General features: G+C 57.0%; 3 protein-coding genes across 4 annotated transcripts; 2 read left to right on the top strand and 1 right to left on the bottom strand.

The window, feature by feature from the left end:
- Window positions 1-17949: 17949 nt before the first annotated feature.
- On the bottom strand, window positions 17950-26172 carry RNASEH1 (ribonuclease H1). 2 transcript variants are annotated; one of them, XM_047782711.1, is made up of 8 exons: window positions 25939-26155; window positions 24832-24947; window positions 22622-22786; window positions 22038-22137; window positions 20898-20952; window positions 20461-20545; window positions 19853-19977; window positions 17950-18578 (listed from the first exon to the last, which is right to left on the bottom strand). In XM_047782711.1, exons 1-8 carry the CDS (start codon window positions 26067-26069, stop codon window positions 18492-18494), a joined length of 864 nt encoding a protein of 287 aa, XP_047638667.1. In that variant the 5' UTR covers window positions 26070-26155; the 3' UTR covers window positions 17950-18491. The 2 variants fall into 2 exon arrangements, with proteins under 2 accessions (XP_047638667.1, XP_047638668.1); XM_047782712.1 differs by having other exon boundaries at window positions 18296-18578; window positions 26077-26172.
- Window positions 26173-31656: 5484 nt separating this feature from the next.
- RPS7 (ribosomal protein S7) lies at window positions 31657-36016 on the top strand. Its single transcript, XM_047782710.1, has 7 exons — window positions 31657-31787; window positions 31964-32047; window positions 32136-32207; window positions 32316-32459; window positions 33007-33071; window positions 35261-35411; window positions 35907-36016. The coding sequence occupies exons 2-7, from the start codon at window positions 31973-31975 to the stop codon at window positions 35982-35984; spliced, it is 585 nt and encodes a 194-aa protein (XP_047638666.1). The 5' UTR covers window positions 31657-31787; window positions 31964-31972; the 3' UTR covers window positions 35985-36016.
- A 3775-nt stretch (window positions 36017-39791) lies between these two features.
- Window positions 39792-67104, top strand: COLEC11 (collectin subfamily member 11). Its single transcript, XM_047782709.1, has 7 exons — window positions 39792-40294; window positions 42356-42498; window positions 47809-47880; window positions 61139-61210; window positions 63801-63854; window positions 65951-66046; window positions 66208-67104. Exons 2-7 carry the CDS (start codon window positions 42381-42383, stop codon window positions 66597-66599), a joined length of 804 nt encoding a protein of 267 aa, XP_047638665.1. The 5' UTR covers window positions 39792-40294; window positions 42356-42380; the 3' UTR covers window positions 66600-67104.
- The last annotated feature ends 888 nt before the right edge of the window (window positions 67105-67992 follow it).

Below are 67992 nucleotides of genomic sequence, written 5' to 3'. Positions count from 1 at the left end.
CGGGGCACCCTGTCCCCTGCCACAGCCCGTCAGCTCGTGATTTAGGAGGCAGAGGGGGATTTGGAGTCTGCGAGGCCTGGCCCTCCGTGAGCCTAAGGCCTCCAGCGGATGGGCTGCTTGGCCGGCCCTGTGTCCCAGGGAGTGCCACCACCTCCAGCGCCACACAGGGGCCTCGTGGTGGTGGGTGCTGCAGTCTCCTTGAACACCCAGTCTTGTGACACTGTGTTTTACGGCAAAGAAAACAAATGCCAAAAAAAAAAAAAAAAAGCTTTGTTAAGCCCATGCCTCGGATGCGGGGGCACCGCCATAGCTTGAAGCCAGGTCAGGTCACCACGTAGAACCCCGGGAGTTACTCGGGGGGTATACTGTGCTCCAGTCCACCCCCCTGGTTCGTTTTGTTTTTGTTTTTTTTTGGAACCGTCCACGGCGTGCAGAAGTTCCCCAGCCAAAGACTGAACCCACACCACAGCAGTGACGGGAGCCACAGCAGTAACAAGGAGGGATCCTTAACCCACTGAAGCACCAGGGAACTCCTCCCGATTTTTGCTGTACCAAGAGTCTGCAATATTACCTATAACTTTAAATTTGCTTCTTTTCCCCTCTTTTCATCCCATCTCCTTTCCCTAAATAATGGTATGTCCTAGGATAAAAACAAGCTTCTTTCCAATCTTTGCATTTCTAATCAATTTAGCTAATTAAAAAAAAAGTCCAGCCGCTCAATAAAGCTAGGTTTAGCTCGTCCAAGCAATCAATTTAAAAAGCATCAGGTTGGGAGTTCCTGTTGCGGTAAAGCGAAATGAATCCAACTGGTATCCATGAGGACGCGGGTGTGATGCCTGGCCTTGTTCAGTGGGTGAAGGATCTGGTGTTGCTGTGGCATGGGCCAGCAGCTACAGCTCTGTTTCAACCCCTAGCCTAGGAACTTCCACGTGCTGCAGGAGCGGCTCTAATAAATTAATAAGTAGGATCAGGTTATTTCAGCCATTCACCCCAGTCTCTTTAACAAGGAACCGAGGAGTTCCCTTTGTGGCTCAGCGGGTTAGGAACCCAACATAGTGTCCATGAGGATTTGAGTTTGATCCCTGGCCTTGCTCGGTGGGTTAAGGATGTGGCGTTGCCACAAGCTGCAGTGTAGGTCAAAGATGCGGCTCAGCTCCGCCATGGCTGTGGCTGTGGTGTAGGCCAGCAGCTGCCGCTCCAATTCAGCCTCTAGCCTGGGAACTTCCATATGCTGCACATGTGGCCCAAAAAAGACAAAACAAAGAAGCAAGTAACTAGGAAACTCGTGGGGTTTTAACTGGAGCACTCCGAGACAGCACAGCCCCAAAGCTTACGGTTGGCTCTAGAACTTGCGAAAATGATGGATGGAAAGCACGTGTTTACTTCGGTTGTGTTCTGCTCCAGCGACGGCACGTCCTCTTAGAGAGCCTGCCCACCAGCTGCTTCCTTGACATCCACGGCTTGTCCTTCAAGATGCCCCTGGAGACGTCGCCAGCCGTTTTCCTCCCTCCCTCCCAAACCCACTCGCTTCCGTCCACGCAGCCCTTCTGTATCGCCACTGAAATTGGCGTCCTGCTTCCACCTTGGCCCTGGCAGCCCCTTCTTTGCAGAGCCTACACTTCAAAACACAAACCAGGAAGGAGTTCCTGGTGACCTAGTGGTGAAGGATCCAGCATTGTCACTGCTGTGGCTCAGGTTCAATCCCTGGCCCAGGAACTTCTGTATGATGCGGGCGAGGCCGAAAAATAAAGACAAATGTTTGCTGAACAGAAATGGAAAGGGCGTGATGAGAAGCCTTCTGAATGGCCTTCTGGGAGGTACAGTGCCTGCCCTCTGGATCTGCTCTAGTGCCCCCTTTGTCACTCCCTGGAAAACGGTGACAGCACCATGTGCTGCGTGACGCTGCCCCGTCCCGGCTGGGGAGACACGGCTTATCAGCCCCATTTCAAAGATGAGACCACTGGGGTGCAGACAGCTCAGCTAACTTGCTCAAGGCCAGGAAGTTGCAAGGCAGGGGTTTGAGCTCGGGGAAAGCACCTAGCCCCAAGGTTCTGTCAGTGTAGACAGGGCCGCTAAAACACGGCTTGGGCAGTAACGATGCTGGTCTCGTTTGGCTGGGGAACTACTGCACCTCAGAAGAGGGAGAGAACTGTTTTCTGCGCTAAGAAAGCAAACTGAGGGAAAGCAGGATGATTGGGGCGCCCTGGAGGCTGTCCCGGAACCCGGCGCCTGCGCCAGAACCAGTTCAAGCCGCAGGATCAGATGGGAAGAGCCCACCCTCCTCACGTGACCGCTGGGGGCTCAGGGGACGGCTCTTTGAAGGGGAGTCCTTTGAACTCCTCGAGAATAGCCAGCAGCGGCTCCAGAATGTACTCTGTGACCGGAATTTATCACCTGAATGTCGACCTAAGGAAAAACACACGGCGTGAGGCTGTGACTCTCTCTACTCAGGGTCTCACCGAGGACTCGGGCCAGGAGAGGCCCCGCGGGCTGAGGGAGCGGCCCGGGCAGGTGCCCGCGGGCGGCACCCGCTGGGTCAGAGGTCACTGCTGGTCACAGCGCAGGCAACTCAAGCTCACGACTCAGTGCTTTTCTGTGTGGGGGAGGCGCACGCATCCGGGGCCTTTCAAGTCCTTCCGGAGGCTGACCTCTAAGGGCCCGAGGGGGCGGCTGTCCCGTGTTCCTCCCGAATTCCTCCCCTGTCCTGCCAGCAGCGACTGCGGTGGCCGAGGACCTTGTCCCTGCAGAGCTGGGCGCTGAGCGGCCCTCTCTGTTCCCGGACGAGGGTGATCAGAGGTTTCGAAAGACCCATTGGTCCCCCTCGCGGCAGCCCTGCCTGCGACCCTTCCATCCAGGCTTGAGAGGCGCTCCCAGGGGGCCACGTGCAAAGCACACCGGGGCTGTGACGGGGTAGCCGGGAAAGAGCGGAGTGTTGAGCCCCGGAGGACGTGGACAGGCGCCGACACGGGGGGCAGCCGGCTCTCTGGGAAGGGCTGGGGGAAACCTCTGGGCTTTGTGGGCCGGGAGGCAAAATGCAGACTGCCGGGCAGGCCTTCAACCACAACCACGTCTTACTCTTTTGATTGTTTGTTTGTCGGCCGCAGCTTCGGCGTGCGGAAGGTGCCGGGCCCAGGGATCAAACCCGACCGCAGCAGTGACTGTGTCCCTCAGCCACCAGAGAGCTCTCAACAGTAACCACTTCAGCACATAAACACCGTATTCTCGGCCCGTGAAACATCCAAGATCAGGCACCGGGCGGTGCACTGACCCGGCCGCACCCCACTCGGGACGCTGCAGCTTCAGCTGATCATCCAGTTCTTTCCTCTCCTGGCCGCCAGGAAGTGCTGCCGCGGGTCACGCCTGTGCCCGCCCCGGGCTCCCGAGAGCAGCAGCCAGGGTGCTGCGTTCTGCGCAGGCCTCCACACGCCGGGGCACGAGAAGGGGGGCAGGGGCCCTGGGGGCTGAGTGTGCCCTTACAGGAGGGAGCCCACGTCGCTGTTATTCTGGGCAGGAAGCACGCCTGCTCTTTGCTCCAGGCCGTACACGCCTCCCTGAAAGGACGTTCTGGAAGAAAGCCAGGGCCTCAGCCTGGATGTGCGGAAACATTGGAGCCCCACGCGATCATCTCCCAGTTTCTCTGCAGAAGGTTCCTCATGGCTGCACTCATGGACACGGCTGGGGAGCTGTCCCAGCCGCCCACGTCCTGCAGGCCAGACACATGAGCCCGGTGAGGCTGGTCCCCTGCTGGGCGTCTCACGAGGCTGCAGTCAAGGGGTCACCAGGGCTGTGGGTCCTCTTCCAGGCTCATGTGGTTGTTGGCAGAACCCTCGCTGTGAGTCTGAGACACCGCTTTTTGATGCGGGCCGTCCACCGGGAACTGCTCTCGGTATTGGAACGCTGGCCTCTGTGCCCCTGGTGCTGGAAGTGACCCACAGCACAGAGGCTTCCTTCCCCAAACCCGCAGCTTCTCAGCCCTCGAATCCCATCACCTGGGAAGACTGCACCTGATGCGTCCAGACTCACCAAAGCCAACCTGCTGACTGACTCAGAGGTGGGAGGCTGGGCCCTTAGTTAACCCGCAAAGCCCTCTCACTTTTTTCTTTTCTTTTTTTTTTTTTTTGGCCATGCCCACAGCCCGTGGAAGTTCCTGGGCCAGGGATGGAACCTGGTCCACAGCAGTGACCTGAGCCGCTGCAGGGACAACACTGGATCCTTAACCTGATGTGCCACAAGGAAACTCCAAAACCCTTTCACTTCTGTTGTGCAATTTAACCACCGGTCACATTCATAATCCACCCACACTCAAGGGTCCGGCACAGGGCTTTTTCCCCAGGGGGCGCGCGTGGAAGGCTGCCGACCCCCCTAAGAAGTCCACTCTCCTTACCGCTGCAGTGCCGGACTAGAGCAGGACACGGTTTAAAAGCAGCGGCCCCTCTCTATCTTTTAGGCGTAACCACAATGAATAAATATAACCCTTCACTGGAATTACAATTCCTAATATGACCGACTAGGGAAACCTCTGAAAACCAACTCCGTGAAGACAAATAGAATAACCCGACGTTTGCTCACAGCGTAGCATTTCCTGAAGTGTCTGGATAAACCGCACAAAGCGATCGCAGTTTTCTTTCCTCGAGGGGCGGCTTCTGCTCCACAGCAGATGTCACAGCGTCGTCAGTAAGGGCTGCTTAAACCAGCGGGAACCCCCGCCTCGGGGGGAAATGTAACTGAAGGCAAAGTACAGCTTTTTCCAAGGAGAAACAGGGTGACGGGGTCAGTATACGGAGTCGCTCGGCAGCAGCGTGACGCCGACGTGGAGGAGGGCGAGTTTGGGGCTGGGAGGAGGGCACAGGCTCGGGAAGCGGGAGGAGTCCCGAGGAGCCTGGGCACCGACACAAACACAGGCTCTCCAGGCACTTCTCAGATGCTCCTCCCTGCGCCTGGCTCCCGGGGCAGACCCTGACTCGCGCTGGTACACCCACCCCCGCCCCCGGGCGCCAGGGGAGCGACGACGAAACAGAGATGGGCAGCCCTGCCAAGAGAGGGGTTTAGCCTTACTGGCCTTTCTCTCCGGAAGACGGACTCCGGCAAACACCAAGGGGAGCGCCGGAGGAACACCCATGATGGTCCAGGCCCAGAAACCTTTGTTCCCCGGACCTAACTCCTTAAACGTCAACTGATAAAACAATCTGGACAAGAAACAGGCCTCCTCGGCCAAAAAAAAAAGTGGTTCCGTACTTAGCCTCCCCATGTACTCAACCCCCGAAGACCCTCGACGCCGTAGCCCGGCCTTGTTCTAAGACCGACGGCGGCCCCTCCCCGCCTAACGAAGGTGCCCTGGCTCTGCCCTGGCTCTGCCGCGAGCGGCTCCCCTCGTCCGCCCGCCCCCAGGGACCCTTCATCCTGGGCTTCCAGACCCGCGGGCCCAGTGCTGAAGCCGCTCTGCTTGGGCCTGTCTCCGGCCAACAGCGGGACCCCAGGGCCGTTTCCTGCAGTGACTTCCGGCCAGTGGCACTCCTGGGTCAGCCTCTGAAAACGCAGTTACGTGTTAACTCCCCTGAACAGAGCGATGCCAACATCACGTGTTAACAAGTGACGTCTTTATGAAAAGTAGTCGTATTTTACAAGCAGGAAAATAAGGAGGCACGGCGCCTTTTACATTTTTACACAGCTCTTTATTCTCTGCTTAGGAAGAAGGGATGCTCGCATCTGCCTCTATGTCCCATCTCTTGATGTGTTATTCTGGTTGAACTGTATGAAGACTATCTAGCCCCACAGAGATACGTGGTTGGAAAAAGGAGTGTTTTGTTTTAATGGCTGCACCTGAGGCATGTGGAAGGTCCCCGTCCGAGGATCCACCCTGTGCCTCTGCAGTGACCCGAGCCACTACAGTCCGGTTCTTAACCCACTGCACTGCAGCGGGAACTCCCGGGAGGAGTATTTGAATAGCCTTCTGGATGGCTGTAATATTCATCTTTGGTACTCCACCAAAATTCGACAGTGGTGGTTTCCTAAAGGTTAGCTGCACTGTGGCACCTGACAATCCAGTGACGGCTACAGACTCTTGTACTCTGAACAGCTGGTGTGAACGTGATTTGGGAACCGCATGCGTTAATCATTTTGAGACTGTTGATTCACTAAGTTCCGTCTCTCTTCCAAAGGTCAGCCCATTCCGGTCTATGATACCCACCGGCCGCATCAGCTAAGTCTGGGTGGAGGAAAGCCCCCAGGATCACGGGGCAGATACAAGTTTTACAAAGTTTGAATTTTGTTTCGAAAGCTTGAATTGTGCCCTTGACGATAAACGCTGTCTGTTGCTTTCTTAAAAGACAGGCTCACCTGGGAGGTTCCTAGTGGCCTAGCAATTAAGGACTTGAGGAGTTCCCGTTGTGGCGCAGTGGTTAATGAATCCGACTAGGAACCATGAGGTTGCAGGTTCGATCCCTGGCCTTGCTCAGCGGGTTAAGGATCCGGTGTTGCTGTGAGCTGTGGTGTAGGTTGCAGACGTGGCTCGGATCCTGCATTGCTGTGGCTGTGGTGTAGGCCAGTAGCCTGGGAACCTCCATATGCCGCGGGAGCGGCCCTAGAAAATGCAAAAAGACCAAAAAAAAAATTAAGGACTTGGCATTGTCACTGCTGTGACGACTGCTGGCTCAGGAACCTCCATATGCCGCGGGCATAACCAAAAAAAAAAAAAAAAAAGGCTCACTTGGTTCATTTTTGGAAAAACATCAGCCAAACAGCCTGCCTGGAATCACCGTAGTTATCTGGTGGCAAGTGGGGCTTGCAGCTCAGTCACACAAGAGCTTTCCCTCAAAATGACAGCGCTGGGCGGACAGGAGCGGTGCTTTCTGAATGCCAGTCTGGGCCAGAGGCTCCTGAAAACATGGCCACTTGGGTCGAGACTGATGCAGTTAATAATTTCTACTGCTTCCTTGGAGCATATTCTCAAGAGAAACCAGGCTTCGTTTTGCTTTGTCTTGTTGTCAAGAACACGATCCCTGCTGGTGGCGGTGGGCGGCAGCCCGACGCTAGCTCAGGCACCAACAGCTCAGCCCACCGGCCCTCACGCCGTCCTGCAGCCCCCGAGGAGGAGGCACGCAGCTCGCATCCCCCCCAGGGGGCTCTCGCTCAGGGCACCTGCCCCTTAAGGATGCCGCTCCCTGCAGCAGACACCAACTACTCCCTATCCAACAGCCACGCAAACAAGGAGATGGCACAGCACAGGGCCTGACACCTGCCAACCTGTCATAACCTGTAACGGGGTATAACCTGCAAACCGCCGAGTCACTTTCCCTGTACCCCCGGAACTAACCGGTATTGTAAGTCGGTTATACTCCAATTGAAAAACGACGACGCAGCTGTCAGCTCTATTGCTCAAGTGCCTCAGGTCCCAGTTGACAGAAATCCAAGCTGCTTTAGCGACAACAAACAGCAGTGGTCCAGGCCCAGGTTCCTGGGAAGGGTTAGGACGTCCGTTGCCTGGACACGATTGCGTTTGGGCTCAGAGGCGTGTAGTAGCGCTGTCTGGCTCTGTCTCTCTGTCTGTCTCATCACATCCCAACTCGCCTCTCCCTGTGCTTTGGCTTAATCCTCATCCATTGGAGCGAGTTTTCCGCATGTGGTAGGAAGCAGCCACCAGTAGCTCTGAAACCAGGTTTGCTTGTAATTCAGGGAACAGGAGCTCTTGAGGTCTGGGTGTCCAGGCTCACAGAGGTCTCCAGGTGGCCCAGCGGGAGCCCTGCATCCAGGCTGTGGGAGCCCGAGGTCCGGTCGAGGCTCTGCGGGCGGCTGTAGGGAGGCCCTGAGCCCAGCAGCCCCTCAGAGCCTCGGGATGGGCAGGGAGAGAGCCCGGCCCAGGAGAGAAAAGCTGGGCGGACAGCATGTGGCGCTCACAATGCCAGGCTCCCGGCTCTGGGAGCTTCTAATGAAGAGGGGGTCAAAGACGGGCAGAATGGCTCCCTGCCCCAGGGGGAGCCTGTGTCACAACCCCTTTCCTGTCACGGCCAAAACTGAGGGATGCCTTTTATTTATTGATTTTTGCCTCTTTAGGGCTGTACCCTTGGCATGTGGAGGTTCCCAGGCTATGGGGTTGAATCGGAGCTACAGCTGCTGGCCTACACCACAGCCACAGCAATGCCAGATCCGAGCCCTGTCTGCGACCCACACACACCACAGCTCACGGCAACGCCGGATCCTTCACCCACTGAGCGAGGCCAGGGATCGAACCCGCAACCTCATGGATACTAGTCGGGTTCGCTACTGCTGAGCCATGATGGGGACTCCTGAGTGATGCTTTTTAAACAGAAGAACCTGGAGGGCTCTCTGGAAAATACGGAAAATGTCCAGGGAGAGTGAACATCATAAGTAGCGGAGTTAATGGCAACAGCTGGGAGTGACAAAGTGACCGGAGTAAAAAGCGCCGCTCTGGGAGCTTTTTTTTTTTTTTTTTTTTTGGCTTTTTAGGGCTGCACCTTCGGCACATGGAAGTTTCCAGGCTAGGGGGCAAATTGGCGCTGTAGCCACCAGCCTACACCACAGCCACAGCAACGTGGGGTCCCAGCCATGTCTGCGACCACAGCTCACGGCAACACGGGATCCTTAACCCACTGAGCGAGGGCCGGGATCAAACCTCGTGGATACCCATCGGGTTGTTCACCCACGGAGCCATAACGGGAACGCCTTCAGGAGCCTTTTAAAAGAAGGAGCTAGGAATAAAGGTTTGCTGTGAAACCCCAGGGCCATCCATCAGTGGAGTCAGCAGTAGGGCCCCCCGAGTGAAGCCAGCGGGACGCCCCCCGCCCCCGCCCAAGCCCAGAGCACCCTGCAGGTTCGCTCACCCTGCAGGGAAGCCTGCAGAACGAAGCCGGGTGACAGACAGGTTCAAGAAACGGTTCCCTTGCCGTGTGTGTATTTGAACAAGTCCGATACCATAGTATTCTGAATTGAGAAACAAGCCATCTGCGCGTGGACACTGCTTTCCCTGAAAGAGGGAGCAGGCGTCTGGATTTCCTACCAAAGCAGCAGTATTTGAAATAGCTGCCTAGAGGCCACAGTCAGCAAAGTTGTGTTCAAACTAATTAACAGGAAAATCTTTCTCTGGGGTCTTCATACATCTTTGCGACGGGGGAGAAGAGCCCCGCACGGCTGTGGGCCCTTCCTCCTGAGGGGGAGATGCAGGCTTATTTACAGCCTTGCAGCCACGGGTCCCGAACCTGTGTGCCTCCAGGGTGAAAATAAGCCCAAGGGTTTATTCCAGTGTGAGGTCACCTCTCCTGTTCCTCACGCGTCACCCTCTTTGGGGCCACGCTGTCCCCAAAGCACTTGCTCCAATAGAGCCTTTCTCCAAACGTGTCCCCAGTCACACTCGTGGAGGGAGCGCCTGGCGGAAACGGTTGTGAGGTTGGCACTTAGAGGAGACTCTGCGATTTCATCTCCCTTCTGAAAGCTGGTGAGGCTCGTCACGGAGCGGATGCTTGGTGGGGACGAGCCTTCTTCCCGTCCTGGAGGGCACCCACCCAGTCCAGACGCGCTCCGTAGAACGCTCTGGTAAACACTGTCCAGAGCTCAGAAATAACCCAGGAAAACCGAGGGAGCCCCACGGGGTGACGAGTAAGTGCGTGTTGTGCCCACACTGCAAACAGGGCTGCGAGCGGGGAGGACTCAGACCAGAGCGAAGGGGGGGGGGTGCGCTCTCAGAAAGCAGCTTCTGGAGTTCCCGTCGTGGCGCAGTGGTTAACGAATCCGACTAGGAACCATGAGGTTGCGGGTTCAGTCCCTGCCCTTGCTCAGTGGGTTAATGATCCGGCGTTGCCGTGAGCTGTGGTGTAGGTTGCAGACGCGGCTCGGATCCCGCGTTGCTGTGGCTCTGGCGTAGGCCGGTGGCTACAGCTCCGATTCGACCCCTAGCCTGGGAACCTCCATATGCCGCGGGAGCGGTCCAAGAAAATGGCAAAAAGAGAAAAAAAAAAAAAAAAAAAAGAAAGCAGCTTCTGGGCCAGGGGACAGGCTGGCGCGTCTCCCCGGGATGGGCTGTGACATTAGAATTTTGGTCAGTGGTTCCCTCATACCCATTCGGGGACCCCTTTGAGTTTTGCTCAGGATTTGCGGAGGCAGAAGCAAGAAATGGCCCAGGTCAAGCTGACCTTGCAAATAGGCGAAGTGGAGCTTTGCTTGTGCGGCCACAGGGTACAGTCTGCTCCGGGGAATTTCAAGGCCGCTTTGCTTTGGATTTTAACACCGTCCAGGCTGCGGGGGGCAGGAAGCAGAAGCACGAGAAGGCCCAAGGCCCCAAGGAAGCATCAGGACTAAATCTTCTTAGTAATAAAAAACCACAAGAATGTATAAATAATAGCTAGTGAAATCTGAACTATGAGGAGAGCTTTTCAGAAAGCAAATCTCATTCTGACGAAAAGTAAACTTTTGCCAAAGTGACAGATTCCCACCAGCGACTCAGCACATCCGGGCCCTTAAACAGCTGACCCCACACCTGGGTCCAGCTGTCCAAGGTCACCCCTGAAGGGATCAGGGGGCAACGTTTCCTCTCGAAGCAGGCCCAGCCCCTCCTCCACCGCTCTGTCCTCACCTGCCTTCGTGTCCCCTTCGGTCCCACTTCTGGCCGAGGGCCCACACCTGGCTCTCCGCTCAGACCCGTCACCTTAATGCGGATTTTCCCAACTCATTCAACAAATATTTACCGGGGACCTGCTCTGTGCCTGGTGCTGCGTCCTGGGCCCTGGTTATGCAACAATGAGCAAACAAAAAAAATCCCTGCCTTCACAGAGTTCAAGTTCCAGTGTGGGGTCAGATGGTGGCCAGCCCTAGGTGGCAACAGACAGGTGAAGAGGAATGAAACTGCCAGCCCTGTGCGTGCGTGACAGTGACAGAGGGGAGACCCCAAGGATAGACTGGGAGCGGGGGACAGGGAAGCAGAGGTGGCACTTTTTGAGGCTGACCTTAAATGACCTTTGAGCAGGTGTGGGGTGGGGGGAGGAAAAGTGTGCCCAGGGAAGGAGTCTGGGCGGCGGAGGGGCTTCAGGGCACAGCTGGGGGGCAGGCAACGGAGCCAAGCACAGCCTGCGGGAGGCAGGAGGGAAGCAAGGACCGGGGCTGGAGGCTACTGCAGAGGGCGGGGAGCGGGGCTGGGGGGCTGGAGGGGCCAGGAGGACTGGTCAGACTGCATCAGTCTTACGTGAAGGCCAACAGGATCTGAGAGCGGAAGGGCCCAGCCTCGCATGGGGCAGCCTGTTCCTGTTCTGAGGGTTGCGGCCCGAGCATCTAGGAGTGTGGGGTCGTGATCGGCTGAGCTGGGGCGAGCGGGTGGAGGGCGGACAGTCTGGAGGTGCACGCATCCGACACGCCCGTGGGCGGGTGCCTGGCATGGACGCTAAGGGGCCTGGGGCGGGTTCAGGCTGGAAACCCCGTGCCCATCCGGAGCGGCCCGTGTCTGGCAGAAGCTGGAGCCCATTCTGACCCTGTGGCCATCCCCACTGTGGCCAGGGGACCCGGAGACCGGGGGACCAGCGGATGCCGTGTTCTGGGGGCCTGGCTTCCTCTTGGCTTCAGCCCTGCTTTTTTGCCCTGCACAGGCTCTGGGGTCCCTCTGGGCTCAACCCAAAGCCCCGCCGGCTGCAGAAGCAGGGACACAAAGCCAGGACCCCCAGCTCCACGGCCACGTCTTCCGCAGTGTTTATTTCAAAGGCTCGAGTACGGCTGATGCAGGATTGCGTACGTTAGAGACGAACTACGTAGAGATTCCTACCTTCAACCGGGTACTTCTTCTATAATTGCTCTAAAGCATGGCCTATATTCCCTGCGCTGTGCAATATATTCCTGAAGCCTACTTTTTCCGTAATAGTTTGTGGGAGTTCCCGTCCTGGCGCAGTGGTTAACGACTCCGACCAGAAACCGTGAGGTTGCGGGTTCGATCCCTGGCCTCGCGCAGTGGGTGAAGGACCCGGCGTTGCCGTGAGCTGTGGTGTGGGTTGCAGACGCGACTTGGATCCTGCCTTGCTGTGGCTGTGGTGCAGGCCGGCAGCTGTAGCTCCGACTGAACCCCTAGCCTGGGAACCTCCATCTGCCCTGGGAGCAGCCCTAGAAAAGGCAAAAAGGCAAAAGGCAAAAACCAAAAACGACAACATAATAGTTTGTGCCTCCCGCCTTCCTCACTCCTAGACCGCCCCCGCCCCGGTCACCTCTGGTTTGTCCTCTTTATCCCTGAGTCTGCTGCTTTTTTGATATATTCACTAGTTTTTTGTATTTTTTCTAGATTCCACATATGGGGTATCATGGGTTTTTTGTTTCGTTTTTTGCCATTTTCTTGGGCCGCTCCCACAGCATATGGAGATTCCCAGGCTAGGGGTCCAGTCGGAGCTGTAGCTGCCGGCCTGCACCACAGCCACGGCAATGCCAGATCTGAGCTGCATCTGCAACCTACACAGCTCACGGCAACGCCGGGTCCTTCACCCACTGAGCAAGGCCAGGGATCGAACCCGCAACCTCATGGTTCCTAGTCGGATTCGCTAACCGCTGAGCCATGATGGGAACTCTAGGATATCAGCTTTTATCTTTCTCCGATTTACTTCACTTTAGTGTAATGCCCCCAAGTCCATCCATGTTGTTGCAAATGGCAAGATTTCATTCTTTTTTTAACCACTGAATAGTATTCCGCTGTAGGTATGTGCCATCTTCCTCCACCCATCTGTTGATGGGCACTTAGGTTGCTCCCGTGTCTTTGCTGCTGTAAATAGTGCTGCCATGAACACTGGGCCGCATGTATCTCTTCAAATTAGTGGTTTGGGTTTTTTTTTTTTTTGCTTTGCTTTTTAGGGCCACACTCACAGCATATGGAGGGTCCCAGGCTAGGGGTCCAGCTGCCGGCCTACACACAGCCACAGCAACATCAAACCTGAGCCACATCTGTGACCTACACCATAGCTCATGGCAACACCGGATCCTTAATCCACTGAGCGAGGCCAGGGATCCAACCCACAACTCATGGTTCCTAGTTGGACTCGTCTCCACTGCACCCCGATGGGAACTCCTGGGTTGTTTTTTTTTGCTTTGTTTTGATAGTACCCAGGGGTGGGACTGCTGGTTCATATGGCAGTTCTTTATGCAGTTTTCTGAGGAAGCTCCACACTGTTTTCGGTAGTGGCTGCACCAACTTACACTCCCACCAGCAGTGAGGGGGCTCCCTTTGCTGCACGCCCTCGCCAGCGTTTGGTACCTGCCGACGTACTGAGGACGGCCATTCTGACCGGGGTGGGGCTCCTTCCTCAGTGTTTAGATGGTTCAATCCGCACGTTTGTACTAAACACAGACACAAGTTAGTTGAGAAAAATCAGAAACCACAACTCAGTCACCAGCCTGAAAGAGTAACTTGCAGTCACTCAGAGCCCCGCCCCTGGGGTCCCCATTTCCGTCTTGGGATGAAATCTTCCAAACTTGCAGGCACGCATCTGTATTAGTCTGTTGAGGCCACCACAGCAAAATACCACGGAGTCAGGGCTTCAACAAGAGGCTCCCTTCTGATGACGGCTACACAACTATAACTGTGACAAAATCCACCCTGAATTAAAAAAAAAAAAGAGGCTTCCTCCCTCCCAGCCCTGCAGGCTGGGGCTCGGGGACCAGGGCGCGGGCAGAGCTGGCTTCTGGAGGCCACCTTCTCACGGCGGCCCACACAGCCTCCCCTCTGCGGGGGCCTCTGGGGACTGGGGGGACGAGGGCCGCCCATGCTGCCTCGTTTCAACGCCGCCACCTCATTCAAGGCCAGTCTCAAAATAGAGTCACGCTCGGGGCCGGGGCCAGCACCTCGAGATGTGGACCCGGGGGCACGATGCGGCCGCAGCAGCCCCCAAGCCCACAGGCGGCTCAGCGACCTCCAGCAGGGCCCCGGGTCCTTGCCCAGGTCCTGCAAGTGCTGTTTGCCGCCGGCTAGTCTCCTCGTGGGGGCGGTTCTCCCTAACGCCCCAAACCTAAGACCCTGCCCATGGACTGAGTCCCAGAAAGCGACGGACCCAAGCTCCCCCAAGCGTAAGATACACTCACCTTTCACGGGCCTGACGGGTGAAGTGACACATCCTGACTTCAGAGAAGGCAAGACCCAACTCCCGCCTTCAAGCCCATGAGCTGCGCCGCTGGGACTGGCCTCCCCAGGGGCCCTCGGCCTGGCGACCCTCATCTGGGCGACGCTGGCTGGGCTGGCCAGGGGACGTGATGGGACATGTCTAAACCCCAGGGGGGCAGAGGCCGTGACAGACACAAACATGCAGTGTCTCTCCCAAACAGGGACTCACATTCCAGTTGGAGGGTGAGCCCCAGGCTGACTGGTGACACGGCTCACGGCGAGGGCCTGAGGGCAGCCCAGCTGGTTCCCTGCTACTGACGCCCTAACCAGGCCCTTCAGGGGGCGAAGGTGCATAGAAGACCCACGGAAGACTCGGCACGCGGAGGCCCCAGTGGTACCGTGGAGGCCAAGGGGCTAGAAAGACCAATCCAAGCCTTCCGAGAAACCCCCCAGAGGTGCCGCTCCTCTGGGCATGAGGAGGGCAGGGATCAGACCACCTTTCTGTTCCTGTTTCTTTGGAATCCCACTCCCCTTTTATTTTTTTATTTATTTTTTATTTTTTTGTCTTTTGTTGTTGTTGTTGTTGTTGCTGCTGCTGCTGTTTCTTGGGCCGCTTCCGAGGCATATGGAAGTTCCCAGGCCAGGGGTTGAATCGGAGCTGTAGCCACCGGCCTACGCCAGAGCCACAGCAACTCGGGATCCGAGCCGCGTCTGCAACCTACACCACAGCTCACGGCAACGCCGGATCGTCAACCCACTGAGCAAGGGCAGGGACCGAACCCGCAACCTCATGGTTCCTCGTCGGATTCGTTAACCACTGCGACACAACGGGAACTCCCCACTCCCCTTTTAAATGTCATCCTGCTACCCAGCATCATCAAGACGGGCCGTGCCCCTCAGACTTTAACACATAGACGAGAGCAAGAAGACAGGCCCTCGGAACAGAACACACACGCCCATCCGCCCGGACAGCCACACTGCAACCAGCACCTATCACCCAGGTAAGCCGGCCTCTGGGTTCCCAGGGGCCGGGTTAAAGCGGGGCCCCGACCCGAAAGGGGCGCCCTGCTCGTCACGTGAGTCCCCGGGGCAGAGGACAGCGGGCTTCTGTCTGAGAGAGTGGACGTGGGCTGAGAGGACTCAGGGCGGCTGCGAAAACCTCAGCTCTGCAGGTCCCTCCTGGCCCCCAGGGCTGCTGCCGGGAGGGGGATTCGGTGTCAGCACCCCCCCCCGCCCCCGCCCTCTTGGAAAACAGACTCTCAGGACCCACGCGCCCCAGGGCTCGCAGCAGCACTGCGCGCAGCAGCCGAGACACCAAGCAGCCTGGGTGTCCGCTGACAGAGGGCTGGATGGCAGAGGTGGTTCACACGGACGAGGGAACGTGATTCGGCCACGAGAGGAACGAAAGCTCGCCACCCTCAGTGACACGGACGGACCTGGAGGGCATCAGGGCAAGACAAACACCGCGCACAGTCTACAAATACACTCCCGGAGCTCCTGCTGCGGCTCAGGGTGCTACCAGCATCCGTGGTGGGTTCGATCCCTGGCCTTGCTCCATGGGCCGAGGAGCCTGCGTTGCTGGGGCTGTGGTATAGGTCGGTGGCTGCAGCTCCAATTTGACCCCCAACCCGGGAATGCTGCAGGGGTGGCCCTAAAAAGATGAATAATAATAATAATAATAAACTACTGAATATAACAGAAAAGCAGACTCACAGAGAGAACTAGCGGTTGGCGGGGGGCAACGGGACAAGATGGGGGAGGGAGGAAGAGGTACTCGCTACGGATCAAGGAAAGTCTAAGGACAGACGGTACAGCCCAAGGAGTGCAGCCGACAGTCCACAGCGACCATCAGTGGAGTCTCACCTCCAAGAACTGTGACTCTCTTTGCTGGAAAAAACAAGAAAAAAAACAGACTTCTAAAATATCGGAGCTAATACATGTATTTGTTTTCTTCTTACAGCTGCACCTGCACCACAGGGAGGTTCCCAGGCTGGGGGTCGAATCGGAGCTGCAGCTGCTGGCCTACACCACAGCCACAGCAACGTGGGATCCGAGCTGCGTCTGTGACCCACACCACACCCATGGAGTGAGGCCAGGGATCGAACCCACGTCCTCGTGGTTACTAGGTGGGGTTTGTAACCCACTGAGCCGCAACAGGAACTCCTGTAGCTAATACATTTGAACATGGCCTTACAACACAATTCAAACACCAAGAACAGATACTGCAAAGCCTGTCCCCTCCCAACATCAGCAGCTGGAACGCCGGCCCTTCTGTCCCTCGCCCGCCTCTGCGTCAGGACGGCTCTGTCCTTCAAGGTTCCAGATGGTTCCAGAGCGGTTCTCCCCTGGCCGCTCAGCCCCCCAAGTCCTCCCCGGTTCTGAGGGTACAACTCTCGCCCGTCCTTTATCTGTACGTGTGCAGGTGCAGCTGCAGACACATTCTGAGAAGTGGCGACCGGCAGATGCAGGGATACGTTTCGAGTTTTGACAGACAGGCCAGCGGCGCCACTCTGTGCTGATCACAGACAGCAGACAAGGGCTTCGCTTCCAGACCCCGCCACCACTTCTGGATTCTGGCCAGTAAACCCAGCAGAAAGACTCTCACATGTAAAGCGCCCCAGTGTGCCTTCAGTCTGCAGCCTCTCCCAAGGGGAGATCTCGGTGATTCTTCTCTTGGCTCTTTCCTCAATTGCTAGTTCTTTTTGTGTATTAGAGAAACCAGCCCCTCGGTTTTGTTTGCTTGCTTGTTTTCTTTTTAGGGCCACACATGGAGGTTCCCAGGCTAGAGGTCCAATTCGAGCTGCAGCTGCTGGCCTGCGTCACAGCCACATGTATTCCGGCCGCATCTGCGACCTACGCTGCAGCTCACGGCCATGCAAGGCCGGGGATCGAACCCGCATCCTCATGGATACTCGGTGGATTTGTTGAGCCACAACAGGAACTCTGAGAAATTAGCCCTTTGTGGTAGGAGTTTCACATTCTGTTCCTTGTTTGTCTAGCTTGTATTTTTTTATTCATAACTCTCCATTTTTTACAGTTCTTGCCTTTCTGATTCATGGATTTTGAGCCTTAGGGAAAAAGGCTTTTGTTTATGCCTCTGGTGAGTTAGTGCCCATAATATACGCTACGTTCCTGCGCGTGTCTAGGTTTAAAGGTTAGCGCTTTGTAAGATGGAGACAGCGGCTCACCAGTCCTGTTTGCCGCTTCAGTGACCGCAGCTGCAGCCTTCCTTCTACGGGCGGCTCCCTAAATCACTAGAGAAGGACCTGAAGTTGGAAGCACATTCTGACGAAAGCTCTGCTTTGCGAATGACCACTCGGGTCTCCAGGAGCCCTGCCATGACCAGTGCCTCCACGCCTGGGCATTTACCCAAGAGAGATGAAAGCAAACAGCCACCCAAAGCCTCACACAGAAACGTTCTCAGCAGCTGACTTATGACAGCCAGAACCTGGACCCGTCTACACACCCACGAAGACACCTGGCACACCAAGCGTGTCCATTGACACCACAGAAGCCGCTCAGCAACGGCACGGAGGAAAGTTCCGGAACCGGTGGGTGATCAAAGGCCAGAACCCTGCCCAAGCGAATGAAGCTACCCCCGCAAAGAGCTTATGTGGTCGGACTCCATTCAAATACAATCCCGGAAAATGCCAGTTAGTCTGTAGTGATAGAAAGTCTGCCAGCGGTGGCCTGGGGGCGGGGGTGGGGGTGGGGATTTCACACAGAAGTTCTGGGAGTTGCGGGGGCATCCCGCGGGCTGCACCCAGCAGAGTCGTGCCTTCTTGCATCCAGCACGTAGACACGAGTCCACCCGCCATCGGGACTCGATCCCACCAACGGTGAGCGAGGAATTCTTTCAGAATACTGCTAGACTTCATGTCTGCACTTTTTAACCAAGGTTTATTCATCCTTATTAAATCAAGGTCCTAGCATCTTTGTCCAGCCTGCAATAAAACTAATGAGAACAGCATCGAGCATAGTAAAGCCGAGTAGTCAAACCTCCGACCGTTCTCACATCGCAAAGGACGTTCAATTTCTCACACCTGCAGATCCCGCTGTGGTGCCACAGGACGGATGCGGGGATGCAGGTTCAATTCCCAGCCTGGCACAGCAGGTTAAGGACCCGGCGTTGCTGCGGCTATGGCGGAGGTCACAGCTGCAGCTTGGATTCAACCAATGGCCCGGGAACTTCACATGCCTCAAGGCAGCCAAAAAATCAAGAGAAAAAAAAGTATTCCATAGCTGCCTTTATCGCACGTCCCCCCCGCCCCCCGCCCCCGCCCCCGCCTTCCTGATCCGGTCTGAAAGCTGTGTCTGCCGTCGACAGCACTGGCCACCCCGTCGTTTTAGTGTCCACTCCAGTAAGCAAAGGTGACAGAACGGCCACGCTCAAGTTCTTCCAAGAATGAAATGCTGCATTTGTTCAGCATGCAGGCTGCTTGGCACCTTCTCTTGCTAATCGGTCAGCTTCTTCATTGCCTATAAATCCCGCGTGGCCAGGAACATGCATCTGTTAAATAAATGTTTCCTTTTATTTTCACTAATTTTTCACACAAACAACACATGACTACTTCTCCTTGTAAAAAAAATTTTTTTTGTATTTTTAGGGCCCCATGTGCGGCATATGGAAGTTTCCAGGCTAGGGGTCGAATTGGAGCTACAGCTGCCGGCCTAGGCCAGGGCCGCAGCAACGCCAGATCCGAGCGGTGTCTGCGACCTACCCCACAGCCCAGGCAACGCTGGATCCTTAACCCACTGAGCGAGGCCAGAGATCGAATCTGCGTCCTCACGGATACTGGCCAGGTCTGCGGGCATCGCACCACAACGGGAACGCCTCCTCTTTAAAATGTCTCGACCATCCCGAGGGCAAGTACGGACGCCCGCCTCCTCACCACGGTTCTGCCAGCACAGGGCACGCGCCCAGCTCGCCTGTGCAGTGGATCCGCGAGGAGAAATGCTTCGGTTGCTGCGCGGATTGGATGTCACCGTTGAAGAGCTTTGTTCCCCTTAACGGTGGGGCCCGAGAAGCTTCCAGGCAGAGCAGATGCCTGGGTGGACGTGCACACCAGGCGCACACACGCACACGCGTGCACACATACACACGTGCACACACACGCTTTATCCTCCTGCTGTTAAAAAGAAGGGATGTTGAACCGCTGTTGCTGAAAGGCAAGCTCACGTGTCAGGCTGCCAAACTGTCACCGTGGTCCTGGGCTGGGACAGCAAGGGAGGATTAAGGAAATGGCTGCAGTTAAACGTCCTCGCCTTGTTTGAAAAAGTAATTTTAGGAGTTCCCGTCACGGCTTAGCCCTAACAAGCCCGACGGGTGGCCATGAGGATGTGGGTGCAATCCCTAGACTTGCTCCGCGGGTTAAGGATCTGGCGTTGCTGTGGCAACCATTTTGGGAAAAAAGACATGTTAAGAAGGTCTACTCACACATCTTTTTTTTACTAAAATACATGATAAATTAGCTGCTTCCCAAGAAACAGGAGGTTGACTGTCACAAGTCACTTTCACAGGGGTCAGACTGCCAGGGCGAGGATGGCATCCAAGACACTGTCCCCCAGTCTTGTGACAGGACAGAGCGCTCTGGGTACAGGACCTGCTGTGAGAGCAGCAGGACTCACAGGAACATCAAAAAAATCCTAAATCACGTCCTGACACCGGCTCTGACACCGATTCCGCAGACACTGTTGTTTTCACGGAAGTCATCCGGTCACTCAGAGAAACCGAGCTCCCCGGTCGACGCTCTCGATCTGGCCGAGACCCGCGGAGACACTCACCCACTGAATGTCCATTCCCTGGGCGAGGCGCTCCAGCTCCTGGAAGTCCTCTTTGTTGACCACCTCCTTGTGGGTGCTTGTTCGCCAGCCGTTCTTCTTCCAGCCCGGAACCCAGCTCGTGATGCCTGGAGGACGGATCACCCCCCCGACGTCCTGGTCCCTCTGCCTCCCGCACGGCCCTGTCACCAGGGCTGCGCGTGCACCCGAGCAGCCTCCTGGACTTCCCACCTCCAGCTCGGCTCTGCTCATCCCCGTGCTCTCGTGCTGGACCCGCGGCTCTCGGCTAAGACGCGGCCTCCTCCAGCCTCCTCTGCATCCCCCGCTCCCCCACATCATCGTACGCCCGCGCGGACACACGCTTAGACCGAGAGCCCTGAGAGCCAGGGCACATCCACCTACCGCCCTGCCTTGGGTGGCGCCTTTGTGCCACATATGGAGGCGCACAGGCGCCAAAGCGCCCCTGTGTCCTGACAGCAGACGCCCGAAGTCACCCCCAGGGACCATCTGGGTCCCGCCCCGCCTGACGCAGCTTCTCCCGGGGAAGGATACACCAACCCCCCTTCGTAGTTACTAGGAAAAGACCAGAAGTAAAGCAGATGCTTGCTCACCATTGATGGTGAACATGCTGTCCGTGTAGAGAACCAGCTTGCTGATGTTCTGAGCCTTCGCCAGCTTGAGGGCTTTGCAGGCCGCCTGCAAGAAACAAGTCAGTTGTCTTGCTGTAGAAATTGTTCAACTCTTGACATGACTGATGTTCAAAATTACTTCAAAATGTAAAATCCTTTTTCTGGGCTAACGGTATGATCTACACGGAATAATGCTACATGTACCATTCTCCTCTATTTAGACATCGATTTGAATAAGTTTTATAATTTTTCTAGAAAATTCCTTTTCTTTAGAACTCTTACTGATCCCAAACTAAGTTTCTTCTGGATTTTAAGTATCTTATATACACAGAAAGTAGACAGTTCATTGACAAGTTCCAGTCAGTGGTAAAGAATGATAAATTAACATCTTTAGTGGAAATACGCATCTGATAACTTACGTGAATTTCTGCTCTTTGGTTTGTTTGCCGTCCAGGAAGTCTAATTCCTACATTTCTGGGAAAACAGTTCAAAGGAAAATAAAATGATATAGCTAATTCTCAAAGTGATTTCTTAAGCCTCTTAATGGGTAACAGGCTTGTGTGTGTGTATTTTTTTTTTTTTTTTGCTTTTTAGAGCTGCACGTGCGGCATGTGGAGGTTCCCAGGCTAGGGGTCTAATCGGAGCTATAGCCACTGGCCTACTTCACAGCCACAGCAATGCCAGATCGGAGCCGCATCTGCAACCTACACCACAGCTCACGGCAACGCGGATCCTTAACCCACTGAGCAAGGCCAGGGATTGAACCCGCGACCTCATGGTTCCTAGTCGGATTCACTTCCGCTGCGCCATGATGGGAAGTCCTATGTTTTTATTTGGATACAAAAACACAGCTTTTAAAAATCAAGCCACCAATGCTAGCATTTTACTGGAAAGTGCCACGGTGTGGTCCTGCAGAAGAACCCTGGGCCAGGAGGCAAAAGCTAAGTTTAATTTCTTCACCTGAACCACATCAGCATGCGGCCTTGGGCAGGCACCCAGCCCACGGACCCACGGACCCACGGACCCTCGGGCCACACCAGCCAGCCACCCCTTCCAGGGTTCAAAGCTAAACGAGATGCTGAAGCGAAGCCAGGACCCCATGGACCAGGACGCTCCAGCGAGCGGCGTCGTTACTCAGCAGCTGTTAATCACCTGCCGGCGCCCGGGCTCTGGGAGCGGCTGGTCCACTGCGTCCAGGTCCTTTCACACTGAATCTTTGGTCAGTTAACACTCAGGTTCTTCCGAATTCAGGCCCAGGTATTCACTGCACTGCACTGCACTGTGACTTTGTGCCTTTTGAAAAGCAAGGGTCGGCTCTAGCCCACACGTCGTCAGACTCTGGAGTTGGGGAGGGGGGCGGTGAAGGGCCTTGAGTCTGGTGACCCCACCTCATGCATCTTTGCCAAAACCACCTCCCAGGGCCTGGTGGCCCCTCTGCCTCTCCTGCCAACACCACAAATATTCACTCAGTAGGCGGAGCCTGCCTTCCCCCTCCACAGTTCTGGGATATGGCGCATGAAATGTGATGCTTAAGAAACCAGCCTTTTCAGTTTACTTACAAAGGATGGCCTGGCCCCCAGTAAACACCAATTCCTGCTCGAGCCCGCCTCCGCCCATTACTGGAGCAGCAGCCGTCAGTGTAGACAACGACAAATTCCCCTGTAAGCAAGAAGCCTAGTGAGTGCTCCTGGCTCGACCTTCATCTAAAACACTTACTAAGACTGAATTAGCATTTGAAACGGAGGGTATCATGCTTTGGAAGTTTTCTGTGTGGGAAAACACGAGCGAGTCCACACATGGGGAAATGCGACACGTTTTGTCTGGATCACTTGCAATACTCCTAACTCGCACGGCGGGAACGTTAAGGGTGAAAGCCATCTCTCTGTAAACCTAGCATCCCCTCCCTCAGAGTCAAGGACCAAGGCCGCCGGGCCTCTCACAGGCAGGGAGCGACCTTGCAGACACGCGCTGCCTCAACGAGGACCTGCCTGGCAGAGGTCAGGTCCTCCAACACATACCGGCCTGACGGCTTTTCTGGGTCCTTTTGCCACTAGGGAACAGGTCCTGCCTTTGTTGTGTTTTTACACATAAATATATTTAGACAACGACTGTATGGAAATTTTAGAAACCAAGAAAGAGGTACCCATGTAAGAAAACGCATCCTTGCCAACGGGCGGCGGGGGCCCTGCGCTCTGTTTCACGTGCTTGGCTGGCAGCTTGGTCTTCTCCACCTCGTCTTCGTCCTGGGGCTCACGCGGGCGCTTGTTCGCTTTCACGTGGGATTCCTGTACCTGTCCGTTCCCCTGCCCTAAGAGACAGAGTCCCCTCAAAAGCCAGAAGAAACAAACACCGCGTAGAATGGCTGAGAATCCTGAAATGTGCTAAGCCGGGCTCTGCAGGCAGCTTTCTACGCAGGGAAAGACAAGAAAATCCACACCACCTGAGACACTGACGTCTGGGGAAATCACTCTAAATCTCCCACGACGGGAGGTCCTGCCGTGGCGCAGCGGAAACGAGTGTGGCCAGGAACCACGAGGTGGCGGGTTCGATCCCTGGCCTTGCTCAGTGGGTTAAGGATCCGGCATTGCCGTGAGCTGTGGTGTAGGTCGCAGGCGCGGCTTGGATCCTGCATTGCTGAGGCTCTGGTGTAGGCCGGCGGCTACAGCTCCAATTAGACCCCTGGCCTGGGAACCTCCATATGTTGCGAGTGTGGACCCAGAAGACAAAAAAGACCAAAAAAAAAAAAAAAACAACCAAGACAAGAATCATACTTCCAAACCCACTTTCTATCCCAATCCCATTTCTTTGTCTTTGGTAGAAAATGGAATTGTCACATCACAACCCCCTTCAAAAGCTGTGGGGGAGGAGTTTCCTGATGGCTCAGCAGGTTAAGGACCTGGCATTGTCACTGCTGTGGCTTGGGTCCCATTCCTGGCTGGGAATCTCTGCATGTTGAGGGCCCAGCCAACCTCCCCCACCAAAAAAACCCCCAACAACCAAAAAAAAAAACTAAAAAGCCAACAAAACCTGCCGGGGGCAGGGGAAACAGCTACACAATGACTGAGGGGCTCCTCAGCTTTGGAAATCTGCCTTTCAGGGTAGAGTCCTAGTGTGATCTGCCTCTCCCCGGATTCTGCTTTGTCCAGAATTTTTTTTTTTGTCTTTTCAGGGCTGCAATAGCAGCACATGGAAGTTCCCAGGCTAGGGGTCTAACTGGAGCTGTAGCCGCCAGCCTACACCACAGCCACAGCCACACCAGATCCGAGCCGCGTCTGTGACCTACACCACAGCTCACGGCAACGCCAGATCCTTAACCCACTGAGCGAGGCCAGGGATCAAACCCGCCACCTCATGGTTCCTAGTCGGATTCGTTTCTGCTGTGCCACGACGGAACTCCTGTCCAGAATTCTTATGACACCCCAAGAAGCAGTTGTTCAAAGCCTGAGCATCACAGTGGGTTCCAGAGATTGTTCAAAAGAAGCTGATTTAAAATATCCCCTGCTCAGTCTTAATCCACTGCAGTACAAAAGTCTGAGTAGAGTTAATGAAAAAGCACTTCTTCGAGCTAGGTTATGATACATTCTGAGCTCTAAAGCAGTCGCCCTCAGTCCCGCCTACCCCATGGGCCTTACATTAGGCCTTAAACTTCAGTTACTATGCTCTCTGTAACATGTGAAATTGGAAGAAATTCTGATTGTGTGACTCTATCCTAGAGAAAGAAGAAACACCACACAGGCTCATGCTGTGAAAGGAACTACATTTATCATTTTACAACTAGTGCCCATTCAAGCCAATAACAAGGTTTTTTGTTTTGTTTTTTCTTTTTTTTAGGATGGCGCCCGCAGCATATGCAAGTTCCCAGGCTAGGAGTCCAATGAGAGCCACAACTGCTGGCCTAGACCACAGCCATGGCAACCCTAGATCCAAGCCAAACCTGCGACCTCTGCCACAGCTCACAGCCAGATCCTTAATCCCCTGAGTGAGACTTAAGGATCCGGCATTGTCACTGCTGTGGCTTAGGTTCTATCCCTGGCTAGGAACCCACATCCTCACAGACACTACGTCAGGTTCTTAACTCACTGAGCCACAAAGGGAACACCAAGAGTAAGTATTTTAGAAGATGGAATTAAGTAGTGAGGACGCCGAATGGAACAGGAGAGGTGAATCTTGGTTTGTCTGATACTGTCAAGAACCTCTAAGCTAAGTGCTTACAGCCTGTCTCCTGACCTGTAAAATGGAAACAATCACAATATCTTTATACGCTTAAGGGGTAGCTACATAGATCACACGACACCTGGGATCTGAAAGGCTTCGACTAGGTTAAAATGTCACAATGACGAGACCGGGGACTACCTTCTGAACCCTCATGGCTTGCAGAGTTTCTGACGAAAGCCCAGGCTTCCTCCTCTGTGGCAAACTTCTTAAATCTGGCTGCAGGAAACCGATCCACCTGTGCTCTGCATTCATTCCTGGAACAAAGTGCAGTGTTACTTCCTTTCTCTGTTACTGATCCTCTTTTTCTTTTCTTTTCTTTTTTTTTTTTTTTTGTCTTTTGAGGGCAGAACCCATGGCATATGGAGGTTCCTAGGTTAGGGATCGAATCCAAGCTACAGCTGCTAGCCTATGCCACAAGCACAGCAACTGGGATCTGAGCCGCGTCTGTGACCTACACCACAGCTCATGGCAACGCCGGATCCTTAACCCGCTGATCGAGGCCAGGGATTGAACCCAGGTGCTCATGGACACTACTCGGGTTCGCTACCCACTGAGCCACGAAGGTGACTCCACTGATCCTCTAACAGATTCTTTTCTTAGGCTGGGAATAGTGTGAAAAGGTTGGGGCTGTCAGCTCTTTGGGGGTAAATGGTTGTACCTCACTGTCTGTAGTTTTTTCCTGTATGTCCAACCCTTCACCCCGTCACGCTATGTGCCAGGCAGCACAAGGCCTCCATCAAAGCGTAGAGAACTCTGGACCGTTAACCATTTCCTTACAACGGAAAGGTCAGCTTCTGTGATGCTTCTTCCTCAGTAGCAGAGCTGCACCGGGAAACTCGGTGCACACACAGTCAGATAGTAAGTCGCACAGTGGGAACAGTGCTGGTGGTGGAGTCACAACCCCTGTTCAAGCACCATGAATTTCTTGACCACGGTAACTACATCCAGTAAACTCACATATATTAAACAACTGTCACAGGGATACAAACATTAACTTACAAAATTTCCCTTTTTAAAAACACCGGGAAGATTAGATTAGGCATTGAGTTCCGCGATGTGTAACTTTTTGGAAACTCTTTCAACAGCGAGGAAGGGTTAAGTTGAGGCCTCTGGCCAACCCCAGACTGGCGTTTCTGATACTCCCCCCTAAAACGAAACCGAGTCGGACCGACGTCGGGAGCTCCCGCGCCTGCCCCGGGCCCACGGCCGCCCTAAGCCCCTTCAGGAGAGGCGCGGCTCCCTCACCAGGTCAGAAAGACCCCGGCCTTGCGGCCCCTCCTCACGGCATAGAACATGGCGAGCGCGCGGCAGCCACGGCTACTGCAGCGCACGACAGACACAGCCACTCTGTGCACCACGTCCAGGAGCCTGGTCATCGCTCACCCCCGGCCACCAACGGGCATCTCTGCTCCAGGCCGCGCGCCGCCATCACCCAGAACAGACTTCCGGCGCCGGCGCGGGGAGATGACGCGTGCCCGGGGCGGGGCCTAGAGCCAAGCGCTTTCTGACTTGTCAATTTCCCGGCCGTCTCTGGGAGGGTGGGACCCCGGGCGGGGAGGGGCGGGGCCTGGGCCTTTGTGGGCGTGGCCCAGGGCGGGGCGGGGCGGTGCGATTCGAGGCACAGACTCTCGCCCCGCCCCGCCCCCTGCAGCAGCCGGGGGACCGCGGGGGTCCCGGGGCTCAGGTGGGCGCTGGAGGCTCCGGGTGGGTGGGCGTCGGACAAGCTTCCTCTCTGGCCTGGAGGCCAGAAAACTCAGGGGTTCACAAGCGGAACAGAGGAGTAAGTGCCTCTGAGGGAGAGGAGGGAAGGTGCTCTGCTCTAGGAAGCGGGGAGGCCTTCCCCCACGCCCACCCCCACCCCACTTCACCCAGGTGGGTGTGTAACCAGCGGGAGCTCGGATACTTAATTCACCGCGACCCAAGGAGAAAGTGTATTTAAACTACCTAATTTTCTTGAAGTCTTCAGTTCACAAACGTTATGGAACACCTACTATGTGCCACCCAGCGCCGGGAATGCAAAATTGAGTCAGTCTGAGAACCAAGGAGTGAGTCCCCAAGATGGACACGTGAACACATAGAGGACAATGCAAAACCAGCTGCTTGAGAAGCAGGTGGGGAGAGCGAACACCCGTGCCCAGAGGGCCCGGGACGCACTAGCGCCTGAGTGAGGTTTTGAAGGATAAAGGATAGTTTACTCCCGTGGATTAGGCAGAGAAGGAAGTAGGGTGTTGCTGGAAGAAGGAACAGCAAAGAAGTGATCAACGTGTTGTCTGTTGACTCGATGAACATAAATTTTAAAAATTTCAACTTTCCTGGAAGTTCCTCTTGTGGCTCAGCAGTATGCATGAGGATGTGTGTTGGATCCCTGGCCTCCTGGTCAAGGATCTGGTGTTGCTGTGACCTGTGGTGTAGGTTGCATATGTGGCTCTGATCCCTAGTTGCTGTGGCTGTGGTGTAGGTGGCAGCTGCAGCTCTGATTTGACCTGTGGCCTGGGAACTTCCATATGCTGCTGCTGCTGCAAAAAAAAGTACATTAAGAAACTCTTAATGATTATCACGATTGTGACTGAAAATACTTTCATTGACCAGAGAATGGTGTTAAAAAAGAAAAAAGCTGGAAATTCCTGTTGTGGCACACACAAAAAAAACGAATCCAACTGGGAACCATGAGGTTGTGGGTTTGATCCCTGGCCTCGCTCAGTGGGTAAGGATCTGGCGTTGCCGTGAGCTGTGGTGTGGGTTGCAGACGTGGCTCGGATCTGGCGTTGCTGTGGCTGTGGTGTAGGCCGGCAGCTACAGCTCCATTGGACCCCTAGCCTGGGAAGCTCCATTCGCCTAAAAGGAAAAAAAAAAAAGAAAAAAGAAAAAAAAAAAGCCCCTCTGGGCATCAAATACACTTGAGAGGCCTGGCCTTCCGCCACACTCCCAGGTTGCTACTAGTTGTTGGCGGTCTTCCCAGTGTGTGCTCTCAGCTGGAAGGGCAGAGTATAAGTGCCCCCTATCCCCTGGGAACATAGATAAGTTACAGAGCTAAAGACATTTTAACTGTAATCTTCCCAAGACAATGGGCTTCTGTTATTTTTTGACCCATTTACATGACACCCCTAAAGGTGGTCACCAATGTCCTCCTAAAGGGGACCTGTAGACCAGAGCAGGGCCAGCGAGTGTGACACCTCAGCGACCCTCAGGGAGGCTTTGTCCAGTGGCTTTCCAGACCTCAGTCTCCAAGCAAGCGGGGCTCAGGTCGCCAGCGCGTGGAATTGTGGGGGCTTGAGCAGCACTTGACCAGCACACTGGGGGGTGGGTGGCGGAAGTGTGGGTGTGGCTCATTCCCCTCCCATCCCACTTATCTGTCCCTGAGCCACTTCACATACACTGACCTCAAATTCTGAGCCACGTCTGCAACCTACATCACAGCTCGTGGCAGCTCCAGATCTTTCACCCACCGAGCGAGGCCAGGGATCAAACCTTCATCCTCACGGATACTAGTCAGATTTGTTTCTGCTGAGCCACGAGAACTCCTGAATGGTGCTGCTTTTGATGAAATATATTGAAGATGAGCAAGTTATCAGTTTATGATTAAAATCAAAAGTGAAACAGTTCTGGAGTTCCCGTCGTGGCTCAGTGGTTTACAAACCTGACTAGCATTCATGAGGACATGGGTTCCATCCCTAGCCTTGCTCAGTGGCTTAAGGATCTGGTGTTGCCGTGAGCTGTGGTGTAGGTCGCAGATGCAGCTTGGAACCTGCGTTGCCATGACTGTGGCGTAGGCCAGTGGCTGCAGCTCTGATTGGACCCCTGACCTGCGAACCACCATATGCCGCAGGTGCGGACCTAAAAAGAAAAAAAAGTGTAAACATTTCTATAATTTAAATATTAATATCTGAGCAATTAACTTCTGTCTACTGATAGGTCACCAATGTCTCCCAGTCATGTATTGTTACATAGGAAGGATGACCTTGAGACTTTCCAGAAGAAGCCAGTATCCTTGCTTCAATTAAATCCGCAAGGTTTCACATTCATTACAGGCTTGCACATTTATTTCACTCACATGCTTCTTACACTGGCTGATAGATAATAATAATAAAAATGCTGCCAGCTATAAGTAGAGGGGAGAGAAAAACCTTCTGTTAAATTCAATCCATTAATTCTTGATCGGACAGGCAGGTCCATAAATTCATTTTACATCCAAGGACTCATCGGTAACTCTCCTTCTGTCATTTTGTTATTAACATCGAGAACTGTGATGTGGAGAGGAAAGAATGACCTTGAAGTCCAGGCTCTCTCATTCACCTGACCTCCGGTCTTCCTGCCTCACAGCACTGAGATAAAGCACTGCCAACACCGGAGCCTCTTCAATGGGGACTTCTACACACTATGGAAATAATTTTTTTTTTATTTTTTATGATCAAATTGGGTATTTCTTCAGAATGCAAAACTGATTCAGTATTTAATACAGTCCATTGATATAAGTTATCTTACATAAGAATAAAGGATAAAACATGAGATCACCTCAAGAGATGCAAAAAGGATGTTTGAAAAATTTCTCTGTTCATGGATATTTAGGTTGCTTCTATGTCTTGGCTACTGTAAATAGTGCAGCATTGAACATTGGGGTACATCTATCTTTTTGAACATGGTTTTCTCTGGATATATGCTCAGGAATGGAAGTAATTTTTTAAAGAACAGATCTTGTTTAACCATGCCTTGGCCAGACTCTGCATCGGGCACCACCTTCTTCCTCTCCAACCCCGCCCCCCCCCACACCCCCTCAGTGCCCACACCCATTCTCTCCTCCAAGTTTTGCTCTGGAACTCTCCCCGCCCCTTCTCCTCTGAACTTGTCCGAAGCTGCCCCTTTGAAATGAAGCCTTCTGAGGAGCCTGAGGCTAAACCCTTTATTTTTTATACTCCCTGGACCAAGGCTGAACTGTGAGCCAGGGTCAGCAATTTTCAAAGCAAAGATCCTCACAGAGTTGCTGAGGAATTTAAGCATTACTTCAAACGTCACTTGGTCTCTCGTGTATCAACTACTTCAAATGCTCGTTAGTGAAGGTCAGACCCAGCACAGGATGAAAACCACTCACTGGGGAAATCCCGACCCATCTCCAGAATGACACACCAGAGACCAGCCACAAACTCATTATACGATTGGGCTGGGGAATTGCTAAGCAATTCCTAGGGCTATACTTTCTCTCTCTTTTGTTTTGCTTTTTTCTTTTTAGGGCTGCACTCCAGGCCTATGGAGGTTCCCAAGCTAGGGGTCAAATTGGAGCTACAGCTGCCGGCCTACACCACAGCCACAGCAACGCGGGATCCTCAACCCACTGAGCGAGATCAGGGATTGAACCCACAACCGCATGGTTTCTAGTTGGATGTTTCCTCCGAGCCATGTCAGGAACTCCTATACTTTGTCTTTTGAACAATTTCCAAGTTGACACTTAGTTTCTCAGTGAGGAGTTCCCATCGTGGCGCAGCGGTTGATGAACCCAACTAGGATCCATGAGGATGCGGGTTCCATCCCTGGCCTCGCTCAGTGGGCTAGGGATCCGGTGTTTCTGTGAGCTGTGGTGTAGGTTGCAGACAACGTGGTGTAGGTCGCAGTCACAGCTCGGAACCTGCGTTGCTGTGGCTGTGGTGTAGGCCAGCTACAGCTCTTTTTCAACCCCTAGCCTGGGAACCTCCAGATGCCTCAGGTGCAAACCTAAAGAAAAAAGCAAATAAAAAATTCCCAGTGAGATTATAGATTTTTTCTTTTTTTTTTTGCTTTTTAGGGCCACACGTGCGGCATATGGAAGTTCCCAGGCTAGGGGTCAAATCGAAGCTGCAGCTCTCAGGCCACACCAGCACCACACTGGATCCGGGCCGCATCTGCGACCTACATCACAGCTCACCGCAATTCCGGATCCACTGAGGGAGGCCAGGGATTGAACCTGCATCCGCATGGATACTAGTCTGGTTGGCAACCCACTGAGCCACAACGGGACCTGCCCCCTTTACCTACTTCACTGTTTATGTTACTGCAGTTCATCCTCCTATATTTGTCCCACAATTTAGGTGACGTCTTCTTCACTAAACTGCAGTCTCACAAGGGCAAAGGCCAGTGGGTTCTACATGTAACTATGGCACCTAGGGCATGATTAGCACAGAACACACGGATCAACAATTATTTGGGGGAGTTCTCTTCGGGGAACTCGTGCGACCCTAAAAAAACAAAAAAACCCAAAAAGCAAAACCCCCACAATTACTTGGCTCCTGTCTAGGGGGAGGGAGTCCTTTACACCCGAGTTTCAAGTGAGAGGATGGTAGGACTTTTTCAATAAACGAATTGTGTGTTGAACTCCTGGCCCGTTCTGAAGCAATTTGCCATCCCTGAATCTTTCATGACACCTCGACGAAGTTCAGGTGTCCAGCTCCAGCCCTGGCTCTCCCCGAGCATCCTTCCCGGGCCCTGCGTCTGGCCCCGAGGGCATCACCACCCGGGGTGGTCTTCCTCCAGCTTGAGGCCGCCCCACGACGTGTGTTCCCTGACGTCTCAGACTTGTGTCGGCAGCACAAAGCAACCGATGCGAGAGCCCAGTGTGGCCAGAAAATCGCATTTATTCGTAGAGCACTTCGTTTCCAAACAGCCTTCACAAACGTCATCCCACTTGGTTCTCCACAAGCCGAACTGGAATCCAGGTTTCTGATTCCTTTTCATGGCATCAGCGGGGACGTCGGCCTCCTCGTGTCAAGTTAGCCTTTCTTAAACGTCCTGTCTTCGAGGGTAGCCCAAGTGGCTTTTCCTGGTCTCCCGCCCAGACCTCGCCCAGCGCCCGCCTGGATCCTCAAGAGCCCGCCCAGGAACTCCCGCGCATGGCGCCGCAGAGGAAACTCGCGGGGCGGAAAGGCGCTACGGACGCACTGGTCCCCCGGAAACCCTTCCTGGGGCCCTCTAGGCTTCCACCGCGTCTCAGTGGTTCTTCCGGTTTCTCTCGCGCTATTCCCGCCTCTTCCGTTCTGCTGCCGAGATTTAACGGACTCTCGCGATATCTAGGCCTCTTCCCAGGCCTACAAGCGTCGGTGGCGGCAACGAGAGTTGCCGGCATCGTCAAGGTATGTCTCCGCCGGGCGCCGTGCCCATCCGCCGGCTTTGAGGGGCACACGTCTGGGGTCCTCGGGTGGGGATGCGGCCGATTACCCGGCCCGCGGCGCCCGATGGCTTGTGCGGGGAGGGCCGGGCCGGGGCCGCGGGCCGCGGGCCGCTCGGCCTGAACGCTCTGTGCTTCCAGGTCCAGGCCATGTTCAGCTCCAGCGCGAAGATCGTGAAGCCCAATGGCGAGAAGCCGGACGAGTTCGAGTCGGGCATCTCCCAGGTGAGGGGCGGCGCCGGGGTCGGGTCGGGGGCCTGGGGCCGGGGGCCGGGTCGCGCGCTGACCGCCGCTCCCGCCGCCTCCCCCGCAGGCCCTCCTGGAGCTGGAGATGAACTCGGACCTCAAGGCCCAGCTGCGCGAGCTGAACATCACGGCCGCCAAGGTGAGCGGGGGCCCGGGAGGCGGGCACGGGGGACAGCGTCCGCGCCGGGCGGGCGCCGGGGGCCGGGGGCCGGACCGAGGAGGGCGCGCGCTTTCCTTTTCCCTCCAGGAAATCGAAGTGGGCGGCGGTCGGAAGGCCATCATCATCTTTGTGCCGGTGCCCCAGCTGAAGTCCTTCCAGAAGATCCAGGTGCGGCTCGTGCGCGAGCTGGAGAAGAAGTTCAGCGGGAAGCACGTGGTCTTCATCGCCCAGGTACCGGCGTCTCGTTCGGGGCGCTCGCGGGCACCGGGGTCGGTAAAGAGCGAAACCCACGCTTCGCGGGCGGTTCGGAAGCTCGCGGCCCCGGTGGCTGTTCACGTGGGGGCCGCTCCCGTGGCGGCGGCGGCCCGTCCCTGGCGAGGCAGGTGGAGGCCTGGGGCGGGGGGGCCACGGAAGGGCTGGTGGGGACGCGGAGGGCGGTCCGGAGGCGGGGGGCGCGGGGCTGGCTTTCCCGCCCGCAGGGGCGCAGGGGCGGCGGCGGCCTGGCCGGTGAGCCCCCGCCGCGCGTGCGGAGCGAGCGGTGTGTCCGCTCGGGAGAGAGACGCGGGAGCTTGCGCCTCCCGCGGTTCCGCTCGCTCGAGCCGCAGGTCCTGAAAGCAGTTCCGAGGAAGGACTCCTCAGGCAGGCGGGCTTTGCGGGGCTTCACGTTTACCCAGCCCCGAGGTCCCTTGGCTTTTGAAGCGTTGGGCCGCTCTTCGTTTTCCGACACCTTAGGGCCTTGCTGCGGGAGTGTCACCGCATGACAATGTCTATCTTGCAGAGGAGAATTCTGCCTAAGCCAACTCGAAAAAGCCGTACAAAAAATAAGCAGAAGCGTCCCAGAAGGTGAGTTCTCAGCATCAACAAATCTGTGTACCATTGTTAATAGTCCTTGATTTTCCTGGATTGTTTGTGTAGGTTTCTGAAGTTAAACGTAGTTTAGGAGAGCCATTCACATGGCAGCTTGTATCGAGATTGTTGGTTTTTGTATATAGTTTTGTGGTTTAAGTTTTAAACATTTTGAAATGAACTCTGGAGGTAGGGCTTACGGGGCAGGGACTCACTCCGGTGGTGGAAGAGGTTACCGTTGTCACAAAACGTGAGGCTGTTTCTCCAGTTCCCGGGCGAAGAGGAGGAGGGTTTCCGGGCGGGGCCGTAGGGCTGGGGGGCTTCTTCACGTCTCACTGTTGTGGATCAAGGCTGGAAAACTAGGTTTCCTGTTGCTCACAGGCTGTAGGTGTCACTGGTTGTAGATGCTGGCGGGCGATGTGTTGTCAGTCGACTGACTTGCCGGTTCTGGGACGTGAACTCCGATGTTGGAGGTTGATTCCGTGATCTGGGCTCTCGGGGGCTCTGTTGACATCTCTGGTTTCCCAGACTTGGCGCGTCGGGTCCCTGCAGAGGTGGCCTCGGGTAACGGTCCCTCTGGCGCCCCCTCCACCTGCTGAACAGGCTGCAGCGCGGGGTGAGGAAACTCGCGCCTTCACGCTGTTAGTAACGCGGGCGGGGAAGCTCACTCCGGAGTCTAAAATCCCCGGGAAACAGGAGGGGAAGAGTCTGGTGTTGGGCAGAGTTTCCTGTGCCAGTCGAGGTGGAGGAAGGAGCGGCGAGGTGGTGAGGCTGGACCGTGGCTCGTTGGTCGGTACCTTGAGCTTGTTCTAGGGCGGCTGGAGCAGCTTGCGAACCCAGGGGTTTGTTTGGCGTCCCCGTGCGTCCTGACGGGTGAGGTCGCGTTGCCGCTGCTGCTGCTCACAGAGGTGTGAGGCAGAGCTGGGGTTTTCCTCTAAGACTGGCCTGGATTCCGCTCTCCTTCATCCCTTGGAGGAGGTGTAGCTGGCGAGTGTCTGAACGTGTGCCTCCCGGGCCTGGGCCTGGGGAGGGTGCGCTGGGAGCCGGGCAGCCGTCGATCCGGGGCGTCTGTCTGCTCTGCTTCCCACGCGTGATGAGCGCTTTGGGAGGTGGACGGCGCTCAGCTCCCGGGACCCTGGGGCCATGGGGCCTCCGTGGTCTGTGAGGAGCCCCTGGCGTGGGGAGCTGCTCGGAGGACGTAGAGGTGAGTGCGGCAGAGTCTGACCTGCTGAGGGGCGGCTACGACCCGGGCAGGTGCCTCAGGCGAGGCACCTCTGCAGACACCGCGGTGAGAGCCGTCCCTTGGTTGGCTCACTGCGGGGGCCTCGTGGTCCAAAGCCGAGGCCCTCACAGTTTGGGATGAATCGACCCTTCTCGGCGTCCGGCAGCCAGATGGGTTGTGAACCTGGAGCGATGATGCGGGAAGGAGCAGGTTCCCCTGGCCGTTTGTGCGGTGGGTTGGGTTGAACACGGGGGACCCTCGCAGGGGAGGCTGTACCCTAGAGCTGCGGACGGCAGTGTCTCCTGGGGCGGGAAGTCACAGGGAACAGGGGCGAGTTGGGTGCGTTTTGGAGGCTGAGGGAGGCCACGTCGGGTCAGTAGGTGATGGTGTCTGAGGGCGTCAGTAGCGGTTTCGACAGCATTGTAGGGGGTGGTCTGGGGGAGAAGAGGTCACTTCAGGGATGGAGGCCAGAGGCACTCAAGTGACAACAAACCCAGCGCATGAAAACGAAAGTCCCGGGAGCTCCTGTGGCGGCTCCGTGGGTAAAGGGCCCTGCAGTGTCCGTGAGGGTGCGGGGCAATCCCTGGCCTCCCTCAGTGGGTTAAGGATCCCGCGTGGCTTTGGCCGTGGCGTAGCCTGGCGGCTGCAGCTCCAGGTGGGCCCTGGCCTGGGCGCTCCCATCTGCCCCAAGTGAGGCCCAGAAAGAGAAACACCCGAGTCCTCCTTAACCCCGCACCCTGGAGATCGTCGCTCCCAGGGGCTGGCGTGTGTCGTTGACAAGGTGTCAGTTTAAAACGCACAGGGCGCTGACCTGCTGTCCTGGGCACGGCTCTGGCGTGATGCTTTGAACGGACGTGGTCTGTTCGAAAGCCGGTGTGCATTCGGTTTCGAGAGGTGCCCGGGGCGGACAGGAGGGCAGACCGGGCTAGACCTCGTTGTCACCTTTGTCACCGGCTTCTTTAAGCCGCACCCTGACAGCCGTGCACGATGCCATCCTGGAGGACCTGGTTTTCCCGAGTGAGATTGTGGGCAAGAGAATCCGCGTGAAGCTGGACGGCAGCCGCCTCATCAAGGTCCATTTGGACAAAGCACAGCAGAACAACGTGGAGCACAAGGTAAGGGGCCGCCTGGCCTGGGGGGCCTGGCCCAGGCGAGGGGGGCCTGCAGCCTGACCTGTCTCCACGGGGCGCGGCGCCTGCAGCAGTCTTGGGGCACTCGGCCGGCTTTCTGCACCCGCACCTCAGCCCACTCCCCCCAGAACTGGGTGTCAGGTTTGAAATGGGGGTGTTGTAAAAATTGGCATTCCCTACCTTGTGACTAGTAGGAGAGGGAAGGAGGCGAGTCTGCGGCGGGACCTTCAGTGAGGCTGCGCTTGTGCGCGGGGGGTGGGCGTGCTGGCATCCCGTGCTGGCATCCCAGGAGAAAGAACCGAGCCGAGGGCCCAGCCCTCGTGCCACCTGGTGTCCTGAGCCCCGCCTGGTGCTGAGCCTGTCCCCAGCAGGCCCCTGTGTTCCTTCTCAGGTGCCGAGGAGAAAACCGTGTGGTAATTGTTAGGCCTTGGCAAGTGTACTTAAAGGTTTGTGATGAGTGGATTGTTTCTTTTCTTGTAGGTTGAAACATTTTCTGGTGTCTATAAGAAGCTCACGGGCAAGGACGTTAATTTTGAATTCCCAGAGTTTCAGTTATAAACAAATAACGAAATAAAATACTATTCACAGAACTCTGTGTGTCTTTCAAAATTTCAGGTGTGGGGAGTTCCCGTCGTGGCGCAGTGGTTAACGAATCCGACTGGGAACCATGAGGTTGCGGGTTCGGTCCCTGCCCTTGCTCAGTGGGTTAAGGATCCGGCGTTGCCGTGAGCTGTGGTGTAGGTTGCAGACGCGGCTCGGATCCCTCGTTGCTGTGGCTCTGGCGTAGGCCGGTGGCTACAGCTCCGATTGGACCCCTAGCCTGGGAACCTCCCATATGCCGCGGGAGCGGCCCAAGAAATAGCAAAAAAAAAAAAAAAAAAATTCAGGTGTGGGTGCATCACTGTCTCAGCTTTCGGGTCACTTCCTACACAGGCCGGAGGGTTTTGACCCCAACCCCAACCTCGTCGTTGGCTCTGTGTGTGTGTGTGTGTGTGAGTGTGTGTGTGTGTGAGGGAGAGAGAGAGAGTCGACCATGTGGTTCCGTGTGACGTGAAACACGAAGCTAGTTTCCTGTGCTGAACTGTGGCCTTTGCTGCGCATCTGTTTTATGAGTAAGCACCAGTCCTTAAAGTGCTGAGTCAGAGGAGCGAACCGAGGTTTTAAAGTCCATCTGTTGCTTTCAGTAAAATAGGTGTCTTGGTGAACAGAAACGTGAAGGCCCTGTTACTGTTTGTGTCCATTGGAACTTGGACCCCAGCAGCGCGCCCTCAGTGCCCTTGTGTTCCGGGGCCGGGTGGGCATCGGGTGGGTGTGCTACGCACTCAGTTTTCCTCAGTGAACTTGGCCGTCAGAGAAGCTTCAGGATCTCTTTGAAAGGTTCGATCACAGAGCTGCGCGGCCGATGGACACCTCTGTGCAAGGTCACTCTCCCCCTCCTGGTCTCCCCGACTCCTGCAGCTCCTGCAGCATCGGAGTGAAGTTGCTGATGAAGGCGCACGTGGCAGACTCCCTACCGAGCAGAGCTTACTGAGTGCTTTGAGGCACCGGGGAGGGTGACGTTTGGTGGCTAAGATATTAGGCCAATTGTTAACAAGGTGTCTAACTACGGCGCAGCCACCACCTCGGACATTGAAGCCGCCAGAGATGGTCCCGGCTCCCGGACTTGGAGCTGCAGGGGCTGTTAATGCTTGGAACTCACTGAGCAGCCACCACGGGGCTTCCCTGGGCCTCTGCCCCTGACCACACGGGAGTGAGTGAGGTACCATCCCAGGTCACCTGAAAGTCTGGTTCGACGGGGACGAGGTGGCTCGGCGGGCAGCCCCGGGTCAGGACCTCTCAGGGAAGGCGCGGTTGCACCGCTTGGGTGGTGGGTGATGCCAGGAGAGCTGAGTCACGCCTGCCCTCCTGGGTTTTCCACGTTGATGGCTAGTGAGCGCTCTGTGTGTGGATGCCTTGCGTGTCGTCAGGACTGGACAAAACCGTCACTCACGCTTGGTCTCCAGCTGCGGTCCTCCGAGCCTGTGCTGCCCTCGGCCCCGGGTGGAGGCGGTGGTGAAGGGGCGTGAGGCTCACTGCACCGGGTCCTGTGGTGGGGCCCTGGGAGGGAGAGAGGCCAGCCTGGTCACACCACTGCCCAGTGGGCGAGGCAGACACGAGAACGACCATGTAAAAAGGCAGTGACTTCTAACACAGACGTGTGTAGGAAGCTTTGTCTCCCACTTTGTGTGTGTGTGTGTGTGCGCGCGCGCACATGTGCGTCTGCCCACGGCGGTGCATTGGGGGTTCTCCACCGGTTCTGAGACTCCTCCAGCATTAGGGTCCTGCTCATGTCCGCTGCTGTGACGTCAGATGTAGCGTGTCCTGGGGTCTCTGAGCGTAAAGCCAGAACCTATGTCTGGTCACAGGCGGGGTGCTGGGCGCTCAGATGGCATGGCCCGTGTCCGCGAGTGGACGGAGGACGGGGTGAAGGGGTCCCGCGCTGTTCTGCACTGTCGGGAGTTTGGAGAGAGAAGCCTCGAGGGCCGAGCAGCGAGGCGAACGTCCTTGGGGACAAAGCCCCTGAGATAGGGCTGCACAGCAATGCGAGCTCAGTGAGAATTCCCAGCCAGAGACATGGCCTGGTCCTGTGCTGGGTCTGGGTTTCTCAGTTATGTCCGAGGAATGTAAATATTCAGTGGGAGGCGGGCCAGCCTCTTGTCCAGGCCTACTGGCAGCGCCTGGCAAAGTCCTGCTCCTGATGGTGGTGACTTCAGCGCCGTCAAGAAAGCTGAGAGGTGGAGCTCCCACTGTGGCGCAGTGGGGTGGGCGGCGTCTTGGGAGCCGCTGGGACGCAGATTCAATCCCCAGCCCCACACGAGGGGTGACGGGCCGCAGCTGCAGCTCGGGTTGCAACCGAGGCGCTGATCCCCGGTCTGGGAGCTCCATGTGCCGAGGGGCGGCCAGAAAATGACGACGGAGAAGGAGGAGTTGGCAAGTGCGAGACTCCACATCCAAGAATGTGGGTTACAATCGACTGGAAATAGGCAAGTTAGTATATATGATGCTGTAGACATAGTATAAAGAATAGTATCGTTTATTTGTGTAATTGAAATTCCCAGGTTCTCAGCCCTTTATAAAAAGTGCTCAACATTTCAGGACTGAGAAACGGAAGGCAAATACCCCGTCTGTCATCCGGGACACAGGAAGGGGTGTCGGGGCAGAGGAACAGCTCGGGACATCTGTGCGCTGCCTGCTGTTCCGCCTGCTGTCCCACGGGGCCTGGCTGCCCCCCCCCCCCCCGCCCCCCCGTTGACTGGTCTTGGCTGGGAGCTCCGATTCTCTGCCCCGCTGGGAGCTCCAAAGGGCGTGCTGATGTCTTGCTCGAGGGCGGCTTTTGAGGCTAAGGCGGTGGTCACGCTGGTCCCGCCACCACCCTCGTCGCTGGAGCTGAGCCTTCACCCCGTTTCATTAAGGGGGGCCCAGTGAATGTTTGTGACAGAGGAGTGCTGTCCCTTAGGACCACCAGCCCATCCTGTTGGGGTGTCCCTGCGGCTGTTAGCATCCCGGACCCGGGGTGCCGCCTCTGCGCTCTTGGCCCTTGGGGCTTGGTTGCCCCTCGTGGCGGGAGCGGTCCCGTGTATTGTCATGTGTTGAGTGGGATCCCAGAAGCCAGCGCCCTCGCCCGCCCACAGTGAGACCACTAGGAATGTCCCTAGATGTTGCCACGTGTCCCCTCTCAGAGCGCCGGGCTTTAAGAAGGCAGAGAGGAGTTCCCGTCACGGCTCAGTGGTTAACGAATCCGACTAGGAACCATGAGGTTTCGGGTTACGGACCCGGTGTTGCCGTGAGCTGGGGTGTAGGCCGGCAGCTACAGCACCAATTTGACCCCCAGCCTGGGAACCTCCGTATGCCTCGGGAGCAGCCCTAGAAAAGGCAAAAAGACCAAAAAAAAAAAAAAAAGGAGGCGGGAAATGTGGGGAAAGCGTGGGAACGTAAACGCGTGCGGCCACCATGGAGAACAGCATGGAGGAGGCGCCTTGAAAACTAAGAGTGGAGCCACCACGTGATCCTGCAGCCCCACTTCTGGGAGGGTCGGCAGAGGGAGCAGACCCTCCAAGGGCTGGCTGCTCTCCTCGGTTCATGGCAGCAATGTTCACACCGTGAAGGTGCAGAAACCTGAGTGCCCCTCACAGGGTGGATGGTGAGGATGGGACACACACACACACACACACACACACACACACACACACACGCACACACACACACATACACAGTTGTATGTGTATCTTTGTCTTAAAGGACTCCTCCTGCATGAGAGCCCCTTGGGAGCGAATCTGCCCAGCGCCTCCTGGGACGGGGACGTGCACGTGCTGCCCTAAAGGAAACTCCAGGGAGAGGAGGGCGTTGGGGTCTCGCGCGGGTTAGGTCTCAACAAGCAGCGCAGGAGACCTTGTGCTTCCGCAGGGAAGCCCATGTGGAAAAAAACGTGTGGGCTGGGCTCACTCCCTGCTGTGCGATGCCAGGTGACAGCTGCCACCGACTTTCCACGATTCTCGTGCTTAATTTTTCAAGAAAAGAGAGGAGCAGCAAAGATGGATAAAGAGGGGCTGTTTGGGGAACTTGGGGTGCACAGTTACGGGGCGTCCCCAGGAGGGTCCCGGGAGCCTTGACGTATTTATCGCTTGTCTCCACGTTCCCACACTCCCCTTCCCCGCCCTCAGCAGGACGGCGGATGCTTCTCAAACAGGAAGCTGTTTGCAGATAACGGCCCCCCGCCTGATGTGCTGGGAGGTCTGACGGCCAGGCGCTGCCCGCCGTGTGGGACCCCGGAGGCCCCGGGTGCCGTGTCCCAGGGCGGTCGGGACACCCCTGCGTGGTGTGCGCCTCAGGTAGGACGCTGTGTGGCGGGGAGGTGGGGGCAGGACGGCTGGGAACCAGCAGCCGAGGCGGGGGTGGGGATGGAGGGTCCTGAAGGCGCCGAGGCCGGAGCTGGGTGCAGAGGGATCCGCTCCTGGGTGGGGTCTGCCCAGGGATCAGGCACCCAAATCCCCAGGCTTAGTGGATCCGTAGCCGACCCACAATGAGGCAGTCACTTGGTGACTTGTCAAGCTCTGTTAAGTTCATACGCATTCAAAGGGGCAAAGCACTTTCTCCCGACTCCCAGCCAGGGCACAAGTGGCTGCAAGCCCCCCGTTCCTGACCAGCCAGTGAGGGCTCGGGGGGCCTGGCCGATCCCCTGTGGGTGGGGCCGCGGGAGACCAGCTCATGGGCACCCATGCCCAGCTGCTCCGTTTCAGGCTCAGTCGTGGGGGTCCCAGGTTTGGGGGAAGGGCAACTTTCAAGGGCAAACAGGGCCACCTTCCTCGGGGCAGGGGGTCATCCAGCTTCCAGAACTGGACGAGACACAGGTGTCACTGGCACCCCCACCCCCGCCTTGACCCCTGGCTGCTAGGCTGGTGTCACCAGAGGAAGGCAGGTTGTAGGCGGGGCGGGGGGAGGTCGGTCGGCCAGGAAGACCTGCGAGGCTGTGCTTCTCCACGGGCATTTGTGGAACCCGGTACCCCTAAGACGCTGGGCCCCACTGCGCATACTTAATGAAAATGGGCGATGGCATATGTTTGGCCAATTAAGTTGCATTTTTTTCATTGCCTATTTCATTCTTATAATGTTTTTCTATTAAGAATTCCAAATCGAATTTCCTTTCCTCTCTGAAAAGCTGGCCCCCTTCACCGAGGGAGGGTCTGGGCCTCCCGGCCCAGCCAGAGATAAGGGCGTTGTCCTCAAAGAGACCCAGGCAGAACCGGGGTCTCCCCGTTTATACAACAAAATTCCGACAAAGGGGATGGAGGGGGCCCAGCCCGTGTGGGCCCGGGCTGCGGGTGCGCTTTCCTCTTTTCCGTGGCTTTGACATCCGCGCGAGCGGCCACCTGGAAAGGCTGTTCAGCCTCTCATGGCATCTTCATCGCCCTTGAAACGAGGGACCTTGCACCTCACAAGGTGGCTGGGGGACTAAATGAGGACCGTGTCTGCGTTTGGTCCACAAACATCGGCGCCTTTTCTCTGCACCAGACACCCGCAGTGCACACGTAACCGAAACCAAAGCCCGTTCTTGCCGGGACACGAGCACCCGCCTTCCTTTGCTGCCGACAGGCGGGTGGGAGAGCGGCGTCCCAGCGTCCGGAGGTCTCCGTCCCAGCCCCCTCGCCACCACTTCCGAGCTGTGACCGAGGGTCCCCACCGGGTTCCTGACCATGACGCTGGAATGATGTGCAGACCTGCAGAGGGTCACCTGAGTGTCACGGTCCCCGACACGGTGAAGGGGCCTCTCCCCACCTCGCCCTGCAGGGTCACGTCTGTGACCACACGTGGGCAGCCGGGGCCTCGCTGCAGGACAGCTCTGGTTCTGTGGCCGAGCGTCGTAGTTTTCACGTCCCTGGAAACACGGCTTAGGAGGTGAAGAAGCAGGAGAAGCTCCTGGAGCAGTGCCTCCCAGACGGTGACACTGTGACTGTGTGGTCAGTGGGGCGTCTCCATGTGAATCTCTGTCTCGGTGAGAGAGACAGAGAGACAGAGAGAGACAGAGATGAGAGACAGAGACAGGAAGAGACAGAAACAGAGAGAAACAGAGAGAGAAGGACAGACACAGAGACAAAGACAGAGTGACAGAGACACAGAGACAGAGACACAGAGATGAGAGAGGGACAGAGACAGACAGAGGCCCACGCGTGTGCGCGCACACACACACACACACAGAAAGACAGAGCGATGAGAGAGAGGGAAGGAGGAGAGAGAGGGACAGACACAGGGAGATGCAGCAAATGCCGGGCGCTGCTCCAGGACCCCTGCGCCCTGACCCCTGGAGGGGGCGGCCGGCGTGGCCTGCACACTGTCACGGGCTGTCGGGTTTTCGGAATTCCCGTCACTGTTTATTCCCTCCTTCCTTCCTCCAGGAGTCAGTGTCCCGCGGGGCTCAGGATGAAGAGGGCTCTGGCTCTGGTCGGCCTGGCCTTCCTGTCGGTGCTGCGAGCCGGACGCCCTCAGCAGACGGCGGACGACGCCTGCTCCGTGCAGATCCTCGTCCCCGGCCTCAAAGGTAACGGCCACGTGGGCCTCCCGGGCCGTGGTCGGCGGGCAGGTGGGGCGCCGTCCCGGGGCACGGGGCCGGCTCGGGCTCTGACCGCGGGCAGATCCGCCCCGTCGGAGGCCAAGCTCGGACGTCACAGCGGCCACGCCGTCTTCGGGCAGGGATTCTGTAATTCTGAGACTGGCCGTTCGCTTGCAGCTCCGCCCTCTCCCCAGGCCCCTGTGACGGCCACTGAGGTGTGTCCCGGGCACTGCAGATGCCACCCCCAGCGACCCCAGAATGAGATGCTCTCACGGGCCCTCTGTGCCGGTGCGGCCACTCGAGGCTCAGGGCAGTCTGTGCCCAGTCAGCCCCTGGCTCGCACGCGGGCCCCCGAGGGCTCCGTGTTCCTTCTCCCAGATCCAAGCCGCCTCTCGGACCGGAGGGGGGGCACTGGCACGTGGGGAGGATTTTCATCTCAGAAAGTCTCCAGTTTCTGCCGAGCATGGGCAAGAGGCCCCAGACCTCGGAACTCCCAAGCAGGACCTGCTCGGTAACTTGGGGGGCCCAGTGCTCGTGAAAAGGCGGGGCCTCCTTGTTCAAAAGTCGGAAGGAATTTCAAGACAGAGTCAAGGCGCCTCCACCCTGGGGGGTGAGCTTGACCCTTGGGCCTTGTGCTGCTGAAAGCAGAAGGGAGGGTTCCGGTCCCTGACCCCACTCTGCCCCTCTGTCCCCTCCTCTTGGGGGCATGTATTATTTTTCAAAGAGTCAGCAACTTTTTGATTTTTTTGCTGCACCCTTGGTGCACAGAAGTTCCCAGGCTAGGGATCGAACCTGAGCTGCAGCAGTGACAGTGCTGGATCCTTTAACCCACTGCACTGGGCCGGGGATCGGACTCATGCTCTGCAGCAACCTGAGCTGCTGCAGTCGGATTCTGAACTCACTGTGCCACAGTGGAAACTCCCAAAGCAGCAATTCTACTGGAGAAACTTCTGGTTATATTTATTAAAGCTCCTAAATCTGGATGTCTTGTTCTTTTTAAAGGTTGCAGGGAGTTCCCGTCATGGCGCAGGGGAAATGAATCCGACTAGTAACCGTGAGGACGCGGGTTGATTCCTGGCCTCGCTCAGTGGGTTAGGGATCTGGTGTGGCTGTGAGCTGTGGTGTAGGTCACAGAGGTGGCTCGGATCCCACGTTGCTGTGGCTGTGGTGTAGGCTGGTGGCTGTACCTCTGATTCAACCCCTAGCCTGGGAACCTCCATATGCCATGAGTGTGACCCTAAAAAGAAAAAATTAAAAAAAAAATAAAGTTTGCAGCTTTGTTGAGGGATCATTGACAAACAGGGACCGACAACGCGATGCTTGAATAAGCAGGTTCACCGTGACACGACTGCAGGGTCACAGACACGCTCAGTCCTCACCCCATCGCCCTGGGCGCCTGCTCGTTCTCACGCAGAAACGTGGGGTGTCAGTTCCTTCCCTGTGATGAGCTGGGCTGACCAGAAACAGGAGGAGTTTCATTGTTCTGGGGCTTATTTTGGGCAGCAGGGGCAGGGGTGGAGGAGAGGCATCTATGGCAGGAGAGCCAGTCTGGGGCTTCTAAACAACCAGAGTTCAGGAGCTCCTGCTGTGGCGCAAGGGGATCGGCGGCTTTTTGGGAGCGCTGGGACACAAGTTCTATCCCCAGCCCTGCACAGCGGGTTAAGGCTCTGGCGTTACTGTGAGCTGTGGTGTAGGTCACAGACACGGCTCAGATCCTGCATTGCTGTGGCTGTGGTGTAGGCTGGCAGCTGCAGCTTCACTTTGACTCCTAGCCTGGAATCTCCATATATGGCAGGTGCAGCCCTACAAATTGGGAGAAAAAAATAAAATAAAAAGTCTTACTGTCAAACGATGCACAAGTCCTCTTCCTGCTTCAGTCGGGAGAGTCTTTGGGACACAAGGCAAGGTTTGGGCTGTTCGGGCACCTTCTGGCCACAGGTGGTTGCTGGAAACCTAGTCTGAGCAGCTGGGAGCTGGCGGTGGAAGCAGGTGGAGTTGAGGCAGAAGATGTCAGGCCAGCGGCTGTGCCATCGCTTTCTCGTCCAGGAGGAAGGTCCAGTGGGGCAGGCAGCGCTGCTGTTCTCTGATTAGAGTTTTGCTGCCTCAGGACATGCGGTCAGGCGGGGGGTGAGAGCTGGCTTGCTGCTGGTCTGCCGGCCTGGTTCCATCTGTAAAGTGGACGAGGTCCTTGCCATGGGGCGGGAGGGGAGGTTAAATTGTGGGGATCCGTGAAGGCCGTGTGAATGCCTGAGTTGAGCTGTGAGTTGTCTTAGTCCACGAGTCTGGCGGGCGTGCTTAGCCTTACTTTGCCCCGAGTGCTGGGGGCAGGCCTGGGGTCAGGCTCTCCCGTGTGCTCTGGGGGATGCTGCTGGCAGGATGGGCTCCCAGTCCTGGGGAGATGGGGCGGGGACGGTGACAGCCTCCAGCCTGGATTCTCCACAGACTATTCTTACCATCCTGCAGGCACTGGGTCGTGCTATTTCCTGCCCTAAATCCTGGGTGGCGTTGGGGGGGCCATAAGCGAGGGTCCGAGCGCTGTCTGCTCCCAGCCTTCTGGCTCCTCCCACCTCACCTGCCCAGGTGTCCCGTTCTCCGCTCCCTCTGCCTGGCTGCATCTCCCTGGTCCAGCGGGACTCCGTTAAAAGCCCCTTCGCCAGGGAGGCCTTTTCTGATCGTAGAGTCTAAATCATGGTCCTTCCGTGGAAGCTGTCGCCTCGCTTGGGTCTTGTTCCCCGTGTTGCGAATGCGGATTCTGTGTCCATCTGATTCCCATTCACATGGTTGCAGCCTTGAAAAACATCCTGTTCCTCGCGATGTCACTTGTAGAATCTTCTCTTTCTCCTTGAGGCTCTGCGTGTGGCTCTGACACCTCTGAGTTCTTTCCCCTCATTTTCCCCGCGGGCGCTCTATGGGCACGTGCGCTGTGCCCTTTCTTGCCCTTTCCTTAGCGCCAGGAAATCACGGCCATTCAGTCTTCGCAGCTCTTAAGGCGTCAGTGTCTATGCTCCTTTCCTGGAATTCTCGTAAGATGGATATTGGGATCTGGGAGTGTTTACTGCCGACTCTCTCAACTTGATAATTTCACACCCGCAGCTTCTGCTCTCTTCGTGCCGCATCGTAAATAATCCTTCATCCTAAAATCTTTTGTCTCACGCCTCAGCTTTTATCCTTGGCCATTCGGTTACGCAGCCTATCCAGAGCACAGGTTATTTCAAAAATCCGTTTCACGCCCAAGGTCCCTGGCTGGCCCCTTTTCCATTGCTGTTTGCTCTTGTCCACAGATGTCTATTTCCTCTTGTCTTAATGAGAATATTCAGAGCTGCCTCATGAGTTCTGTTTCCTGTGTGCCATTCCTCTTTCATAACGTGGGTACGTACCTCTCCAATGTCTGCTGATTCCCGAAGGTGAGAGCAGTCTGTGAGTGGGCACTTCCTGCTTCTCCAGATATTGATACTGTAATGATGTCCTTTCTTTTGAAAAGGTCAGGAAAACAATCGAGAAGGACCTAGAGATTCAAAGGCCCATGCAGGTGCCAGGCGTGTCAGCCGCCCTTCAACAGTGGCTCCGTGGAGCCGCCTCGGCTGGGGCAGGGGTGGCAGTGACACGCCAGCCCTGACTTCAGGTTTGGTTGGCACTCGCTTTGCTTGTCTCGTGTTTACCGGGATTTAAATGGAACGCAGCCTCCTTTAGGCCAGGGGACCGGTGTGGGGAGTTTCACTGGGGGATCTGTAAGCTCGGTCAGGCCTCTCACCAAGCGGAGGTGCAGAGACTTACGGAGAATGAAAGTGTTCTTGAGTGTTTGCCTTGCGCACAACTGGGGAGGCCCCGCGTGTCAGCATCAGCACCCACTCTTGGGGCAGGTGCACAGAGGAGCCCACGGAAAGGTGTTAGAGCAGGGACCCCGACATGGGAGCGGGGAGACGGGGGGGGGGCGCTCGGCAGCAGCTTCTCGGAGAGGCAGGTGAGAAGGCAAACAGGTGCCCAGGTGGGCTGGTGACCCAGGCGGGGCGGCAGGCAGCGTGTGAGAGAAGCCGGGGTCCGGGCGCTGGCCCGGTGCTGAGCAGCTGGAGGATGGAACATTATCTATAACCACCAACACCACGGGCTGCTGGTGGATCTGAATCTCCTCTGAGAAGGGAAGTTTGACGGGCGCTGTGTTTTAGGAACGTGGTTCTGGTGAGAATTCGCGTGAGGGTTGGGGAGGCTGGGGCGGGGCCTCGAGGTCCCGTCAGGGCTCCGTCCCCTGCGCCCTGCAGCCTCTGTCCTGCAGGTGTCCCCGCCGTCGCCTTCGACCCTGTCTCCTGCCCTGGGCAGTGAGGGCAGGCTCTGTGTCCACCACTCCAAAGCTGCGATGCAGCTGAGCCCGAGGCCTGAGCAAGAGTGGGACATGGCAGAGGGTTGCGGCTGGTGATGGTTTGCAGGCCGGGCAGGTGCTTGCATTTATCCAAAGAGGGAGACAGGAAAGCCGAGACCACCCAAGGGCCCTGGAGTCTGGGAGAGGCGAGGTGTCAACAGCAGAAGCAGGAAAGTGCACAGGAGAGACTCACTTCTGGGGAAAACCACGGGTGGATTTGGGTCACGCTAAGGGTGCGGGGTACCTGGGAGACTTAATAAAAAGCCTGTTTCCGCGTTTCGGTTCTGAACAATACAAAAAATAAGGCAGAGACTAGACGAAGGTCCTGATAGAGGGTCAGGATCCGTGATGAAGGCTGGGGAGCTTGGGGCTCAGGCTGCGAGCAGTGCACGCCTGGCCAATGAACAGATGCATGTGTCACCTGGTCACAGGTGTCCCCGTGCTGCGGGAGGACCCTGCCCCCAAGCAGGTGTGCCCTCCAGGGGGGCTCATGCCAAAGGGACAAGGGGTGCTAACAGCTGTGCAGGTTTATTCTTCCCGAGTGGATGGTCCACAAGGCGGATGCGAGAGAGGCCCGCAGGGACTCGGCCCCGGGAGGACGCTGGGGGACACTTCCTCTCTTCACGGTGACCTGAGGGCGGTTCCCGGGGGTTCCGGAGCGGACCCAGGGGGATAACTGCAGAGGGACCGCTGTGGCTCCGAAGGGAGCAGGTGGGACAGGAAAGCAGAGGCCGGAAAACAGACCAGGAGCAGCAGGAGCCCTCCGTGGAGGGTGGGGTCTGGCAGAAGGGCTGAAACCCGGGGGAGCACGGGGGGGGGGCGGGGGGGGGGGGGGCCTGGCTGGCGGCGCAGATGTGTGAAGCTCACTCCTGCTATCCCTCCGCGCAGACCCCGGAGCCCCCGGCTCAGAGCGAGGGCCTAACGGCCTGTGACTTCTTCCACAGGCGATGCTGGCGAGAAGGGGGAAAAAGGCGCGCCGGGACGGCCTGGACGAGTCGGCCCCACAGGAGAGAAAGGTACCTGCCGCCCCTGGGCCCCCGAGGGCACCGAGCGAGCGGGGGCTGGGAGAGGGCAGGCGGTGTCGGGGGGACTCTAGAGGAATCGACAGCAGTGCGGGTCTCGGGGATGAAGCGGGGCGCAGAGAGGGCTCTGGAACCAGGGCTCCTCGGCTCCCACCCCGCTGGCGCCTGGAAACTGGGTACCTCCTGGGAGGGGCGCATAAGGAGGTGGTTCCTGCCCAGAGACCCAGCTCCGCCTCTCCCCAGCCTGGTGTGCACAAGGGGGCGGTTTGTGATTGCTCCCCCTGCAAGCGCACTTATGCGGGTGTGCACGCAGCTTCCGGGGGCGTGAGCAGACGGAGGTGTGTGAGCGGAGATGGGCACAAACAGCACGCAGGACAGAGCCCGGCGCTGAGTGGGGCACTGAGGGTTACACCCTGGTTCCCCGGTGTAGGCTGACTGGCCTCCAGTCACCGGGTCTTTATGAGTAAAAGAGTGTCCTTCCGCCTGCCTCCTGGGCTGCCCTGCAGCTTTCAGACACAGATGCCACCTGGGAAGTAGCTGCACTTACACGGTCGTGTCAGTAGACGTCACCGTTAGGATAGACTGACTTGTTCTACTGTTAAGTTTCCGAGGTCGCAAAAGCTGTCTCGGAAGCGCTTTGTCGGCTTACACACAGCTCGGTGGGTGCAGTGTCCAGCTATCCGGCCGGGCCCAGCCAGCCCCCAACATCGTACTTAGGCGGTTCCCAGTACATAAATATTTTTGGCCACACCCATGGCATGTGGAAGTTCCCAGGCCAGGGATGGAACCTTCGCCACAGCAGTGACAACCTTTGATCCTTAACCCCTTAGCTACCCGGGAACTCTCCTTTCCACTTTGAAAGACGTTACTGTAACAACACAGATAAAGGGCATTATGTTTTAAGCCCATACCCTGTTCCTTTTCATTTTCGCTGTGATTCATGTGGAGCCCCTTTTTGAAATGTACAGTCAGCGAGTTTGGCTTATGCAGCAGGTGTGGCCCTAAAAAAAAAAGAATAAATAAATACATAAACCAATGATTATCATGGCCCAAAATTCCAAAGGAACAGAAATTTTTTTTTTTTTTTGGTCTCTGCCATTTCTTGGGCCACTCCCATGGCACATGGAGGTTCCCAGGCTAGGGGTCGAATCGGAGCTGCAGCTGCCAGCCTTCGCCAGAGCCACAGCAACGCGGGATCTGAATCGTGTCTGCAACCTACACCCCAGCTCACGGCAACGCCGGATCGTTAACCCACTGAGCAAGGGCAGGGATCGAACCCGCACCCTCACGGTTCCCAGTCAGATTCGTTAACCACTGCGCCACCACGGGAACTCCCCAAAGGAACAGAAATTATTCACAGTGCCTAGTGCCCTTCCTGCCCCCTAGAAACCCAGTCCCCACCAGCCGCTGTTAGGTTGATTCATCTGACAAAGTATCAGACGGATTTTGTGATCTGCTTCCTTCCCTGCTCCTGTACAGAAAGATGTGCAGTGTCTGTACAGCATTTTCCTCGTTCCGCTTAACAGTGGACCTGGAGGTCGCGCTGCAGGAGGACGCGTAGGGTTTGCTTCCACACAGCGGCGAGGCATCCGTGCTTATCTCACCGCCGTCCTGTTACTGGGCGTTTTCATTTGCCTAGGCCTTTGCTGCAGAGTCACCCGGTAAATGTCCTTTTTCTCGTGCACGGGTGTAGCGTGGAGCTAAATTCCTGGCGGCGTAACTGGAGGTCACAGCGCACGTGTGTTCCAACGGTTGGTGCACGTTGCCCTCTGAAAGGATCGCATCCGTTACCCTCTGTTTATTGAAGCACAGGAAGCCCCGTGGTCCCCACTGCCTCAGAAGGCTGACAGGCTTCAGGCTGTGACAGGCCCCACCAGAGGGGTTCTAACCTGGCCTCTCTCGTTAGCAATGACGTCTGCTCATTTTTCGTGTGTTTAAGAGTCATTTGTATTTCTTTCTTTTTTTCCTTTTTTGGGTGTTGCCTTTCTGTCTTGTTAAAAAAACTCTTCTTGGGAAGTTCCCTCTGTGGCGCAGTGGGTTAGGGATCCAGCTGCAGTGGTTTGGGTCCCTGGGGAGGCGCGGGTTTGATCCCCAGCCCAGGAGACTTCCTTATGCCGTGGGCGTGGCCATGGGGAGAAAGAAAACCCTCTTGTTGGGTTCCTTTCTTTCTTGATGTGAAGGGTACTCTCTTCTGGACCCGACCCTGTGTCCGTCCTTAGACTACGTGGCCAGGAGTGGAAGGAGGAGCTTGGAAGAGGCTCTAGGTGCTCAGGCTCTCCTCCCGGGGCCCGTGACTCCCGCTCTCGCCAAGCCGCCTGCTCGTGTTTTGTGCTTTGTGCTGCCTGTGTTTGCTGAAAGGGTGGGAGGAGTTCCCATCATGGCTCGGTGGGTTAAGGGCCCCGACATTGTTTCTCTGAAGATGCAGGTTTGATCCCCGGCCTCACTCAGTGGGTTACGGATCCAGTGTTGCCACGAGCTGTGGTACAGTTTGCAGATGCAGTTTGGATCTAGTGTGGCTGTGGCTGCAGTGTAGGCCTCAGCCGCAGCTCCGATTCAGCCTTTAACCTGGAAACTTCCATATGCCTCAGGTGTGGCCATAAAAAAAAACCCCAAAAAATCCCTGGAGTTCCTGCTATGGCGTGATGGGATTGGAGGAGTCTTGGAAGCGCTGGGACACAGGTCTGATCCCTGGCCCGGCACAGTGGGTTAAGGATCCGGCTTTGCAGCAGCTGCAGCTTAGGTTGCAACTGTGGCTCAGATCTGATCCCTGGCCCGGGACTGCATATGTCAAAAAGGTAAAAAACAAAAACAAAAAACAAACCAAAAGACAAACCAAAAATTTAGGAGGGAGTGACGTCCCGGGAGGCCTGGTGGGAAGCGAGGTGGGGGCCGGGGGGGGGGTGGCTGGCAGACGCCGCGCAGCTGCGCACGACGAGGAGAGCTGGCCGGGGGGGTGCTCCGCGGTCACATCTGAGTTTGTTTTCTCAACTATAGGAGGGGGCGGGGGGCACACAGGGACTTGAGTGCTACGTAAAGTTCTTGGGTTGCAGCAAAAGTATCTCAGAACTGGTGGCAGGTTCCTTTCCGCGATGCCGTTTTGCTGGTTTTTTCAACGTAACCGTGTTGGAGCCCCGCGCACGGGTGGCAGCAAAGGCCTCCTCTCACGACGACCTGACTCCTCTCTCATCTCCCTCATCCAGTATCACCGACCTTTGGCTCTCTCACCTCTCTCATCATGAGTCCCTCTTCTCGCTCCCGAAGGGCAGTTCAAGGGCACGGTGGCTAGAAAGGCCTTTGCAGGAGCGTCCGGCTCCGCTTACGAGGATGGAGGCCGCTGGGCGGGGGGACAGGCTCGCCGCCGTGTTCTCTGTCACCGACTCCCAGCTCGAATGCCGTTAGGTGCTGCAGGCCTGGGGAGGCCCCCTGGAGCCCCGAGCCAGTGGGGACACAGACGTGGGCCCTGCGGGTAAATGGAGACAGAAGGCTGCGGGACTTGGGCTGGATCAAGAGACGGCCTTGGGGGAGTTCCCACTGGGGTGCAGAGGAAGCAGATCCGACTAGGATCCATGAGGATGCGGGTTCGATCCCTGGCCTCGCTCAGTGGGTTAAGGATCTGGTGTTGCCGTGAGCTGTGGTGTAGGTCGCAGGTGAGGCTCGGATCCCACGTTGCTGTGGCTGTGGGGTAGGCCGGCAGCTGCAGCTCCGATGTGACCCCCAGCCTGGGAACCTCCATATGCTGCAGGTGTGATCTTAAACAAACAAACAAAAGGAAACTGCCTTGTTTCAAGGTTTTCTGACACCTGGCAGGAATGTGTGCTCATGGTGGAAAATGTGTGTATATCTAAAAGTGGTAAGAAAAGTCACCCATAATAAAACCACCCGGAGTAACCACTCATTTCGGTATGTTTCCTTTCGGGGGGGGGTGGCTTTTTTTTCTTTTTTTTTTTGCTTTGCTGTAACTATAAGGTATATTAAATTTTTTCGATGTAACATCCGATTTTAGGGTGAGCATTTTTTCTGCTGTAAAGTCATTTTAATGCATGTCCACCATCCTTGTACCTTCAAAGTGCACTCGGGGCCACGTGCGCCCGCTGGCATCCTGTGTGGGGCGAGGGCAGGAGGGAGCTCAGACCCTGCCCTTCCCGGTCCCATCAGCTGCCTCACGGCAAGTCCGCCAGTGCAGGAGGCGCGCAGCGCTTGATTGCTGAACTTGCTGGGGTCCGGCAGAGCCAAGAACCGCTTTGGTCCTGTTTTTTTGCTACTTTGTGGAGTATAGGGAACAAATCAACCCCAGTGGGATGTATTTCCATGGTTGAATCGTGGGGCTGTCGTGTAGAAATCTAGGAAATGTCCTTTTTTGGGTGATCTTGTTTGTTTGATTGGCTTTCTGTTTGTTTTTGGCCACATCCTTGGCCTGTGGGAGTTCCCGGCCAGGGATCAAACCTGTGCCGCGGCAGCACCCTGAGCTGCTGCAGTGCCGACGCCGGCTCCTTAACCCGCGGCACTATGAAGGCATTTTTTGGATGATCTTTAAGAAGCAGACTGGCCATGGCCTGATAGAACGTAAGAGAGTAAATTAGGATATGAGAGCAGACATGCGATTGACTAAGGTATTTACAAAAGGACACCGAAACCGGATGGGAAAGAAATATATCAAAGTATTAGTAGACATTTCTGGGTTGTAGGATTATGGACATTGAAGTTTTTCTGTTTTTTTTTTTTTTGGCCACACCCTCAGTGTGCAGAACCTCCCAGGCCAGGGATTGACCCCGAGCCACAGCAGTTTTCCTTTAAAAAAAATTTTTTTTCTTCTTGTTCTCAGGGCCGCACCCGCGACATATGGAGGTTCGCAGGCTAGGGGTCGAATCAGAGCTGCAGCTGCCAGCCTATGCCACAGCCACAGCCACGCCAGATCCGAGCCACGTCTGTGACTGGCACCACAGCTCCCGGCAAGGCTGGATCCTTAACCCACTGAGCAAGGCCAGGGATCGAACTTCCGTCCTCCTGGATGCTAGTCAGGTTCGTTAACCACTCAGCCACGATGGAAACGCCCTTAAATTCTTCTTTGCATTTTCTCCTCTCCTATTCCGTATTCCTGACAACGAGAATGCACTCCGTGTTTGATGTTGGCACGTTTTGTGGCGGTGGCGGTGGCCGGGCCTGCTGGCCGGGTCGGCTTAGCCGGAGGCCGCGGGGGTCTGCAGGCTCTGGTGGCGACATCCCACGTGCCGACCCGGCTCCCCGTCAGCACGGCAGCACCCCGGCCCCTGCGAGCGCGGGTTGCAGCGCTGCAGCCGCGCGGTCGAGCTGCGCCGGGTCCAGGGCGGCAGAGCTGCAGGCAGGCGTGCGCGGGGCTGCGCAGCCGCGGGGAGACGCCGCAGGTCTGCAGCGTTTTCCGGCCCCCTTCCGTCCTGCACCCCGGCTCCGGGGGCCGGGGCCCTTCCCACTCCGCGCACCGCTTTTAGCTGATGGTCTGTCCCCGGGCGGGGAGCGGGGCTTCTGGCAGCTGCGCGGGAGGTGCGGTGACGGCGACAGCGACAGCTGCAGGGCGGGGGTCGGGCCTGGCCTGGTTTCAGCATCCGCTCTGTTCCTCCTAAGCAGGCATCGGGCTGGATCTGGGTACCCGTCCCCGGGTGGGGGGTGGGGAGGTGGGGACCCTCTCCACACCCCCTGTGCACCCCGAACCCTAGGTTCCAGCCCGTGAAGGCAAAGGAACGACGTGCTCGGGTCGGAATCATTCCCAGTTGTTTAATTAAAGGATGACAGTGACAACTTGACAACAGCAGGCCTGGTGTACAGTCCGGGCTCCGTCGGCTGCCTCGTTCCTGCTTCTACGCTGTTCCCCCACGGGCACTGAACTCCAGGGGGGCCCTCCCGCGGCCGCAAACAGCAACCCTTCCACCTGCCCCCTTCAGTCACCGGGGGCTTTTTTAATTTGGCTATGTCGGCGTGAGGCTGCGGGGATGTTTCCCAGGGGGCAGCGTGAAGCCACCCTGAGCCCGTGGTCATGGTGAGGGAGTGCACTTACACTGTTCTCACTTGATTTTCATTTTTTGGAAATTATTTTCACTGGAATCATTTTCTTCCGTCTAAGTTTTCCCAGACTCCTTGAGCGGCTTTAAAATTTTATTTCTTACCTGCCTCCCATCTTCCCGCCCATCGCCTCTGTCATCCTGGGCTTTTACCATCACAGTCATTATTCACACCTGGTTGAAAATATCAGCTCGAAATGGTACAGAGAGGACCTCGCATCAGTTTTTGCTTAATGACAATTTTTCCCTGTGTAGTTTTAGCCACGTTGGTTTTATTTCGTGACCGTCATTCCTAGCGGTAACAGTCTCTGTGACTAAAGAAGACTAAATGCTCAGGTTTACTCGTTTGCTAGTTTATGAAAAAGCGTGAGCAATTCCCTCCAGACGGTTCAGAATCCGCCCCCCACCCCCACCCCCGCCGGGGCTTTTCCATACCCTTCTGTCCTCTTCCTTCCCTGTCACCCCATTCCTGACAGGCGACTTCACGACCCTTCAAGGACCTGGTCCTCAGTCGAGTGTTTGGAAAATATCTTGAAAGTCTTGCAATGTCTTTTTTCTCCTTCTTCTTTTTTGGCCACCTCGTGGCATGTGGAGTTCCCCGGGCCAGGGACCAGATCCTATAGCCACGGTTGCCCGCTGTGCCAGGGCCAGGGATTGAACCTGCATCCTGGTGCTGCAGAGATGCCACCGATCCTGTTGTGTCACAGTGGGAACTCTGTCTTGGAATATCTTTGAAACCTGTGGGGGACCTCGTCTGTGACCGAGGGCGTCAGGTGTGTGGGCACCTGTCCCTCCCCAGGTTCTAGAAGGGTCTGTGGGCTGAGACTTCTAGAATCTGGCTTGGCCGGGTTCTTTCCCTGCTGCCCATAGTGCTGACAGCTCTGGTCCGAGGATGCTCCTCAAACCATGGGGACCAGCTGGGGTTCGAGTTAAAATGCAGCTTCAACTTTGGTTTGAGGGGGTGCGGCCTGAGATGCAGTAAGTCCTCCAGAAGCACGCCCGCCTGCTGAGGGGTCTTGGCCTGCAGATTGGTCACGAGGACCTGGAACCCCCCCCCCCTTCCCGACCTGGTGCCTGCCTCATCTCAGCCTCCACGAAATGCGAGCTGTGCGTGTGGGGCTGGTGGCGGGGGAGGGGCTGATGTGCCTTGTGCGGGGTGGGGGGTGGGTTCTCTGGTCACGCCGCCAAGCAGCCCTCCTGCTGGGAACAGCTGAGGAGGATGCGCCTGCGCCCCTTCCCTGGGGTAGCGGAGGCCAGCCCCAGTGGCGGAGCCTTCCTGCTGTCCCCTGTCCTTTATTGAAATGAGAGCGATCCCACATGTTTAGCCTGCATGGCTGTGTGCACACGGTGCAGGGCTGGCTTTGCTGACATCACCTGCTAAAATATGTCATCTCAGCTTTCAAGTCTTGGTCCCCAGACACTCAGGTAAGAGGCCTCCAGGGCACCTCGGCCCACAGGCTGGGGACCCTCCTGGCAAACCAGGGGGAGGGCAACCCTGTGTCAGCGACCAGCTTTCTGGGCTCTAATGTGCACATCATCTTTGTTCAAAATCGCTGAGGAAGCTGGATTCCAAGCACTTTTATTCGCCTTGTCTCCACTTCAAAGGGCTGTGTGAGGGCTTCATTAAAATGAATAAGCATTACCAGCCTGCTGTGAGCTGCCCCCATTCCTGTGTGTGTCCAGAGGACAAACGTGTGTGAGCACACTTCTCATTAGCAAAGAAGGGCATCACAGCAGTCCCAGCCCCCTGGGGAATTAAAGGGACAGGATCTCAGCGAGTCTGGTGCATTGCCGATCGTCCCACAGAACCGGGGAGGGGACATGTGTTAGCTTTTTGCAGAAAGCTTCTGTTTGGAGGAAAGCCATAGCCTACCCGTAGTTTGCGGGCTCACTGCTTTTCTGTCCCGCGCCCGTGCCGAGGACTGTCTGCAGTTAAAGCAGGTCAGCTATGCAGGCGACCTTGGGTTGCTCCGAGTGGAGTGTGCGGACAGCTGGGGAGTCAGTGGTTCCCCTCCCTCTCTTCTCCAACACACCCCGAGGTAGAACAGTCCTGGTAGGAACTGCAGCCCGCACCCTCTCCTGTGCAGGGGTCCTGGTGCTGGTTGTGTACACACACACGTGTGTGTGGTGTGTTTGTATGTTTGAAGGTGTTTGTGTCTATGCGTGAATGTAGATGGGTATGTCCGCATATGTGTATGTGTATGAGCATTGTGCACACGCGCACCCCTGTATGTGTATGCACATGTGTATGTGCATTTATGCATGTGCGCATATGCATGCATGTGTATGTACATCATGCATTTGTGTATGTATGTGTGCATATGCACGTGTACACATTTGTATATGTGTATTGTGTACGCATGTATATGTCTGTACGTATATGTGTATATATGTATACACGTGTATATGTACACATACACGTGTATATGTATGTGTAGACATGTAGATGCATCTGTAAACATGTGTACATGTGTGTATGCACATGCAGCTGTACATATATGTACACATGCGCACAATGCGTATATGTATAAACACATGTACACATGTGTATACGCACGTGTATGTGCATGCATATACATATATGTATGGGTATATGCATGTGTACATGTGTATATGTACGGGCACACATACATGTATATGTACATGTACACGTGTGTGTATTATGTGTACGCACATGCGTATGTATACACATGCATACAGTATATATGTATATACACAAATACATGCGTATATGTAATCTGCACATGTGTATATCTGTGTGCACACATGTACACATACATGTATACATGTACACAATACAAATGTGTGCACATGTGTATGCACGTGTGTATATGTAAATATAGTGTGTACGTATACACGTGCATATGTGTATATTACTATAGTATGTTGTGTATATGCATGCACATGTCTGTGTATATGCATGTGCGCAACGCACGCATATGTGCACATGTATGTACACATGTGTATATGGATGTGTATATACAGCAGTATGATGTGTATGTGTACACGTATGTGCATGTGTGTATATGCATATGTATATGTATGCAGAGTCTGTGTATCTGTATTTACGTGTGTATATGTGTATATGGATGTGTATGTGCATGCACATGTGTATGTATGCACAAACAATGCATGTGTGCACAGGGGGGTACATGTGCATATGTATATGTATGTACACACATGCATACATGTGCACACATGTGAACATAGTGTTTATGTGTACCCGTGTGTGCACACGTGTATTTGTATGTATGCGTATGTATGTACAGTCTGTGCATGTGCATGTGCACACAGGTGCGTATATGTGTATGAGCATGTCCATGCACATCTATGTATATGTACACCTGTGCATGTGTGCAAATGTTGCCCAGCACTGTCACCCCACAGCAGGCACCCACAGGTAGCGGCTGCTGTCACTCTGCTCCCTCGGAGTGTGACTGATGGTCATGGCAGCTCTGGCGGCTCTGTCCACCCCAGGCCCGGCTGTCCCCAGCCTTCCCCACAGAGGCCCTCTTGGGGGCTCCTCAGGAGGCGTTGTGTGACCAGGTCTCCTCATGTCCAAGAGCCTGGGGCCTGGGCCCCGAGGAGGAGGCTGCAGTGAGGGCTGAGTGGGAGAGGCCTGGCTGCCCGGGACTCCTCATGGGTGAGCTGGCCCCCATTTCCCACCTTCTGGGGTCTGGAGAGGCTTGCCTGTCTCCAGGAGCCCGCAGCACCCTCAGGCCCGGCCTCTGCAGCCTTGGTCTGTGGCTGGGTCAGCAGGGATGAGGGCTTGGGCCCTGGATGTCACCAGAGCCCTGGGCGATGTCGGGTGCTGGGGGACCTGAGGTGTGACACCGCTTTGCTGGGGAGGAATCGAGGCTGGGACTGTGACTCATCCAGGGCTGTGCAGGTGGAGGGCAGGGACCTGGCCTGGCCCTGCCGCAGGAGGGGCCCTGGATCCCTGGACACCAGTGGTGCCAGCTATGGGACCCGTGGTGGGCGGTGCCCCTCATCTGAATTCCAGCTTCTCTTCCGGGGCAGAGGGAAGGTGTGCCGTCCTCTGGGGCAGCCCACAGGTGAACGATCCTTCTCTCGGCTCCGGAGGCTGGAAGTCGGAGGCCGTGGCCGTCTGCTCCCCGTGTCCGCCTTGCCTCGGCCTGCGGTGCCCCCCCAGTGTCTCTTCCTCTTGCAGGGACAGCAGTCCGACGGGCTGAGGCCTTCACCCTGTGACCCCAGCATGCTTCCTGACCCCTTGAAAGGCCCGGTCACCGGGGGTGAGGGCTTTACTGTATCAGTTTTGGGGCCACACTCAGCCCGTTAAGAGGGGGTAAAGGCACTAACACCGTGAGACTGAGATCCATTGAGACGTGTGAACGTGCTCTCCTGGCACACGCCGGACCTGGCAGTGTTCTCATTTCTCTCGGAGAGATGGAAAAACCTCTGCTGCTAACTCCAGGTTGCACCCAGCGCCCCCAGTGAGGGGGTTACGGTGGAATCTCAGCCAAGAGAGGGGCCGCGCCCAGGGTCTGGCCCATCCTGCTCCAGCTTTGGGGCCCGGGACCACTCAGGGGCGTGTTCGAATGCAGATTCTGGTGCTTGGGCTGGTGGGGCCTCATTCTGCGGGTTTGTGCAGGTCCGGGTGGGGTCCACGGTGCTGGGCGTGGACCCCAGGTGGGGAAGCAGCCTCCTGACTCCAAGGCTCTGCCTTCAACCACAATTCCAGCGGCGGACACTTAGTCCCAGCGCTGTGCCTAACGCTCCCCCAACAGTGCTCATGTTTCCCGCAGCGCCCACGAGGTGGCGCCCTTGTTGCCCTGATCGCCCCGACTTGTAGGTCAGAAAGGCACAGAGAGGCACAGCCCAGCGGCAGGGGAGGACCAGTCGGCCCCCAGGCCCGAGCTCTAAACTCCATGCGGCCTGTACTGTGGGCCTGGGGTCTCTGACAGGACACCACTTCGCAGAGAGAAAACAGAGGCGCAGAGAGAGTCCACCTTGGAGGGCAGAGCTGGGCTGCAGACCCGGGGCTGCCTGAGCCCCCTGGGCCTGTGCACACGGGCTCCGGCCCCTCCAGCCACCCCGAATCCCAAAGCCCAGGGATCCACGTTGCTGCAAAGGCATTATTTCATTCTTTTCATAGCTGAGTAGTATTCCGTTGTATGTACGTACCACAACTTCTTCATCTGTTCCTCGGCTGAAGGAAATTTCGGTGGCCTCCGTGTCTTGGCTGTTGTGAGTTGTGCTGCAGTGAACGCTGGGGTCCCTGTAGCTTTTCAAATTAGGGTTTTCTCTGGACAGATGCCCAGGAGTGGGGCTGCTGGACCGTATGGTGGGTCTGTGTTTAGTTTTTTGCAGACCCTCCATGCGGGTCTCCACGGGGGCTGCGTCAGCTTATATCTCCAGAAGATGTGGTACCGTGTAGGAGGGCTCCCTTTGCTCCACACCTTTTCTAGCTCAGGCATTTTTTGGTTCATGTTTTTGGCCCGTGTCACTACAAGACAGCGCTTATCAATGACGTTGGCCCTGTTAAGCGAAGGTGATGAGTTGGCTGGCGGGTTGAAAACCGTTCTGTCCCTGAAGAGTCTCTTTTCCTTTTCACTGCTCTGCCATTGCACGCTCAGCGAATCCATCAGGTTGAAATGGTGTCATGACTCACCACAGAAAGGCTCTATTCTGCTGACCCTGGAAGGCCCGTCAGGTGACTGAAGCAGGGCCGTCCCAGGTCCCAAGTGGCTGAGGGGAGGGCAGAGCTGGCCCAGCTGACGGAGCCCAGAGACGGTTACTTGACTGAGGCTCCCCCTCTGCCCGGCTCTGCAGGAGCTGTCCTTACCCGGGGTCGGGCTTCTTCTCCCCTGGTCCTGACTGCCTGCCCCTCCCTCCGAGACCCTCTGGCTCCCCGCCCTTGGCCTACAGCTTCTCTGGGCTCCTCATGAGCACAGGTGTCAGTGCCTCCTGCCCCCTCCCCCCCAGAGCAGCGAGCGCTCCTTCCTCAAAGCGGAGCCCCCGGGGTCCCCGGCTTGCTCTTCCCGCTGGGGGCCTTGGCCTCTCTGGGCCCCTGGGTCCAGGTCTGTGACGGTGGTTACCGTCGTGGCCTTTGGGCTCCACCCCCCAGCCCCCAGGGGCCTGCTGGATACCCGCCTCTCCTGCCCCCCCGGGATTCGGATCTGGTGGGTCGTCTTCTGCGCCTTCTCGCTCCTGCCCTCCGGAAGCGCACCCCCAGCCCTGGATCCAGGCCCGCCCTCGTCCACGCGCCTCGTGCCGGTCACTCGGGCTTTGTCGTCTGCCTCCCTAAGAGGTCCTCGATCTGGGCAGTCCCCCCACCCCCCTTTCTTCCTTGAGCCACCTCCAGCTGGTGCCGGTGCTCCCCGACGGCCTGTCTCTGCCACTCGTGGGCCCCTACACGTGTGACCAGAGACACGGCGACACGGACCCGGCTGCCGGCTCCCTCCCCCTCCCCCGGAGCCCCCAGCTGGACTGGGGGCCCCTGCCTGGGCCTCCTCAGAGCCCATGCCTCTCCCTCCACACTGCTTGTTCGTGGGTGACGGCAGATTGCCTCTCGCCCGCTCCCCGCGGCAGACTCGGAAGCCTGTCGCTCGTGTCCCCAGCATTGCGCACAGCACATGCCGTGTGCGGCAGGAGTCGCCTGACTCCCGTGAACTCCGTCTGTGCCATGAGTCACTTCTGTAACCAAATAAGAGGGCTGCGTGCACGTCTCTGTGGCCCACACGGGGCCCGATGCGGGTGTAACCTGGCCCTGCGCGTGTGTGGCCGCGTCAGCGAGGCTGTCCCCTGCACCTGCGTTCCGTCCTGTGACCTCGGCCTGGCCCCAGGCTGGGGACACCACAGACCGGGGAGCTCCTGGCTGGAAGTGCGCTGTTTGAAGGTGCCTGGGTTGAGCTGAGGACTCGGGGACGTCGGGGTGGCCGCCACGGTCTGCAGTGTGTGTGACTGCAGGGCAGGTGCATCTTCTGGTGGAAAATACAGCTGGTGGCGTGAAGAAGCTTCCGGTGTCCAGTGCACACGTGACCTTGAAGAGATTAAGCTAAGAGCTGGAACGTGTTCAGTCTCCTTGCTGCGCACGCATGCGTGTGTGTGTGTGTGTGTGTGTGCACACGTGCGCGCATGCGTGTGTGTGTGTGTGTGTGCGCGTGCGCGCATGCGTGTGTGTGTGTGTGTGTGTGTGTGTGTGCGCATCTGCTGCATGACCTGTGCATCAACCAACTGTGATCTCATTGCTTCCACAGGAGACGTGGGTGACAAAGGACAGAAAGGTGGCGTGGGTCGCCATGGAAAAATTGGTCCCATTGGTTCTAAAGGTATTTCCGAAGCACCCCTGGCTCACGTTCCCTCCCAGGCCCCCCCGCCCCCGTTACTGCGAGAGTGATGGGCTGGTGGTTGTGTTTATTTTGTGCTCTTTACACATGACAAGGTCTGTCCCAGTGTCGGGAGCCATCAGAGTTGACTGCGTCACTGGGGGTGGGGGTGGGATGGTGGGGGGTGGGGAGTGCCCCCCCCACAGGGCTCACATGCCGCCCGGGTGGAAAACCAGGAGCCCCATTTGACCAACAGAAGGACCACGTTCTGGAAACACTGTCTGCCGCCCTCCAGCTCGGGTGACTCAGCCTTTTTGAGACTGGGGGTGTTTCCAGGAGGGCAGCAGCAGGGGGGAGTGGCACTAGTGCCCACGCGACCTCGTCTGCCCTGCATGACCCTGGAGGGTGGGCGGCCCGGGAGGCCAGGCCCCCGGGGCAGTTAGGGGTTTGCTCAGCATCATCCGGCTCCTCCGCCCTCATCCTCACTCAGCCAGAGAAGCATCACTCAGAGAAGGTTTTCTGAGCCCTGGCTTATCCTGAGCCCATGCTGACTCCCGAGGGCTGGGGGAGAGGGAGGTGAACCCCCCCCCCGTGAAACCTCCTGCAGGGCTCCCCACAGGTCCTGTCGGGGGTGCTCCAGCAGGAGACTGAGGCTGCTGAGAGGTGGGGGGCGGGAGGGAGTTTGGCCGTGGTCCCCGAGTGTCTGGCCCCTCACCCTGCCCGGGGGCTTGAGCCGTGAGTGGGTCCAGTGGTCCCCCCACCTCCCCCCCTGGCCCAGCCCGGCCCTGGCAGGAAGGGCCCTTGGCTGGGACTGTGATTGACAGTGTGGCCAGCTCAGTGGCTCCTCCTGGAGAATCCTGGGAAGCAGCTGTCACCTGCGTTCGTTAAAGAGCACACAGGAGTTCCAGTTGTGGCTCAGCAGGTTACGCATCTGACATAGTGTCCCTGAGGATTCGGGTTCCATCCATGGCCTTGCCCAGTGGGTTGAGGTTCTGGCATTGCCGTGAGCTGTGGTGTAGGTCACAAATGCAGCTCGGATCAGATGTCGCCTCGGCGGTGGTGTAGGCCGGCAGCTGCTGCTTAGATTCGACTCCTAGCCTGGGACCTTCCATATGATGCAGGTGTGGCCTTAAAAAAAAAAAAAAAAAAAAAGAGCACGCAGATATCATGACCTAGAGCTGGCTATGAAGAACTGGAAAGAATTCGCAAAATAGTTACGCAATCTGTCATTCTGACCATTTTAAGTGTGCATTTCAGTGACATTAAGTATGCGTGCAACGTTGTCCACCGTCACTGCTGTCAGTTTCCACGTTGTTTTCACTACCCCGAAGAGAAAGTCTGTCCTCTTCAAGTACCAGCGCCCCACCCTCCTCCAGCCGGATAACCGCTCATCTGCCTTGTCTATGAACTTGCGTACTTAGGTGCTTCCCGTAAACGGGATCAGGCGATGTTTGTCCTGCTGGGTCTCGTTCCACTTCCCGTAATGTTTCCAAGCTCCGTCGATGGAGCCCGTGTCTGAACCTCCTTCCTTCATGAGGTGGAATGATGCTTTGTCACATGAATGGGCCTTTTATTTATCTGTCCACCTGCTGAGGGCCACTTGGGCTGCTTCTGCCTTTTAGCTACTGTGAAGAGTGCAGTGGATATTGGCTACAAGCCGGGATGTGCTTTTTATTGATTTATTTAGTTTTTGGCTGTGCCCAGAGTGAGTGGAACTTCCTAGGCCAGGGGTCAAACCCAGGTCATAGCAGTGACCCAAGCCACTGCAGCAACAATGCCAGATTCTTTTTTTTTTTTTTTTTAATGGGGCCGCACCTGTAGCATATGGAAATTTCCAGAGGGTGGCGCGGCCCAGGGCGGGTCCTGTCTGGCGGAGGCTGGAGCCCGGGTGTCCTGGAGGCTCTGCCTGTGTGACCCCACACGCCTCAGCGTGGCTCCTCCTCTCTCCTCTGGATGAAAGCTCACCTCTGGTGTCCATCTGTCTCTGACGTCACGTGTCCCACCTGCATCTTCTTGTCGTCGTCGTGAGGATACACCGAGAGAACTGGCCTTGGGGCTGACGGCGTGTTCCAGCAGCCGCGCTGCAGTTTTCCAGAATCGATTTAAAGAGTGACCGTCCGATCATCGCTGAGGTCCCGTGATGTATGTTCCACGTCACGTGAACAGAGCCTGAGGAATCCATCAGCTAGAGAACACCTCCCACTGTGCACAGCACGAGGGTCTGACAGTCACCCACACCCACGCTGCGCGCAGCACAAAGGACAGCGTTCATCTGGGCTCTTTTTTTCTCTTTTCAGGGCCACATCTGCAGCATACGGAGGTTTCCAGGCTAGGGGTTGAATTGGAGCTGTAGCCACTGGCCTACACCACAGCAACACCAGATCCGAGTGGCATCTGCGACCTCCACCACAGCTCACAGCAGTGCCGGATCCTTAGCCCACTGAGCGAGGCCAGGAATTGAACCCCCATCCGTATGTTACTAGTTGGGTTTGTTACCCCTGAGCCACAACGGGAGTGCCTCACCTGGACGTTTTGAACTCAGGAGAAACGTCCCATTCGTGCTGGGTGACTTTGGCTTGCTTCTCTTTTTTAGGTGAAAAAGGAGATTCTGGTGACATAGGACCCCCTGGCCCTAGTGGAGAACCAGGTATGGCATAAAAACGTCCAAGGGTTTTTTTTTCTTTGTCTTTTTAGGGCCACACTCGCGGCATATGGAGGTTCCCAGGCTTGGGGTCGAATTGGAGCTGCCGCTGCTGGCTGACACCACAGCTCACGGCAACGCTGGATCCTCAAGCCACTGAGTGAGGCCCAGGAACGAACTGCGTCCTCAGGGATGCTAGTCGGATTCGTTAACCACTGAGCCACGACGGGGACTCCAAGGGTCCAAGGATTTTTTAAAAAATATCTTAAAATTGCACTTTTAAAAAGCAAAGCTCACGACCTAAAAGGGCAGTGGGATGGACACCGGTATGCGTGTGACAGACCCTCCCGTCTGTCCCGATTACTCCGCACTCAACCTCCCGCTTCCCACCTGTTTGCACCTCCAAGGACTTGCGGTCAGCACCTCCGCACACCTCATCGCCACTGGGCTCAGACCCGTGCGTCCTAAAGCACGTTTTCCTCCTTTGCTAACGCGTCTCTGGAGCCTCCGGACCCCAGCCTCTGACCCCCGCGCGCCCCAGAAAAGCACGTCTGTTCTTCCTGGCTTTTCTCCTCTTGCGGGACGAGCTTGCGGCCACCTCCCCACAACTCTGCTCTGCTGCCCCCCGCCCCCGAGGTCGCGGGGGACCCCGGCCCAGCTCCGCCCTTCCCTCTCTGGTGCCGAGGCTGCCGCGGGCGACCTCCCATCCTCTCTGCCGGCCGGTCCCTCTCCTTCCTCTTCTCTTCTCCGAGGAGCCGTCTGCTCCCACCCGCTTTCTCCGGGGCTCGGCTTGCTCCCTGCTCCCCCGCTCCTTGGGGTTCAGCCTCACAGCAGCCCTCACTGGCCAACCCGCCCACCTGCCTGGCACTCACCTCCACCCCATGTCCCTCTGCCCTCTCCCCCCGGGTCCCGTTGTCCCTGAGCAGCCTCCCCACCACCTGCCCATCGGACTATCTCCCAGGCTGTCCCCAGGCTGTCCTGTTTCTGTCCCAGCCACCTCCTCACTCAGGCTCTCCTGGCTTCTCGGCCCAGTTACGGAAACACCTTCCTACCTGGTCTGCACATTCCGGGCGCATCCCACCACGTGTGACTGCAGGGGACACGGCGCTGATACCAGATCTAGCGGAGATGTGGTGTCTGTGTCCCCCGGTGGGCAGAGGGGCTGTTAGGCTTGCACGGGGCCCGTCTCTGCAGAAACCCAAGACCCTAGGCCTCAGTGAACTCAGAGACTGCGTGGATCTGAGGAAAGGCCCGTTACAAACCAACCCAGGCCCAGGGTGGGATCGGGTGCCCACACGTGGGAAGGACCCTGCATGGGGGTGGGGATCTTTCTGCTGGTGACTGTGGTGGGGGGGGGAAGAAGAAGAAACGGGATGGGACCAGGGTGGGGGGGGCAGGGGGAATGGCTGAGGGTCTGCAAGGCGGGGTCAAACACTGAAGCACTGGTTCAGACTTTGGTTGAGGGCCGAAAACGCAGCGCGCCGGGATTTCTCAGGAGGCGCAAAGCCCTGCCCCTGGCACCGCGGCATCAGAGCGGAGGGTCGGGGGTGAGAGGGGGGCCCTTCCAGGTCCGCTGGAGAAGCCGAGGCCAGCTGCGCTGCCATGCGGCTGGGCCCCAAATCCTGTGATGGCCAAGGGACGGTCAGAGGAGGTCCCCGAGCACCTGGAGCCTCTCCCAGGCGGAGGATCGGGGCCTCTCTGGGGGTCTGGGAGAAACGCCCGAACCGAGGCACGTGGGCCATGCAGAGTTGATCCAACACCAGTGGTTCCGTCCCCACCCTTTCCTCAAACGCCTTATCTTCTCCCCACCTCACTGTCCTGAGCCACCGCCGTCTTCCTGGTGACTGTCATATGCCCCCCGGCGCTGGGCCACCCTGCCTGGTCTCTGCACCCCCACTCCTTTCTCCCCACGACCAGAGGGACACCGGGGCACCTCGCTCTGCTCCTGGCGCTCCCGGGGCCATCCTCCCGCCCGCCTCGCCTTTGGGATCAAGTCCGGGTTCCCCATCAGGCCCGAAGGCCTGCGGGCTCGGCTGAGTCCCATTCGTACCTTGGGGAGGGGGCGCCTCCTCGGTTCCTGAGCCCGGCCCTGGTCTCCGCAGGCGTCCCCTGCGAGTGCGGCCAGCTGAGGCAGGCCATCGGCGAGATGGACAACCTGGTCTCCCAGCTGACGGCGGAGCTGAGGTTCCTAAAAAACGGTATGTGCCCCGGGGGCTGCCCCGCCCGCGCCTCCCCCCCGCGCCGTGTCCCTGCCCGCTGCGGGCGCGGCCCCGAGGGGACGGTCCCCGGCCACCCCGTGCGCCGCGCCCAGTTCCTCTGGGAGCCGCGGGCGCGCACCCCCAGCCCTGCCTCCCCGCAGCGGTGGCCGGCGTGCGCGAGACGGAGCAGAAGGTGTACCTGCTGGTGAAGGAGGAGAAGAGGTACGTGGACGCGCAGCTGGCCTGCCAGGGCCGGGGCGGCACGCTGGGCATGCCCAAGGACGAGGCCGCCAACGGCCTGCTGGCCGCCTACATCGCGCAGGCCGGCCTGGCCCGCGTCTTCATCGGCATCAACGACCTGGAGCGCGAGGGCACCTTCGTCTACGCGGACCGCTCGCCCATGCAGACCTTCAACAAGTGGCGCAGCGGGGAGCCCAACAACGCCTACGACGAGGAGGACTGCGTGGAGCTGGTGGCCTCGGGGGGCTGGAACGACGTGGCCTGCCACCTGACCATGCACTTCCTCTGCGAGTTCGACAAGGAGCACGTGTAGCGCGGGGCTCGGCCTCTCCAGGGGCCGCGGGGCCGCCTCGGCGATGCGCGGGTGGGGGGTGCTTCCCAACACGGGGTCCCCGAGCAGGAGCGCAGGGCTCCCCGCAAAGGCTCCTTTCCCGAATCTTGGAGCATGGTGCGTGCTTAGACGAAAAGGCGGTGTTTCTGGGTATTATTTCTGAAGAACTAACGTTTTCTTCACTGTATTGTCGCCAGAATGTTCATCACGTAATTGTTACTCACAATTGCTCTTGGCTTTGTCCCAAGTATAAAAGGAAATCTTTGAATATTGCAACTGTTAGGTACAAACAACGGTAGTGAGGTCTTAAGTTCCTGTCATCCTTTTAATTTCTATATGGAGAAGGATCCTTTTTGATCAATGCTTCTGCAAAGCACATTAAAATATACATTCCTTTTCACTATTAGCCAAGTAGGAACCATTTTGCTTTGCTGCAAACCCAGTTTCCAGGAAAAAGAAAAAGAAAATCTACGGAATTGAAACCGAATGTGTGATGTTATTTTGTTCTTTCAATTTTTCGCTTTCAAACACGGAGGCCCGGTCCACAGCCATCCACCCTGAGCCCTGAGCTGGCTCGGGTGCCCGCCCCTCACAGGACAGCTGTCTTTCGCCGGGGGCAGGTGCAGCCCTGGGGGGTGGGGGCGGGGGCTGTGCCACACAACTGACCACGTGGTGAACGGGGTCTGGCGTGGGGTCCCCTGAAGCCTGAGCTCCTCCTGCCACTGTCCTCAGGCACCTGGACGGAGCTGCCCTGGTTCCAGGGTGGGTCAAGCTAGTGTCCCCGCCCCCAACCTATGGGCTCTCCCCGTCCTCAAGTGCAGCCCAGGGCAGCCCCCCCCCCCCCCGCCCCCCGGGGTCTGGGCTCTGTGCTGGAAGGTGAGCAGATGGGATGGGAAACACCTCTGTGAAACCAGAGGAAGCTGATCAGGTCCCTCTGTGGCCACCTCTGCCAGCTTCCCTCTGAGGCGCAAAGCGCAGGAAAGCCTGCCTTTGTTTGCGCCCGGGTCACACTCTCCAACAGGGCTGGGGCGGTTTCACAGCCAAGTTGATGATCAGCGGGCACGAAGCCCGGCCGCTAATTGAATCCCCCTGCCCTGGTGGAAAGGCCTGCGGTGTGGCGCAGCCGCGATCTGCATTGCGGGAGGGAGGCGGCTTGGCTGAGGGCAGCGCCGGGATTGATTAGGTGCCGCATTGAGGCGTGACCGCAGAGCTGGCGAGCATGTTTTGTTCCGAGCCTCCGTGAAGCGTGGGCGGAGATGGATGGGCTCCGGGACACAGCCCGGGGCTGCCCGGCGGGCGGCGGCGCGTCCGCGAGGCCACACTGCCACCCAGCGGCCGCGGGGGGACGTGCACCGCGAGAAGATGCTGCGGGGTA

The sequence above is a fragment of the Phacochoerus africanus genome, chromosome 5, assembly GCF_016906955.1.
Source record: "Phacochoerus africanus isolate WHEZ1 chromosome 5, ROS_Pafr_v1, whole genome shotgun sequence".
NCBI classification, from domain to species: Eukaryota; Metazoa; Chordata; class Mammalia; order Artiodactyla; family Suidae; genus Phacochoerus; species Phacochoerus africanus.
Note: the sequence above shows the minus strand (reverse complement) of the source record. Positions and strands in the feature narration are given on the sequence as shown.

Excerpts from the sequence above, each read along its gene's own strand:
- RNASEH1 (XM_047782711.1), bottom strand. The coding sequence starts at position 26,069 with ATGACCAGGCTCCTGGACGTGGTGCACAGAGTGGCTGTGTCTGTCGTG. Across the intron at positions 22,138-22,621 it reads GGATGCGTTTTCTTACATGG|GGGAATTTGTCGTTGTCTAC; the intron begins GTACCTCTTTCT and ends TCTTGCTTACAG. Across the intron at positions 19,978-20,460 it reads CAGCATGTTCACCATCAATG|GCATCACGAGCTGGGTTCCG; the intron begins GTGAGCAAGCAT and ends TCCGTCCTCCAG.
- RPS7 (XM_047782710.1), top strand. The coding sequence starts at position 31,973 with ATGTTCAGCTCCAGCGCGAAGATCGTGAAGCCCAATGGCGAGAAGCCG. Across the intron at positions 32,048-32,135 it reads TCGAGTCGGGCATCTCCCAG|GCCCTCCTGGAGCTGGAGAT; the intron begins GTGAGGGGCGGC and ends CCTCCCCCGCAG. Across the intron at positions 32,208-32,315 it reads TGAACATCACGGCCGCCAAG|GAAATCGAAGTGGGCGGCGG; the intron begins GTGAGCGGGGGC and ends TTTTCCCTCCAG.
- COLEC11 (XM_047782709.1), top strand. The coding sequence starts at position 42,381 with ATGAAGAGGGCTCTGGCTCTGGTCGGCCTGGCCTTCCTGTCGGTGCTG. Across the intron at positions 47,881-61,138 it reads CGGCCCCACAGGAGAGAAAG|GAGACGTGGGTGACAAAGGA; the intron begins GTACCTGCCGCC and ends TTGCTTCCACAG. Across the intron at positions 63,855-65,950 it reads TGGCCCTAGTGGAGAACCAG|GCGTCCCCTGCGAGTGCGGC; the intron begins GTATGGCATAAA and ends TGGTCTCCGCAG.